Here is a 72,089-nt window from a genome sequence, read left to right on the forward strand (position 1 = left end):
ACATCCTTGCATTCAGTAACGTAGCATGTTTAAAAAATGTCTTTATAACTGCCTGTTTACCAGGATCTTAGTTGAAACAAGATTGTTTTTATTATGAAATTGCTGCTCTCATCTCAATAGTGTCATGCATTGTTGCGTCATCAGGTAGGACATTACTGTGTGCTTATGTAGAAAGAAAGGCTTGCATTTATGTAATGTCTTTCACAACCTCAGGAAGTCTCAAAATGGCTTACAGCTAATGAAGTACTGAAGAGTAGACACTGTTATAATGTAGAAAACACAGCAACCATTTTATACACAGCAAAAGTCCTGCAAACAGCAATGTGAAAAAGATCAAGTAATTTGCAGTTTGTGATATAGGTTGGGAGATAAATATTGGCCAGAACACCAGGGTTAACTCGCCTGCTCTTTCAAGTGGTGCCGTGGGATCTTTTAGACCTGAGAGTAATGTCTGATCTGAAAGATGGCACGTCCAACAGTGCAACATTCTCTCAGTACTGCAGTGGAGTGTCAGCCTAGATTTTTGTTCTCAGTTCTCTGGAGTTCAACAAACCCACAACCTTCTGATTTGAGAGGCGCGAGTTTAACATTGAGCCATGGCACATTATATACATGTGTGCATATATGTATGCACGTGTGTGTACATGCAGATATGTACATGCATGTCCATTGGTTCTCATAAGAACACACACTAATGCTTTAATAAACTGATTTCAACATTCCATTATTGAATTGCTCTACAGATACACTCAACTTATCAGTGCACTACAACATTACAATATTACATAAAAATGGATCTTATTCCCCTTTAATCACCTCTATAATAACCAGTCATAGCAATGAGTTGGAGTTCATTCCAGAGAAATTTGTAATACAGTTCATATCAACAAAATTTTCTAAGTGTAAAGAATTTAGCAGTGCAGGGGTTAATGGAATCCTGCAGAAGATGATAAACAGGTTGACGCTGACAGCTGAAGGAGATGCTCGTGCCCTTACTAGTGCATTGAGTTGGAGTTTGTAAAATTACTTTTTGTCATTGGTTAAAAGTGAATGAAGATCTAATGTTTTCTCCAATGATACAACAGCCCCAGAATTATTCTCCAGACAAAACTGAATAAGGTAATGTCAGCTTCACGGAAGTGTTTGACTTTCTTTCTTCTTTTCTGTCTTTAGCACTATGACTGTACACTGCCCAGTTTAGCCTGGCGCAGTCAAAGTTGTTTGTATAAATTCTGTCATTTGCATGCGGACGGTAACAGTGTGGACAATTGTTTTACTTGGGATTGCTTTGAAACAAAAATGATTGTGCCGTTGAAGTGTGCAGTTTCAGGTTGCAGCCCTGGCATCACTGCTGTATCTATTGCCACTGGCCAAACCGGAATCAATGTAAGTTCAAAATGAGCTGAATGTCTTCATAAATGATTAGATATATATGAAAAGAGAGTGCAGTTAAGTTGGAGTGTGCAATGGGTTGAAAGTCAATTAAGATCTTAGATGTTCTAAGTGAGGGGGCTAAAGTGTTGATTGAACGCCAAGGTTGTGGATCAGTCTATAACTCTCTTTTATTTTTGGAAAAATATACTTTATTCATAAAATATCTGAAAGAACAATACAAAACATTTCAAAATGGCCATCACAAAATCTGAAGTCAGACTCAACTTTTCCATATAGATCATGAGGTGCTTCAATACAATCAATGAACATTACAGATATCTCAACATGGTCATTACAGTCAGTGCAATGGTATTCAAGTTATCTACATAGATCATGTTGCACTCTGAGGTACTTCAATACAATTGTGACACATCTAGTTTTCACTGCATACATTCCTTCTGAGTCATACAGCCCGAGGGGTCTATACCTTTCCCAGCCCCACGGTGCACTATGGCAGAAAGGTCGTAGACAGCGACCTTTCCCCATTGCTCCTTTGCGGCGGCTGCCCCAAGCTTTAGTGCATCCCTCAGCACCTAGTCCTGGACCATGGCCTGTGCCAGTCTGCAACACTCGGTCGGGGACAACTCTTTGCACTGGAAGACCAACAAGTTTCGGGCAGACCAAACAGCGTTTTTCACAGAGTTGATGATCCTCCAGCTGCAGTTGGTGTTTGTCTCGGTGTGTGTCCCTGGGAACAGCCCGTAGAGCACAGAATCCTGTGTCACAGAACTGCTCGGGATGAACCTCGACAAAAACCACTGCATCTTTCTCCAGACCTTCTTCGCAAAGGCACATTCCACAAGGAGGTGAACAACGGTCTCTTCCCCACCACAGCCACCTCGAGGGCAATGTGCGGTGGGGGTGTGACTCCTGGAGTGTAGGAAGGTTCTGACAGGGAGGGCCTTTCTCACCACCAGCCAAGCTGTGTCTTGGTGCTTGTTGGAAAGTTCTGGTGATGAGGCATTCTGCCAAATGACTTTGACAATCTGCTTGGGGAACCATCCGACAGGATCCACTACCTCCTTTTCCTGCAGGGACTCTAGGACATTACATGCCGACCACTACCTGATGGACTTGTGGCCAAAAGTGTTTCTCTGCAAAATTTTTCCACGAGGGACGGGTGGTACGGCACGGTCCAACTACTTGGAGTGTTCCGCGGCAGCGTGGCCAGACCCATCCTTCGCAACACCGGGGACAGGTAGAACCTCAGTACGTAGTGACACTTGGTGTTTGCATGCCGAGGGTCTATGCACAGCTTGATGCAGCCACACACAAAGGTGGATCAGTCTATACCTCTCACCCAAACTATTGCTATCCCTCTGTAGAGTGCAAAGTAAGGCTTTGACTGAAATCATTGATAGTAAAAGTACTGTGACAGTCACTTCTGTTGTGGTGACTTCAACAATCATTCACAATAACTGTTTTTTGGATGGAGGTGGTTGTGTCACACAAAATTGAAAAATTGGGGCCACACCTGGAATGTAGCACACAGTGTGACTTCAATGCCAGACTAACTCTGATACCATTAAAGAAATTTTCATTTCCTGAAATGAGTTTGGAATGTGGGGCACGCAGTTAGATGATTCCCTGCTCTGAACTGTTGTTGCGGCTTGAAAGGCTAATGACCAGAGTTCATCGGTGAAAATTTTACTGCAAGACACAAGCTAGTCTATAAAGCCCTGAATATGGATATCAAAGAAGAACAGATGAAAGGAGTATAATGCAATGAGAGAGGGAGTATTGCTAATAAAAGACTTGATTTGATTTTAGTTATTATAAGACAGACATTGCTCTGAAACTTTTGAAGCTCCTTAGTTTGAGAATGAAACATAGGCCAGGATTTTATAGCCCTGCCGTGGCGTGTCTCCCCCTGGCAATTGCAGCGAGTCATCTAAATCTTCATTCAGTTCGGCAGGACCATAACATCCTGCCGGGCAGGAGAGGCCATAAAACCCTGGCCATGGAAAAGATGTCCAGGTCCACTTTTCCACTGGGGTATTTTATCTTCTGTTCAATACAAAGAAACTATACAAAGCACACTTAGAAACTATAATGCTTGTTCCAAGAGAGGAGGGAAGAAAGTTGTTGAGTTTAACAAAGCTTTATGTTAACATTATGTTGCAATCATATTTACCTTTATGTGCATTGAAAGCTATTTATTTTCTCTGGTGATGAATACAAATTAAAGTAGCGAGTTTAGTGAAATTATATCACTATAAATATATAGAAATGTATTTTCTCTGCATATTTTACAGAAATTACATAGCAACTATGTGGTGTACAGCTTAGGCAATGTTTAGACACTAGGACAATTTTCTTTGGTCCCTTATACCGGGTGCTAAACGGAAGTGTGTTGAAATGCGCAGCACCAGTTAAGCTTTGGGATCACAAATTTTTTAAACAGTCCTAAGCCACTGAATGGCCTGTCACCTCCAAAGTGCCCGATGCTAGCATTAAGAAATTCAGAGTTGTAGAGTTGTCTAATCTACACGTTTGGGACCTTCTGGTTGCAGCTAACTTCTAAAATCTGAAATAAGCCCAACCTTAATATCTTTGACCTGCCCCCAAGGACTCGCCAGTCATCAGGAGTTTGAAGATAGGTCCAACACCAGCTTTTCTGAGTGCCCCATGCATTGCAACGGAAATGGGCAGTAGTTAGGAAACACATCTTCCTGTCTCATTTGCTCTGTCTGGCTTGTGTGTTCTACAGGCATGGGTCAAGCTCTGTTCCTACAAGAAAGCCCTTTTAATCCCAGGGCAGCAATAAAGGAGAGCAGAAACCCAGTGATCTGGATACTGGCCATTATATATCCATACATAAATATTTAGTGTTTCTGAGAGAAGTGAAAAGGTATTACTCGGGGGAGCACTGAGGAATCAATTCTGTGTGCATAACTGATCACTAGTGTACATTTGCAGGGTTTTTATCATTAACACAGTCTCATTTTGCAGATACTCTTGAGATTCAGAACCAGGTTATTGCCAAATACACAACAGAAGCATGTACACGGAAAAGCTTCATGTCACAGTAGAGCTGGAAAGCAATTCAAACAATCTTTATTTGCTTCCCCAATTAGTAAATTAACTGCCCAGTGCAATGGTAAGTTAAGTTTCATGGACCAGGTAAATCTCAGGTTCAGTCTCTGGTCTGTACTAAAGTAATTATTGAGCCAATGTAATCTTGCAATTGCTATATTTGGCCAGCCAACTCCTAATTGTGATGCAGTGATTTCTGCAGCAAAATGTGCTCGTGTGCACATTGTATTACAACAGAATTCAGCTTACGATGTCCCGCCACATTGACAATGCCCACAGATGCAAAATGGCTCCTTCGATGAGGTACCAACTTGCAGGTAGAACCAATGGAGTCATACTCCAGCATTAGTTACATCCTTCAAGGCATGACAGTAAGACAATTGCAGAGATATAAAACTCTAACTTGAAGAAAACTGAAAGTTGGACGGAATTGGTCTCATGAATTTTTTGTTGCTAGGTTAGTGACAGATATCCAGGAAATGTATACAATGTGTTGATGAAGAGTAAACATGCAGTGCCAGTTGGTCATGAATAACACAATTATTCATGAAACCATACATTAGCTTATAGAAAGGAGAGCAGGTGGGTCCCATCAGGATCCAAACTGCTAATTAGCTCAGGGATAAACACTTGAAATGTAAAGCATTAAATGTGCTTAGCCAGTTCGATAAATCCTCCACTTGATTTATATAAAAAAAGATAAAAACAGGTGAAAAGACCACATCCAGCTAAGTGTTACCTCTTTAAAACTGCAGTGTGTTGTATTGCATCATCAAGACAATGTTCCAGTCCTAATTAGGAATTGCATTTCATCATCAACAAATGAAAAAAAAAAATTATTAAAAAGGAAAAAAGAAATCAAGACACACTACCCAGTCAAGGTTGTCTTTTGCATAGCAAAAACTCACTAAATATGAATGTTTTGGGGATGCTCTCCTTTTTCTCTACATAACCAGCTGCGCAGTGCCCGTTTCTCACAAACAGTGCATTGGAAGGTCTGAAGGTTTTCAAATCTGACATGACAGATATCAGCGGCAAAGGTTTCCCAATTCTCCAGGTAAAGGATATCATGGAAGGCCAGTTTAAGGTTATGCATTGTTTCAGATCTTTATCCTACCGTTTGTCGCAGCCATTGCAAACATTATTAACCCTGTCAGTACCAACAATCATTGCAGTATCTGTGGGATTGGATTTCTTACAGTGCATTATTCAGCACTGGAAGCATTCACTTGAAGGATTTCATAAACTTGTAGAAAAACAGAACCATTTTAAAAAAATTCAAGTTAATGAATAAGTGTAAATACATGCTGGTTTGGATTGCTTTGAAGTGGGTAGGCCCCTGCATCAACAAAGTGTTAATTTGCAAAGCGATCCAAAAATATTTCTGCACCACAGCAGGGGGGAAAAAAAGCATGAAAGCTGTTTTTATTAGTTAGAGACGAGACTCCCTACATTTGCATGGTCCTATAGAATTTCACTGGATCCTATAAGATAGAAGCAAAAATCCTGAAGCCTTCAAAATTTGTCTGGAGAGTTCAACAGAGCAGCACTGTGCCCCACCTGCACTTCATGATCTTCTGCTCTCATTCTAAAAGGGCTTATATGATTTCTAAATAGAATACCCTATAAAATATTTTCAACCATCATAAAACTCTGCACAAAATATATTTACTATGGCATACATGAATAAGGCTACAAAGGCTAAGGTATGATGTGCTATTGATACCACAAACGCAACCGGCTATCAATTGCACAACTGACAAACCCATATTATGTCAGGGTTCATAAGTTACATAAAATATTGTATCATATTATTTACAAAGCAAAAGCAGAACAATATAATCACTTTCCTTGAATAAAAACAGCTTTTTGTAACTTCTGAAGTCAATTGTGGTGTGGGTACTCATTGCTGAGAACACATGCAGTGCCAGAGACAATGATGTGGTCAGATTCGTGCTGTGGTTAACCTTCTTTGAGGTTTTTAACATCTGGTATCCTGTCTGTCACGGTATAAGCCTGAATGTGAGTTTACACTGCAGTCTTCATCGTGCACTCATTGACCCATTACTTATGCAAGGTGTACTTTAAATATCGGGCACAAAGAGCCGACTCAATTCAATAGATACATACCATTACTCATGATATCACTGTTCCAAACGAAGCCTACAGCTGTTGTCATATTGTCATTCATTTCAATAAGAAAAGTATGAGGTCAGATTCCTTTAGCAGAGATCTATACATATTACACTGATTGGTATAATATATTACTACTCACCTTCCTCCAATCAGTTCTTCCCCTATTTCACTGGTGAATGACTCATCGTAAAATGCTGTTTATAGGAATGGTTTAACACTGGTGTGTGAAGTTAAAGGACATCACATAATTAGTGAAAGTATCTGTCTATATAACAAGTGGAAGGACATGAACACGGAGATCGCTGAATGGGGTGAATGTAATATTTTGCCTGATCTCCAACAGACTACTTTAAGGTAAGTCTTAGTGTTTCCTTGTACCTTGTTGTTATGCTTGTGTCTAATTCTTGTGTTAGCATTCCTTGGTGATTGCATCTGATCCCCTTCAACCCAGTACAGGATTGGCCTGTGTGCTGTCACTCATCTTACTACCGTGCTTACACCTGATTGCTGAGGGATTCATGGTCATTTATGCAAGCACTTGAATGGCTTCAATGTGATACTTTGCTTCAATTTCTTGAAGCCTAACACTGCATCAGGGATGAAAGACATTGCAAGGGAACCCTCTAAATATGAAGACTTCCACCAGAGTTAAATTAATGACCACTTAATTTCTGCTGAAATCATTTTATCTGCATTGTAGTTGATGTCCCACAGTCAGACTCTTTATCCATCAATGCAGGCATCCCTTTTGTCGAATCATCTTGCAGTGATGTCTTATCTTTCAAAACTGTTACCACCTCTTAGTCTCCTTGATGCCCTTTGATGAGCAATAAAGATCTTCAACAGGAACAACTCTGTGGGCTCTTCCAATGTCTTTCTGTTACTGTGGCAGAAACAGGCATTTTTCACTGTTCCTCAAAGGTTTCCGCTGATGTCTTGTGGGTGATTGGGGAACTCCACTGAAGCTCCACCCTTCTATTCCTTCTAGGAGGGAATTTTTCATCTTTAATGTTCCAGGGGCACATAATGGAAATTCAAGCTGGCTTGACACCCGGGCAGGGGGTGGGGGTGGCACATAGGGACCATGACCAGAGTTTGGACACCTCACCCAAATGTGTTGCCAAAGGGTACCTAGCCTACCACCACTTTATTTTGAGATGTTGCAAATGCTGAAAAGATGAGACTTCACTGAAAATTAATGATCTTAGAGCAAGGGAAGGGAGGGCCATAGGTAAGATGTATTATCAATTAGCCTACTAGGATTACAAACAAAGGATAGTGCTCCCATTATGGGAGTTAAAGAGACAGATATAAAAGTGGTCTACTTCTCTTCATAATACTTGGGCTCTGCAGCTTTGTGACATGCCCTATGGCTTTCATAGATATTACTATTTTGTAAAACTTTAATGAACAACATTGTTTCAAAATCAATCTACTTGGTCCATAGGACTGTTAACGGTCTCTAAAGGGTCACTAATTGAACATAAAATCATCACCGACGTAAATGATCAAAAGTACATAGGTGCTAAAATTGGGAGCTTGAGGTTTAATGGAATTTTAAATATTGACACCCTACAACTTCCTCACCAGTTCTGACTTCCGTGATGATGGTTTTAATGATATGTAAGAAGCACAATTGCATCTTTTTGATCACCAACATTGAACAGATCTATAATAATGCAGAAGATCTAAACTTCTAATGTTTTCTTTTGAAATGAATAACTGGCTTGTGCAATGGGCCACCAATTTTATCCAGTTCACTGCTTCAATTTCCCTTCCACAACTCTGGGTGGGGAAGGGAATAATAGCCAGAATTCCTGTTTCTGCCCACTAACAGGAACTCTTGCCAGATGTGGCTGGTTGGACATTAGGCAAAGACTCCAGTGTGCCATTTATGGTTGATCAGCCTGTCAGTCATCACCATGAACGCTTCTGGGTGAAAACTGGCTGTTTGGGTTTAATACTGTCTTTGGGAAGAGATGGAGAAAAAATGGTGAGTAAAAGGGGGGAAAACGTAGTTTCCCTGAATATGTAACAGGCGTCTGGAGTGTGCTTCAAAAATTAGGCTTCTGATTTGAAGATGTTTTTCTAAAGAGACAAATTTCAGTACTGTACTAGTTGCCTCAGTGCTCACAGAACTTGACTGGAAACATGCTGAATTGTCAGAAGTTCCTAGGTACGCTGCCATCTTGAGAGCATGTACACTAGCTCTGAATATGCATTGTACATATCCCCTGGATTTACCACTGCCTGTGTGTCCTGAGCAGTACTAGTGCTGTTCAGCTGGTTAGAGCTGGCCTTGTTTCAGACTGAACCAGATGGCAGAAACTTCCACAGACCTCACTTTTCCAAATATTCTACTAATGAGGCTGTAAAGACAAGGCCTCCACCCTAAGGTTTGTATGTGTACTGGCCATCCATTGCTGAATCTCTGTGGATATTTCCAAATTTAGTGTGTGGACTGGCTTAATATTGATGCGATTAAGGATTCAGTGTAAGGAAATTCAGACACCACCTGTGCTCCCAGCCTTGATTCCTGACACCAAAATTAAAGTAATTCCACCTGCCCAGTTGCTCTAACAATCGTCAACATGGATGAAATAAGGTGGTATTCACTATATCTATTTAGATCGACTTAAAAATAGTTGTAATTTTCGCATTAGGATCAGTAAAATTAAAGTTCCATATCTTTTCTCATTGATCCATTTCGGTTTTCAGTCATCTTGTGGTGTCATGTATCAAGCAGCCCGCTTGATTGGCACCCCATCCACAAACATTCGCTCCCTCCAACACCGACACACAGTGGCAGCAATGTGTTTCAACTACAAGATGCACTGCAGCAACTCACCAAGGCTCCTTAGGCAGCACGTTACAAATTCACGACTGCCGCCATCTAGAAGGACAAGGGCAACAGACACATGGGAACACCACCACCTGGAAGTCCCCCTCCAAGCCACTCACCATCCTGACTTGGAAATAGATCACCGTTCCTTCACTGTCGCTGGGTCAAAATCCTGGAACTCCCTCCCTAACAGCACTGTGGGTGAACCTACATCACTGGACTGGACTGCAGCAGTTTCAAGAAGGCAGCTCACCATCACCTTCTGAAGGGCAATTTGGGATGGGCAACAAATGCTGGCCTGGCCAGCAACGCCCACATCCCTTGAATGAATAAAAAAAAAGGACATATGCTTTATGGCAGCTGGCAATGGGCAGCTCATCCTAGCAGAAGGCTGGTTACAGACAGGCAGCTTGTTTTAAGACTGGAGTGTGACAGTTGTGGTCTAAATCAATTGAAGGTGGAGCATGTGCAGGAATTTCCTATGCTAAAATGTTGCACTTACAGTAACCAATCATCAGCCAACTCCCCCTCTCCCCCCACCCTCATCCCCTGCCCAACTAGAGCCTTGCAAAAGTAACACATTTTGGCTGGAGTGTTTAATTATCCAACTATGCTGACCCTCAGCCTATTCTCACAGTGTTGTGAAACACAGACTGTCAAGAGAACAGTGTGGGATCAGGGTAGAAAATTGAAATTTCCCTTCTTTGCACCCGTAGATATAAAGTTTCTCAGTTTGTTTTTGGGTTTAGCTTCATTCTCTAGCCTACAATTTTGTTTTCTCCCTCCACCCCCGTAAAACATTACCAGACACTTCTTGCTGATTGCTGCAGTCTAGGCCTCTGAGCTGACCATTAGCTGTAATTGATACAGTCCTCATAGCTAATACAGTCATCTGTGTCATTGCTGCTTCCTGCTGATCAGCACTTTTCAGCCTGGAGTCCTATTTCTATTCAATAGAGCTCCATGTCTGATGATATCCTTTACTGTCTGTTCCTTTACATTGAATACATTAAAAATATATATATATCTGTGTGTACATGCATTTTATTATTATTTTCGCCCGGCTCGGATGCAAGAAAACAAGTTCTCTCTGCATGTAAATCGCCACCAAACTGCAGCAGCGAAGATTCACTGAGTTATTTATAGGGAATTTATTGCAAATGGGGGAGTCTTGAATGTTTCTCTGAGGAGAACTGCACCAGACTGTTGTCAAACCCTGTCACTGCCACTTTTTTTTGTGAGATCGAGAATGGCAATATCTAGAATCCATTGTGTACAGTTTACTGAATATTACAGTCACACAGGCAATCAGCGGCAAGGATAGTAGATTTTGAAAATAATGAATTTACAAACGAGTGAGAGGAAAAGGGATGCTTTTCCATAGTTTTTTCTTTAGTCGGGTTAAAATCCACATTAATACTGTTGCAGAACTCCAGCTTTTGATTTCTGGTCTATCGCTAAAAACCACAACGAGATACTAAAGAGTTATTACCTGCAGCACTTTCAGTAATGGCTGAAACGTAGGAGACGCAGCCTCAGCACGTAATCCATTACTTATTCAGGGTCCTGGGACCATTAACTGTCATCCTAATATAACCGGCCCTTGCTTAGAGATGAAGCAGTTGAGGGGGGAGATAAATAGGCTAGGTGCCATGCAGGAGACAGAACTTGCCTGGACTTTGCGACTGCTTGTGAAGGTTATTGTCATAATTTGCACCAATGTGGCAGTATTATTTGCTAATTGAGAGAAGAGAAAAATTCATTATCATATAGCTGTTCAGGTCAGGTTTTTTTTCCTCTTGCTGCTAGTGAGTTGGTATTGATCTAGGGAAAGGATGGGGGGAGGGAAAGCTGATACAGCTTTTGCATTCTATGAATGAGCAGCAGTAGAATGTAATGATAAGGAAAGGAGAGCTGCCTTGACTGTATCCTGAGATTCTGCCTTGCACTATCCCGTGTCTCCGTGGCCTATAACATCAGCATATTCATCACTGCTGTCAGGATTAGTGGACTGTTTGCAGCCTTCAGCCTTAATTGGAGGATACAGCACTTTGCAAGGAGAGAGGAAAGAGAGGATATTTTCAAGTCAGCGAAAGAACGATGAAGGCGCTCAAGAAGGACAGTTGGGAAGGGGAGAGGTAATGTTCAAGCAAAAGGACTGACAGTGTCCGAACAGGCTGTGGTTGGTCAGCTGTTTCCAGCTAATGACAGGTGCTGAATCAGGTTCATTGGGAACAATTCCATGAATGGGAGAGGGGGAGTTGCAGCAAGGCCCCTCCCAAGCCAACAGAATGCAGAAAATAGAAGCATTCTGCCCCTCTGCCTCTCTCTTCCTCTCTCTCTCTCTCGTCCCCTGCAAACCGATGACACAGCAGAAATCGACTGGCAGCGCACAACAGGATGGGTGACTTTAAAAATGGCTTCAAGGGGTCACCCTCTGAAACTTCTGCTGCAAGCCTCCAGCTGAAGATGGGATTGAGCTGTCCTTTTTCTCACGAACAGGGCAATTAATTGCAATTGATATGTTGGAAGTGTATTTAATAAGAGCAGTAAGGAACTGCAAAGGTAAAATTTGCCATATTGTAGCGATGTCTCTTTCAACTTGATCGTATCTTTTTCATTTGAATTAGTTGTGCCTGTAACATATGTTTTGGGGAGGGTGGATTGGGGGCCGTGGGGAGTGGTCATTAACCGTTTAAAGCATTTTTGCTAAGTGTAGAGAATGCTGCACTGAGATCAGTTGAGAGTCGTGTATACTAACATGCTTCCTAATGAAAGAAATGTTTTGATGCCGATTCAATATCTTGCAGGATTTCCCCTCCCACCGCCCCACCCCCCCCCCACCCCACCCTCCAAGTCAAAATATTTTGAGGGTGGGGCTGATTCAGGATAAAAGGGGCCATTTTTCATTTTATAAAAAATGTGAAATCTCTAGGATCTGTTTGCTTCCTAGCTCCTTGTTTCGTTAAGGAATGTGGTAGGTGCAGTTTGCACCAAACAGCTGCATTTAGCCACAGTTTACGGTTGCTTGGAACTAGGAGTTGGTTTCGTCCCTCTAACAATGTGGCTGCTTTTTTAGGTTTGGTTTAAATGTGCAGCTGTTTTGAACTAAACCAGACGGCCTGACTGATGCAAATTTTCTTCCCTGAAGTACAAACTTTCACTTCCCAAATATTAGTTTAAAAACAGCTTTTGAGACATGCCACGTGTTATACAGACCAGAGCCTGGGATAAATGATTATTACTGTATTAGGAAATGAAAACGGTTCCAATTTATTACGTCCTTTTAAGAGGCTTTTGCAGTCAGCGGGAGCTTGTAAAATATCCTGCCATTTCCACGTACTTTGTCATATGTACGATTTTTCAATTTGTACAAGACCGTAGCTGTCCACAGGACTGGGCTACAGACTGAGTTAGAACACTATTCCTTCTCCTCTGGGACCTGGGTTTGAATCCAGGCCAGACAGTGCAGATGAAGGACTTTTCTCTAACAGAGGAGGGGTGAGGGCGAGAGGCGCTAGGTATTACAGTGTGGTAGAATTCTGTCCTTTCACCTCGACAATTTATAAATGCAGGCTAGACACGGGGACTGGCACCATCGAGTGAATCTTCATTGTCTGATAGCTGTTAAGGGTTTTAAGTTACAATTGAAGTTTAGAAACAGTCTCAACCTAGCTATCAGTGAATTGAGTTATTATAATGACACTTAACAGCAGGCTCAATAACTGTCACCATCTTAGGCTCCTCAGTTTGGCTTTGAATTTTTGACTTCCAGGACATTTTTTTTGAATGATGATCTGCCTCTTTAAAAGAGCCATGCAAAATTGCAACCTAATCACCCTTAACTGTTATAGCAGTTGTAGTTGTGGTCATTTGATGAGAAAGAATTTAAACATTGTTAGCTAACTATTGCTTAGATGCTCATCACATTGTGTAATTGCACAGTGCAGATTTTTCCATGTTTTCCTCAACTAAAGTTGCTTTCACTTTTGGCACATGTTGTCCTCCTTCCATGCATTTTGGTTGGTGATTCCTTAAACAGCACATGCAATTGATTGGTCATTAGGAGGCGATCATTAGTAGGTGCGATTGTGCAGGGCGGCACAGAGGCGGACTATTCCACTGTACCTTGTGCCGATCACCTGAGAACTGCTAAAATTTAATAAATCAGGTTGTGTCTTTGCATGATTTTTAAGGCTGGCATCCCATCTTGCAAGTTATCTACACCTAGAGCTATAAGGCAAGTATGGTGAAATTTAATTACGTAAATATGTAGAAGTTTTATAGGGAAAATTTGACGTTTGCTATATTCAGTTGTGTTTGATCTTTACATGTATCATCTAAATGTGGATTGTGGTGTTCTAGTGTGTTTTCTCTGTATTTGTAGTGCAAGTGTTTCTGCCAGTTTGACTGCAGATATAACATATGAGATTCAAATTCAAGGGTTATTTTTTTTTCTTAAATTGGTGCTGACACAAGGTAACTGCATCTTGCTAACCTCCCCATAAGTTGACCTTGCGGATGATCACAAACTGGCGTTATGACGACATGAAACCGATTTTTTGCAATCTCCTCCTGATCTTTTCCACTCCCGCCTGCTATAATACCCACCATAAATGGGAGCAGAAAATCCCGGCTCTTGTGTCAACTTTTCCCTGAAGTTTTATTTGCACAAAGTTTAATTTGCGGATTTGGAAGATGTGTGGTTATCACTGTCTTTTATTTCCAGCTTCCTGGTTTTCTCACAAGTGGCTGAAATGCGGCAACTGACAAAACAGTTTTCAATTCTTCCAAGAGATGGTTGAGTTGGGAGATTTTTTTTGTTTTGTCATCAGCTCTTCTTCCCCCTCTCCCCAGGCTGAAACCTCAGGGAACTCCTCCTAATACTCTGATGCTACTGTAACAGTGCACAGCACTAAAACTAATTTTAAATTAATTTTTGTTTGATAGCATACCTTTTGCCATTCCACAGCATGTTGCCCTTCGACTGTAGTTAGTGGTAATAAAGGGAATATTACATGTCCAGTATTGCTGCGCAACTTGCCACAGGATTAATAGTCACTGGCAACATTTTTGTACCATAGCCTTTAAAAAGTAGCGCGTCTGGAGCATATCAGAAAACCGCATTCATTAAAAGAATTATTTATCCTTGGACATGACTGTTTGACCAGTTTTAAGGTGAGTCTTTTAAAAATGGCTAACCTTGCTGTAGGAGTTTCAGAAGTTAACCCCTCTAAAGGAAAGTTTACTTTTCTTACCAACTTTTGGGTTTGTTTCTCTGTCAGTCTACTGTTACTTCAAACCCTGTTCATATGTGCATTTGTTGTCTGTTACTCGCTGTTCTATACCCTCAGTCCTGGGGTTGCCTGCGGGGTGTAGAGTCCTTTTATACAGGTTTTTAAAAATTGATTGCACTCTTGACACAGTTTCATCTAGTTATGAAATGGTTCCAAGAGACAAAGCAAGAAATCTCCAAATCTTGGTGTCTGACTCTGCCCAGAGTTACGTACTTCTTCATATGCCCATATGAATGTCCAGGCTATGGAATGTAAAGAAGTATGTATTTGTGGTGTGGAACATCTTCAACCAAAAAGAAACCATGCTCAGTGAAAAGACACAACCCATGCTTCTCTAACTCTAACAAAAGGCCTAGTTGCTTTCTTGAGAGGTAGTAGGGATTTTCCAGCAAAAGAAGTTGCTCATTCTTCAAAATACACTGATGAAAATTTAACCGCTAAACCACAGCTGGCTAAGGTAAAAAAAAAACTACCAGTGATCAGAAAAAAAAAATGTGCTCATCATTTGTAAAGACACGTGATTCCAAAGTGGTGGAAATCACAGCATCTAAAATAGACTCATAAATTAATATAAAATACTTACATAATCAGCAGGGGGTTGAGGGCCCTGAAGCCTGTCTCCTTTTCTTGGACAGCAGAAGGTTAATTATTATTATTGATAGAATTTATTAGAAGAACCATATTGTCCCTGTCCATTTTCTAGTTGTTTTCTCTCCTCATTGGCTTGGTGGGACTTATCATTCCCTGGTGAAGAAGAATAAGCAAACTGCTTCCTCTGAGTCCGCAGCCAGTACAGTGTAAGTTGGCCACTAATAATTACTCAAGAAGCTCCTGTTCGTCACTAAATTCACAACCACGTCCAGAAGGTGAATGATTAAATTTATGTACTGTTACTTGATCCTAGGCTGATAATCCTTCCTGATTTTTGGATATTTTTCTGATTAGGTGGGAGGGTTATTGATTAATTGGTGGTATGCAGTCCTACTTTGTTTTAAGTTCTCATCTGAGCTGTACAGAATTCTGACCCCCCCCACTACCTTTCGGGTGCTGCAGCGCTAAGTTTGTGGCTGAGGAACTGAAATGAAGCCAATTTCACGGCAAAGTCAGCTGTGCCTCATTTGGTAGCACTCTCCCCTCTGAGTTACGCGGCTGTTGGTTCAAGTTCCACTTCAGGACTTGAGCACAAGAATCTGGGATGGCACTGCAACGCAGTACTGAAGGAGTGCTGCACGGTCGGAAATGAGGCATTAAACCGAGGCCCTGTCTACCCTCGCAAGTGGATGTAAAAGATCCCATGGTACTATTTCAAAGAAGAGCAGTGGAGTTATCCTTAGCGCCCTGGTCAGTATTTATGCCTCAATCAATATCATACAAACATTATTTAGTCAGTATCATGTTGCAGTTTGTAGGAGCTTGTGTGTCAATTAGCTGCTATGTTTCCTATATCACGACAGTGACTACACTTTAAAAAGTGGACATTAGCTGTGAAGTGTTTTGGAATATCTGGCAGTCATGAAAAGCACTATTATAAATGCCAGTCTTTTTCCCTTTCTCTTTTCCAATTTCTTTTGTCCTGCAGGTGCGGGCACAAGGGCCCCTTTACAAGTCTGTGTGTGGTGCAGGAAGCATTCATTGTGTCTAAAGGTGTAGTACTTGAATCATGGTATTTTCTTTTGCCTGTTCAAATTTGTATCAGGGGAAAGGCTGGGTTAAAAAAAAACACATCACTGTGGCATGCAGAAAGGTTCCAGCATGCAGAACAGGGAAGGGGTCACACGCCTGGAGATGCCAGTAACATCCGTGAGGGTACTTGGCAGGTATAGATTTTCCTATCTGATGGTTTTGAACAACAGGCGTAGGTAGGGCAGAGCAGAAACAGTAAACTTATCCTGTGTCTCTCAAATCCAGAGTGATTTAGGTCGAGCAACATTTGCTAGTTGCCACAGTGGGACACAGTGATTCTAGGCAGCAACAGCTGTAAGTTTTTATTATCCTGTGTTGTCGTGTGATTACTCGGAGCAGGTGCCAGATGCTAAACTGCAGATCCTGTTTCTCGGAGAGTTTGGTTAAAAGCTGTCAGCCGCATACTGCTGTCAGAAATAGTGCAGCTACTGTTGTGTTAAAGCAATTTATTTCAAATCTCCAAAGGTTTAACTAATATCCAAAGAACATTTTCAAACTCTGGTGACATTGTATATCACCATTCCATTGCTGTTAAAGAAAGTTACCATTGTTCCATGTGCATTGCCACAGTCACACTTGCTGCATTTTTCTAATATGAAATATCCTGCCAAATTATATATATTGCATTTTGAAGAGTTTGGGTACAAACACTAATATACGTTGGCTGCAAACATAGATCACTTGTGTTAACCCAGATGAGAGGCTGTGACTTCATTTTTAAATTATGAAGGTTCATTTTGTTACAGATAAATAAGAAAGAAGGTGGGGGGAGGGGACACAGCAGGCAGTTGGGCAGTTTAAATTGACTAAGTTACTTACCCGCCCTGGAGGCATTGGGAGTTAACCAATCCCAATTGTAACCTGGTTTATTGAGTAAGCAGCAAACGCATAAGGATGTACAAACAGGAGTAGGACATTCAGCTCTAGAACTTGTTCTGATTATATCATGCCTAGTCTGCATCTAAACTCCATTTTCCACCTCTTGCTGCAGTGATACACTTACCTAGAGTTACCTGGCTGACCTTCAGAGTTCTGATGAAGGGTAACATAAATTGCAAGATCTGAGCAGTTTGTTATATTGCCTTCTCTGTTGAGGAGGTGTATAGTTAGGTGGCATAGTGGTATTGTCACTGGACTAGTATTCCAGATACCCAGGATAATGCTCTAGGGACCTGGGTTTGAATCCCACCACGGCAAATGGTGAAACTTGAATTGAATAAAAATCTGGATTTAAAAGTCTGATGATGACCATACAATCATTGCCGATTATCGTAAAAACCCATCTGGTTCCCCATCAGGGAAGGAAATCTGCTGTCCTTACCTGGTCTGGCCTACATGTGACTCCACACCCACGGCAATGTGGTTGACTCTTAAATGCCCTCTGAACAAGGGCAATTAGGGATGGGCAATAAATGGTGGCCTAGCCGGCGACGCCCACATCTCATGAACGATTAAAAAAAAATAATGGCTGCCAGTTGAGCATGTGCTTACTCAGCGCAATATTCATGGGATATTCCTTTGATGGAATTTTCTTTTACGTTTCATTTGAGGAAAATTTAAGGGATGAAGGGTGAGATTTTCCGGCTCTGCCTGCTGCTAGGATCGTCCGGTCCTGCCGAAGGATGTTTGGCTGGGCCGCTGAATCTCCCGCGGTGGGTCCCGCCACGATGGAACTGGAAAATCCCAGCCGAAGAACATTGATTCATTTTTGGAACCCCTAAGTTGATTTTGAGGAATTTTGCGCAATTTGAAAGATTGGTGCACGTGCAGGTCATATTAATTTGCACAGTGAGTCAGCATGGTTCGTAATTGGCAAAAATGGCACCAAAGGCATATTTGGGAACAATGGGGGAATTCAACCCTAACAAAAAGAACTGGGGTACCACGAGCAATGATTGCACATTTGGCTGAAAGCGAATAAAATAGGAGGTGAGGATAAAGTAAATACTTTCCTCAACATGAGGGATTAGATGCTTTTGATGTCGTTTTTAACCAATGTTGGCCACAAGACACCAGTGCGATGGACTATTCTGAATTAGAGTTTCTGGATTCGTATTATGGCTTGACTAAGAAGGAGATTGCACTGAGAGTTGCATTCCATGAAAGGAAGGAGTTGCCAAGTGAGACTGTTGCAGATTACATTCTCGAATTAAAGAAATTCTCTTGCCCCAGCGTATGGTGCAAACTTAGAAGGCAACCTTAGAGACACATTCACAGGAGGCATACGGAACAATATAGCCCAGGCCTTGCTTTTGGGAAAAGGCAATAATCTGATATTGAAAGAGGCCTGTGATGAGGTTTGTGAAAGAGATCAGTTCAAAATGCAAGTTAGTTGTTTTCCTGAGCTGGCAGGGGAGGTCCACCAGACTTCATCAAGATCCAGGTCACAGCAGCCAAGTTCACAGTCTCAGAGTCAGACATTTAGAAGCTATGGTAGTCACCAACCATTTAAATGCCCCCATTTCCAGTCAAGGTGCTAGGCCTGTGGGAAAGTCAGTCATACCCAGACAGTGTGCAGGAATAGAGGAAACAGCAAAGCTCCAGGTGGCAGCAATGCACAAGGTTGAGGTCGAGGTAGATCTAACTCTAATTCATCAGTCTGGAAATCCTTGAATACGCATGTGATACATGTGGAAACAGAAGGTGATGTTATCGAGCAGGAAGATAAGAGTTGTACTGAGCCAGGGCAAGAGAAACAGCTCATGGAAGATGAGATTAAAATGGATGAAGATATAATTCCAGCACCCACGGTAAAAAAAATGAAAGTTGGAAACTCTCAACTTTCTTTAATTGTGCAGCAGTATCTGTTATCTCAGGAGGGTACAAGAAATCCTTCACTCACATTACCTTATACAAAACTAGCATGAAACTAACTAGTTATTCCAATAAAAGCATTCCAGTGTTAGTGTTGTGGAATACAATGATGCAGCCTGTCACTTACCATTGGCAATAGTAAGAGAACAAAGTCTCCCTGATGGGAAGGAATAAATGTGGTTAAACTGGGCCTAATTAGTAACAGCAGGGATCAGTAAGAGTACGTGTGACATTGAGCAAGCGCTAAGAGCACAAAGTCGTCATTAAGCAAGAAGGACCAAATGATGGAATTAGCCATCAGAATGATATTGAATATTGTAAGTCAGCAGAACATGCAGATGCAGACCTTCTTTCACAATTTCCCATGAATACTGATTTACCTTTAGCCACTGAGTTGCCTGTGAAGTATTTTACATACACAAATGACATGCCAGTGTCTGCCAAAAAATTTGTGAAGAAACACGCAAGGATGTGGCACTCAGTAAAGTGTTCAATTGTGTAATGAATGGCTGGCTTAATGAGTGTGATGATCAGAAATTTCAGGACTATTTCCCACATTGAAATGAACTGAGGGCAGAATCTTCTGTTCAGCGAGAGGGGGCACCCCGTGCCATTTAGATTTTCAGGTCGGTGGGCACGAAGGCGAGTTGGCTGCGTGCCCGCTGACCTGTCAATGGCCTATTAAGGCCATTAAGAAACTAATTGAAATCATTAATGGACCTGCCTGTCCAATCTTAAGGTTGGTGGGCAGGCCGGGAGCCCTGGTTTCCGGGTTTCTGAAAAAGCATGAAACCTCATCCACGGGCGGGATAAGGTTTCATGAGTGATTTAAAAATCTCGGAATATTTCAGAATAAAAGTTATGGACATGTCCCAGCTCATGTGACAGTGTCCCATGAGGGGACATGGCAGCGAAATTATTTTCTCATCTTTATTTGAAGTTTCAAATCTGAGCCGATCTCCCTGAGGCGTCACTTTGCCTTAGGGAGATCTGTGTGCTCTTTTGTGCGCATGCACGAAAGAGCGCACTCCTGGCTAAGGGAATCCCGCCCCACCTGCACAGGGAGCGCATAGCGCTTCCTGGCGGACGTCACGCTGGATGGGCCTTAATTGGCCCACCCAAGTAAAATGGTGGTGCACACCCAACCGGAGGTGCCAATCGGGAACCCGTCCGCCCGCGCCCACTCCCGCACATCCCCCCCAATGGGGGAAAATGTTGCCTTGAGTGTAAATCAAAGCTGTTTCTTATGGGGTTTAAGGGTCATTATTACACCGAGATTTAGAGAGATTGTTAGAGGAACTTCATTAAGAGCACACACATATAGTTCATATGAAAGCAGTAGCACAAAGCTATTTTTGGTATCCAAAGGTAGATTGAGATATTGAAGAGCTGGTGAAAAGTTGTGAAGTGTGTCTCAGAATGAGAAATAATCCAACCAAAGTTCCCTTTCATTCCACGGTCAAACTCAAGGAAACCATGGGAAGAAGTACATGTTGTTTTTCTTGAAGTCGGAGGGAAAGAGTACTTTGTTTTGGTCGATAACTATTGAAAGTGGATAAATGTTGAATCTATGCCTAAACCACAAGTGACAAAATTATTGAGGTTTTGAGAAGTTGGTTTGTAATTTATGGATTGGCCAGATGTTTTTCGTGTTAGGTAATTGTCCACAGTTTATATCAGAAGAGTTTGAAATATTTCTGAGTAAAGGACACTCTAACACCACCATTTCAGCCAGCATCAAATCGTACTTCAGAAAGAAGTGTACACATTGCGAAGAGCTCTTCACAGAAGTACTTGCTAGGTGACAAGTTGAGCAGTGATTTCCATGTTTCCCACCTTGTGAGTTAGTGTTTAAACACATTCCCAGGACAAAGTTTAGTTTGCTTAAGTCTGTTGTCAATAGCAAAATAAGAGAAAAGCAAGATATTGTGAAAGTGAGTCATGATATATGAAACATGAATCTTAGAGAATTCTATACGGGTCTGAAGGTCACGGTGAAAAACCATTGAGATATAAGGACAAGTATGTGGAGTTGTTGTAAAGAGACTAGGTAAATTCACATATCTAATGAAGATTAGAAAGGTACTCCATCAGTGTCATGTAGATTATTTGCTTGAAAGGGGAAACCTGATAAAGGAAGAGCATGAAAAATCTCCTATAGTCCAAATTTTTTCTCCAGCCCAAAGTGAAAATCGGGAAGAAAGTATAAGTCAGAAAGAAATTGAAAACTTGCCAGTATTACAGAATCCAGCAGTAGAGCAGAGTAAGTCAGGGTCTTTGATTAAGACAAATCAATCGATGTCACTGTCCCAACCATTATGTGGAGTTGATAGTCAAAGTTCAGATTTGACATAGTCAGAGATATTGAGATAGCAGAGTCAAGCTAATGGAAATGGAAGGAGATACCCAGATAGGTTAAATGAAAGTATGTAGGAAGGAAAATGGAAAAAGTTGTTCTTTTCATTATTTCTTGTCATGATATTTTTGTTAAACACACACTGGTGTTAAGGAAAAACAATTTTTAAATGTAAATTTTGGTTGTGATTACAGTAAAAACAAGTATAATCTCCAATGTGTTAAATTTTCTGGTATCGTTAATTTTGGTTTAGTCACACGTTGGGTGCGCACCCGACACGCACGAGCGTGATATGACACGCGATGAAGTCGGGCGTGTGTCCCGTCACCACGCACCCTTGCGATATTTCGCTAGGCGGGCGCACGATGAACATGGAGGCCCACCCGCCATTAATTAACGGGCCAGTTAAGGCCCTTGAGACACCAACTGTCTGGAAGTTTACATAGCCCATGCGATTTCCAGGGCATCGCACAGACACAACGGGCAGGCGGGTAGGCTACATTTTCAAAAACCTCATCCACAGGCGGGATAAGAGGGGTGAGTGGGCTCGCTAATGCGAGTTGTTTGTACTTTAGCTTCTAAGTTGCTGCTGCTTGCTTGTGTGAACAGGACATCTTCATTTTGCTTCAGAGCTGCTTTGACAGAAATAAGAGGCTTCAGTTCAGGACTCCGGAGGAGTCATACCACGTGGGGCCTTCCAGGTATCAGACAGCCTCCCCTTACCCTGGGAATGGGGATTGTGGTCTCCGCTGGAGGCACCTCCTCTGAGGAGGAAGAGAGGGGCAGAAGGGGGAGGAGGCCAGGTGTCCCTATTCAGCCTCCAGGGGAGCGACCTGTGGGAGAACAGGCACAGGCACAAGGGGCGCAGGACCAACAGGATGTCCAAGGCGGAAGGGGCCGCAGAAGACGCCACTATCCTGCTGCCAGGGTTTACAGGCACCGATGCAGCTACCTCAATATGTCTGAGGTGCAATGCCGAAGGAGGCTCCGCCTCTCAAGGGAGACAGTGACCTCCATCTGTCAGAGGTTCGGCCCTGAGATCAGCTCCGACTGTGTGGGTGGACACCCCATGCCAATAGCGCTGATGGTCACAGTGGCCCTCAACTTCTATGCCTCTGGCTCTTTCCAGGTGTCAGTGGGTGATCTTTGTGGAGTCTCCCAATCAGCTGGCCACAGTTGTGTCAAGCTGGTGACAGACGCTCTGTTCAGGCGTGCATTAACTTTCATTCACTACCACACGGACGAGGCCAGTCAGGCAGAGCGAGCCAGAGGCTTTGCAGCAATTGCTGGGTTCCCCCGCATCCAGGGTGCAATCAACCGCACACATGTGGCTATCAAGGCTCCAGTGGGTGAGCCCGGTGCCTTCGTCAACAGGGAGGATTCCACTCCATGAACTTGCAGATAGTGTGTGATCACAGGATGCTGATTCTACAAGTCCGTGCAAGGTACCCTGGCAGCTCCCATGATGCTTACATCCTCAGACACTCCCAGGTGCCGAGGCTCTTCAGTGCTCCAGCCCGACTGGATGAATGGCTGCTGGGTGACAAGGGCTATACCCTCAAAAGATGGCTCATGACGCCTCTCCGCCAACCAAGAACAGAGGCCGATCAGAATTACAAAGGAGCCATGCCTCCACAAGGGCAGTGGTAGAGAGAGCCATAGGTCTTCTCAAGATGCACTTCCGATGTCTGGACCATTCAGGGGGCGCACTGCAATACCCCCCAGATCGCGTGTTGCTGATAGTGGTTGCATACTGCGCTCTCCACAATCTGGCGCTGGAAAGGGGGGATCCAGTGAAGGAAGACGATGTTGACGCAGCTGCTCTGGCAACAGGCGATGATTCCAGTAGTGAGTCCGAGGACGATCACGGTCAGGAGAACGCTGAGGGGATAGACACAGACCTGGACAACCCCCAGGAAGGCAGGGACACCTGGGAGGCTTTGATCCAACGCTCCTTCAGCTAGCCTGTCAAATAAGAGCCACCACCACATGCCAGTGCTGCAGGCTCCATACTCGATACCTGACAGGAACATTTGCTTGGTGGACATGCACTATGTACCATTTCCATAAAGTTCAATGATCAAACAAGTCACCCAAAACATTAAGGGTTACCCTGCACCAGCAGAACAAATGAAGCACCCAGAGGCTTGTTGAACAGAAACACATTTAATGCTGTGGTGCCTGGCATGCACAATACAAATTAAATTGATGGGTGTTATCCATCACACCAAATAACATTTAACGTAAAAGTGGAGGAAAAATTGTCACCAGTAATGAGCCCGTGTTGTGCTTAAGGTGCTTTAAGTTTTCGCTTGCGGGTGCTATGTCTAGGTTCTCCCCCCTCGCTGGCACTGGCATTGGAGACAGCCTGCTCATTCTGCTGTCCTGTTGGCCTTGATGACCTTGGTGGGCATCCTCTGGCCTGTGTGCTGGCTCCGCTTGGGAGGGAGTGGCCAGTGCCATAGCTGGCATCTCCCCAGTCACCACAGCCTCATCAGATGGCACGGTCACTGGCAGAGGAGCAGAGGAGCTGCTGCCATTATCCAGAGCACCCTGAGAGGAGCCTGCAGAGATGACAGGCAGCTCGTGCACCAGCAAGAGGTCGCTTTGGACCTCCCTGTTCACCATTGATGGATGGTCACCTAGCTGGGATACTGGGTGCCTAAACCATCTCCCACACTGACAGTGACCACCTGAGGTCATTGATGGTGTGAGGGCTTGCAGGTCCGAGCGCATCCCCAGGAACCCCTGATTCAGCTCCTGGAGGAGCCTCTCCATGAGAGTCGCCACTCTCTCCATGGAGAAGGTTGTGCGCTCAGCCATGAGGGTCAATGCAGTGGTCATGCTCTGCAAGGAATCCTCCACAACGGAGGCCATGGCACACATTCCCTCATGTATCTCCGCCAGATCCTCCCGCACATCCTGCTGGATATCCAGCATCTGCTGCCTTAGGGACTCCAGAGGCCCATCAGCCCCCGACTGAGCATGTTCCTGGTCCCCAGCAGCCCTCCAACTGCCAACACCCTAGGCACTCTCTGCCTCCGCCTGCACCTCAAGCGAGTGTGAAGTGCCCTCACCAATGTGCACCGAGATACTTGCCGCCAATGTAATGCGCACCAAGGTGCTGGTATCTGCGCTGGTGCCTGCTTGGCTGAGAGGGTGTGATGCAGGTGCGTTGTGATGGTTGATGTCCTCTGGGGTCAGTGGTGGGCCTTCAGGCTCCTCACCTCGATGGGCTGCTGGTGAGCCTGAAAGGAAGAACAAGGACATGTCATTACTTGAAGTCATTACACTGTTACTGTTCATGCCTGGCACCCGGACCAGGGTGCCCTTGTCTCTCCATTATCAATGGGGATTCCATGTTCAAGGTTCACATCAATATAGAGACTACAGTGGAATGGTTGCTATTACAGACATTCTGACCTCAGTGCACTGCACGCTTACCTCCCTGTGACACTCCAACCACACCACGGCTGGTTGACCTAGGCGCATGGCGCCTCTCCAACTCCAGAACCTCCTGCTCATATCGAGTTAGGAAGAGTATGTGGGGCGATCCACCGCCAGTCCACAACCTCTCGACATTGTTATGGGATGTCTTCTCCTGAAAGGACAGAGGAGCATTGATTAGTCCACCCTGTATCTGCATTGCCATTGCAGCCTGACCAACCCCACCTGAGGAACACCTCACAGGGCTCAGCTGATTCGTGACCCTGGAGCCACAAGACACTCATTCCAAGCTGCCAGGGCTCACCCTCTTGCCCAGATGCTGCCTCATTGACATTTGCCACTCACACTCTAAGACCTCTGAGGTTCAAGTGGGTGGGGTGGCTAAGTGACCCACGCCAACAGGGTACTTGCCCTTCCCGATCGCAGGAGATCATTGAAGCGCTTACAGCACTGCACCCATGTGCACCTCACCACATCATGGGAGCTCACCCTGGATGCCACCTCCTCCCAGGCATTTTTGGTGAGGTGGGGGGGCCTCCCCCTCCCGTCTCTGGGGACAAGGATCTCTCTCCGTGCTGCCACCTCCTCCAGGAGGGCAGCAAGACACTCGTCAGAAAAACCCGGGGCCAACTGCCTCGCCGACCTGCCCTCCCGCCTGCCGTGTTCACCAGTAACGAGGCTCCATGACGAGGTGCGTCCGCTTCACTGGCAGCCTTCACATGGCTGCCGCAGCCGCTTTTGAATCGGCCACCGGGTCACCATTGGACTCGGCGGACATTGAGCCCCCGTCCGCCCCTCCTTGCTGTTGCATCTTGCACTGGGCAGACCTTAATTGGCCCACCCATGTAAAATCGCGGCGCGGAGCCGATCGTGGGCAGCGGGCGGCGTCCCAACTGCTCCCACCGAGCCCGCACACCGACCGTAAAATTCTGGCCAATGTATTTCGGAAACTTGTGTACATGTACCATTTTGCAGTTTAATGTAGACGTTTTTTAAGTGGGGAGGGAGTGTGGTATATTTCAAGATCTGAGCATCTTATTATATTGCTCTCTCTGCTGGGGAGGTGTAAATAAAGTTAGTTCAGTAATGAGCACACGGAGCCTTTTCTCAGTGCGATACACAGCAAATGGTCATTGACTTGAAACGTTATCTCTGTTCCTCTTCACAGATGCTACCCGACCTGCTAAGCGTTTCCAGCATTTTCTGTTTTTATTTCGGATTTCCAGCTTCTGTTGTATTTTGCTTTTGTAAAAATCCATCAATCTCTGTCTTGAAAAATTACATTGACTGACTTAGCATCCACGGCCATTTGGGAAAGTGAGTTCTGGATTTCCACAATCTTGCTCATGACATGGTATTTATATGTTCTTCCTGAAGCATGGTGCCTAAAACTGAATGTGGTATTTCAGATGGGGTCTGACCTGATGGGGTCAGTAAAACTGATGCATAACTTTTTCCCTTTTGCATTTTAACCTCGAGATAAAGGTCATTATCCTTTCTGATTATTTTTTAAACCATTTTTGCACTTTTTATGCTTTGTGTACTTGGACACCCCTTCCAGTTTTTCTAGTGTCTTGCCATTAAGAGAAAATACCAATTTGACTTTGCTAGATCCAAAGTCGATAACATCATGGCCCAAATTTTCAGGTGTCTGAATCGTTGGAGATTGGACGCAAGTTGCGAGATGTGGATCCCGCAGAAGTCCTGGTGTAGACACATGCGTGATAACTGGCTGGGAAGCTTAACTTCCAATGGGCTGATTTGCGCTGCTGGGGGTTCACTGTGGAAGTCTCTGACACTGAGTTTGGCATCAGAGATTTTGGCCAGGTATGCAGACTTACTTATGCACTTGCCCTGGAAATGTTCTACTGGTTAATACCTGGTCTAACTCTAAGATTATCCAGCATAGCTGTACTTAGTACCATAACCACCAATCACCACCACCACCACCCACACCCCCACCCCACAACAATCATTCCAACCTAAATACCATCCAGTTGCCCACCTCACCCACCCACTCATCAACACTGAAAGACTTGGACCTTTAAAAACTGAATATAGTAGCTATTGTCATCAAAAGGTAACATGTCTTCTCCTCATTGATTTTTCTTGTGCTTGACCGTCTTCTCCGTGGATGTGAGGTTGACCCATTAATGTTTCAGCCAAGATCAGGTCAGGCTGTAGAAATCTTCACAGGCAGCAGCATCAACCTTGGCTAGAAGATCCGAGCCCATATTTCCCTGCATTGGGCTCCATGAGATCTCCCCAAAGCCGCAGGGGACCATTTTTACATATGTCAAAAAGCAGAATACTGTGTATTCGGGAAACCTGAAATAAAAACAGGAAATGCTGGAAGTACTCAGCAGGTTATGGCACCATGTGCAGAGAGAAACAGTTAATGTTTCAGGGCTGTGATCTTTCATCAAAAATCACAAACCTGAAACGTTAACTCTGTTTCTCTCTTCGCAGATTCTGACATGACCCTGCTGAGATTTTTCAGCATTTCTGTTTTTATTTCTTTTCTACATATGCATGTCAGATCCCGGTAATATCATTAGGACCTGATTGCAATTTTAACTGGATGGTCTGAGTCAGAAGCACATTGCATCCCTGCTAGTTGTAGACAGCAGGGCAAAGGAACAGGACCAGAAGGGGCCAGTTTTTTTTTTATTTTGAGGCAGGAGTGCACTGCCCGACCTCCTTATTAAAGTTTAGACCTCCCCTGTCACAGATTTGCCCTCCTTGCTGATGGCAAGACCTCACTAGATGCCGCCAGCAAATGATCCTGCCATCAACATCCGGTCGACAGGCAGCTTCTAGGTTGTGTTTTTCGAGTGCTTCCTTTGATCCCTGTCCACAACAGGTGGGAAGTCAGCTGTCAGAGACTTAAACATGGGTGGAGAGTTAAAATAGCATGGATTTCATTTCTGGAGCGCTATTATCCACCCACTCAATACCCAACTGCTATGTGTTCAAGATTGTCTGACAGAATTTTTACATGATAAACTGGTAATGTTTTTAACATGTTAAAAATCACTGATAAGAGGATTGTACCAAAGTACAATATTTTGAAAAATAAATCCAGCATCTACTGTATCAGGTATTACGGTTAGACAGGTGTTTGTTACAACTTTAAAACAAGATATTTGGAGCAGGGTAGCTCTACTGATATTTATTTCCCACTCAAGCCTCACTGATTCCATTCCCAGTGAATGATCTTAAAATGCTTCTTTCCCTCAGTGTTGCATTGCCAGTTCTTGTCTAAACTACTTGTTATGTGTTTTAAAAAAAAACAAAAAGACAGCTTTCATGATCAGTTCAGCTTAGCAGCGTCACCTTCTCTTTGCTGATCACTGATGGCTGTGGAGGAGCCTGTGGCCTACCCAGTTAAGAGAAGAACTGCAGTCCCTAAGTTTAGGGAATCTATATAAATCGAAACTAAAGTTTAATGATTATAGAAAAAAAGCATACAATTTTGAAGTATTTACAAGCTAAAATTTGAGTTTTAGAACCAAAGTCTTAGACACAGTTTAAACATGCTTTCATCAAATGTTTAGGTTATTAGGTTTTTTAACAGCTTACTTTTAAACTGTGTTTTATTATTTGTTCGTAGATCACCTTTTCTACCAGGATAGAGCTAGATGAAGACAAGGTAAGTATAGGCCAGTAAGGTGATTACAAAATGTGTAACTCATTAATAGTTTCATCTGTAACTATTAGTTAACCAGTTGTTGCTACATGAACTAGGTCTAACAAATATTCCCCTGGCAGTGATGCACATCTATGTGTATTATCTGACCAAATTCAGGATCTGGACAGGACAGCTGAAGGACCAGCTCAAAGGTCAGATTTCTCAGTTTTTGGGTTTCTTCTCTATTTGGAAATTCAGTACACATGCAGGATGTGTGTTTTAATCATGTGCTGTGCTTACTGTGAAATGAATGCTCAAGGAAGCAGAAATGCATTTGTGGTGCTTAAGTTGTCTCACTTAAAATAACAGCAATGACAAAAAGAAATATATGACACAAACTCTCAGTCTAAGAATAAAATATTTTAAAGCAACCATTGTGTCCAGAACTGGAACGTTTAGGCAGAGTGTAAGATAAGATTTATGCTTTCCTTACAAATCAATATTTTCAAAACTGCGTTTTCCAGTTTTTTTCTGGGTACCCCTTCAAAGTAACATCAAGAAAATGGAGCATGATAAAAACGCACTGAGCCCACGACAGTTTTAAGAATAGTTTTAATAAAGCTCATGTTTCAAAAAGGTATGACAGCCTTGTGAGTCCTCGGTGAAATGGTTTGAAAATATCCTGTACAGGTCAAGCACCTCCTTGAAAGGAAAAGAAAACTTAAGGTGCGAAAGATAGTTGCAGGTGCAGGAGCTTGAGGGTAAACCCCAACAATTGCATTAATCACAACTCTTAGGGCAGAATTTTACGGTCCCCTTTCGGTGGGGACGGGGCTGTAAAATGCGGCGAGACATTCTAAACCCCATTGACTCCAGCGGGAACGTAAAATCCTGCCATCGCAACATTCTGCCCTTAAGATTTTTACAGTTGAGTTTTTCCTTTTTCCTGTACAAAATGTATTATTTACACATAACAAGCCAAAAAAAGTGCACCGATAATTTGTCAATGCTGATCTGATTTATTCTCCTAATGAATGCAGTTTCTCTAACATTTTTCTACTTATGGATTATATCCATCAGATCACACAAGGGATGGTGATAACTGCTGGCCTTGCAGTGCCCATAGCTTGACAGCAATTATAAGCAGGCTTTTGGTTGACCTTTTTCTCTCCTGAGCCCCGGGCACCACAGATAATTGTAGCACCTCTTTTGCTCCCATAGTTGAGACAAGTTAAATCAATTAGGGCCCGAATTTTGCTGTGGGCATCAAGACCTTAACATCAGGGTGAAAAATGAGTCCTGAGCTCTCACTTGCTGGCAGCAGAACTGCCTCCGCAATTTTACCACAGGCGGCCTCTGAAGCTGATGCTGAAGGCCTAATCAGCAGCTCTGAAGCCTCAGCAGTGCCACCGGGAGGGGAGGTTGCTACTGAGGAATGCATGAGGCCTTGCGAGCTTGGACAGGAAAGCTTAGAAAAAAATATTTAAAAATCAGCAGGGGACTGAGGGGCAAAGGGGAAACCCCTCTAGAAACATCGTTGGAGCAGCAGAGGCTGCTTTCCCTGCCCGTGGCCCCTTCTTTGGGCCAAAGAACCTCTGGTTCCAATGGCCCTCTGGGCTGTTACAGGGATGTCATTTCCGTTTAGCTGGCAGCTTCCCTACACTGTAGGGAGGTTCGCCCCATCATAGGCAAAATGTCGACAGCTTGGTAAAATGGCCCTAAATTGGGTCTTTAATAATTCTGCTGCCCGCCACTTTGGAGTAGGCAGCCTCTCCGCATCCAATCCCGCTGCTGGTAAAATGCTCTGGCGACAGGACCCCATCTGGAAGCCCACCTAACCGGTTCCCTGCGACTTTACCACCACCCCCACTTCTGAGCCCTCCTTCCAGCCACTTCTGAGCCTGTCTTCCAGGGCCTGGTAAAACCTGAGCCAAGGTATCAAAGCTGAAACTTCTTAAATAAACTTGCTGAGCCATTGATGGGGCCCTGAAGCAGAAGTCTGAAACATTAAGAAGACTGACTAAACTAAATTATCCTCAATTTTATTCGTTAGTTTAATATTCATGAATTTTTTTTCAGGCAGGTTTAAGTTTTCTGTTTCATGTCAACATGAAACAGAATTATAATTAAAATTGAACATTCGTGCTGATAAACCTTGGAATATATTTTCTCTGGATCAAGTACTATGTGTTCTTATAACTCTAACGTGCAGTGGGAATTTTTACTTGACTTTTTGACCTAACAGTTTGGGTTGTGCTACATCTTAACCATGGGGCTTTGTTCTGGAGATGTCTCAGTGCAAATACATTTTTTGTGTTTAATAAGGAGATGTGGCAGTGTACACACAAACTCCCAGTGCTCTTCTCTCTTTTCAGCTGACACAGTTTTCTTTCACTATGTATATTACTTTCTACCCAGTATTAACGATAATAATACATTGGTAATCCATGGCTAATAATTGGCCTTTAATAATGAACTTGGCTAACCAAAAAATCAAACACTGCGTATACAATTTTTTTCTGTTGCAGGACATTAATTAATATCCCCATCATGAACCCTATTGCTTGTATGCTGGGTATCTAGATTGTAAATTAATGCTACATCTAATTGCTCCCCTCTGCTCTGGTTAAGAGCTGAATAGCTTCCATGAGTAAAGGACACCAAGGAAATTGTGTTCCAATTTTGCCCAATCATATAAATAAAATAAAATAATCTTTTGTCAAAACATCGATTTGAGTAGGCCAGATTTTTAGTAGTCCTTAGACTCTGCTATGTCCATATAGGGTTAGGCTTGCCTGGCCCTACATTTCGATAGACCCCTCAAAATAGCTGCAACTGATAATTGGCAGGCACAATCTAAAATTCATCACTAACCACTGAAGCTTAATAATTGTCATCCAAATAAAGCTGAGAGAGAACAGTATCAGTTGTTTTAAACCAGGGTTATTGCAAAGACATGTACGTTAAGCAGTGAAGCTGACTTTGTTTAGTCTATCAACAGGATGCTAAGCATAGATCCAGCTCAACTTGGACTCTTGCATCCACTTCAAGAACTCCTGGAATAGACTGTAGCCACTCTGATAATAACAACAACTTGCATTTGTATAGCACTTTTATATAGTGAAGCATACCAAGACACTTAACAGGAGTAAAATTAGTCACAAATTGACAACTATGGGCAGAATTTTCCGGTCCTGCCAGTGACAGGTTTTGTGGCGGGCAGGGGCAGAAAATTTGGAGAGAGGCCAAAAATCTGATTTTCACCGGCGGGAACTCAGTTCGGGATTTTCTCCTCCCCACTTTCATGGCGGGCTGATGGCGGGTCCGGTTTCCCACGGATCCATGTCGGGAACTCCATTTGCATACATTACCATGTCATGAATACTCATTTAAAACGCTACTTGTCAGAATCACTGTTTTCCCCCTGCCAATCTTGTGCTACGCCAGTGGGGAATTGCACTGATTTAAATCACATTTGGAAATAAGTGGCATACAGCTGTCCGCCCTCACTTCGAGGCGAGTGCAACAGTCAAAGCTTACCTGTAACAGCGCTGCTCCAGTTTCTCAGCACTGGCGGTGTACCGTCACGCTGGTGGGGGGGGTGGTAGGGTTGGTCTGCTCACGGAGGGTGGCTCCGTGCTCAGGGAGGGCAGCACTCAGTGTGTACTACAGATCTCAGGCAGGGCTGCACTCTGAAACAGAGGCCAGCATTGCAACCCAGAGGTGGGGGGCAGGGTAGGATCACAGAGACATGAGTGACAATGGGGTATGGTGGGGTTGGAAGGGGGGAAGGATGACAGAGACATGGGGGGGGGGGACAGTGGGGTTGGGTGGTAGGGGGGGAACAATGACAGGCAAAGGGAAGACCCGAGGGTGGGGAAGCTGGAGCTCAACAAGGAAGACTAGAATGCAGACACAGGAGTGGGTAGATGAGAATCAAAATGTATGAATGGGAGGGGATGCGCGCAGGCTCTGGAATAGGAGGGGTGGGGTGGGGCTATGTGTTTGTGTAACCCATCCTTCTTGTGCTACACTGAGACCCATTTTTGGTGGTGGGGGGGTGGGGTGTGTTGGGGGCGGGGGGGGTTTGGGGGTGGTGGGGGGGTGGATAGTGTGGAGGGAGACTGTGTGTCATGATCAGTCATGAAGGAACTGGAGAGTTCACTGAAAGACAGTCATAGTCCCTGGGCTGGGGCTAAGAGGTTAGAGTGAGAGATGAAAGACAGTCCTGGGGCTTTGTGGGCTAATGTCTTGCTCAAGGGGCGGGGGCAAGGCCTGTGTGCTCAACTGGGATAAGGCACAGCTTGGCATGCAGGGCGTGTTCATTGTCTTATAGTTGGTGGCGATGGGCTTGTCTGGCTCAGTACTGGGCAGCAGATGGGATGGTCATGGTTAGGGGAGGCACCTGCAGCCTGTAAACGGGGAAAACATAAAGTTGGGGGCAGGTGCTCAAAGCTCTCCTGCGGCAGGGGGGTGCTCTCCTCTGTATGTCACCACGCACACAACCTCGTTGACAGAGGGAGGGTTAAGGCTGGTCTCCAAATAAAAATGCAGCACCACCATTTTGAAAGCCTGAAGTTGTTGCACAGTTTAAAATCGAAACTGGAAAAGAATCTGAAGGGGAGCGGTCTGAGAGTCTGGGCAGAATTTTCCCTCGGCAGGGGTAAGCGGGAGCGGTCGGGAAGCTGACCGCCAGCCACGATCAGGCCAATGACGGCCCGTCCAGCGTGAAACGCGCGCTGCAGCGCTCAGCACTGCCTGTGTGGGGGAGGAGGAAGGCAAGAGTAAAAGTTCACGCATGCGTGCGGGCGCGCGCAGGAAAAACTCCCTGAGGCACAGAGCTGCCTCAGGGAGGTGAAGATTTTGAACAATGAAAATAAAGAATTTCAAAATGTTTATAACGTGTCCCCTCATGTGACTCTGTCACATGAGCAGGGACATGTTAGAAATTAGTTTTAAAATGTTTTTTAAATCACTGAACGAAGCCTCATCCCCTGCCTGTGGGGTTTCCTAAAAAATCCAAAGGCCCCGCTTGGCCTTTTCGCTGGTTGGCGAGCAGCGGGAAATTTAATTCAATTGGTACTTTAATGGCCTTAATGGGCCTATTAATTGTTGGCGGGCGCGCTGCCAACTCCTGTGTGTGCCCGCCGACTGAAATGTCATGCGAGTGCGCAATGACGTCGGGACGATTGCTCGATGTCATTTTGACGCTCGTTCGGGTTGAGCGCATGGCCACCTAATGAGCAGAATATTCTGCCCAGTGTGGGAGGAACCCACAGCTGGACTAAAGGGCCCTTTCACAGGGCACCCTCAAACTGCTTAGAGTCGCAACGTTGAAATAGAGTCAGAGCTGAGAGAAAAGAGGAGGACTTCAAGGTGCAATTGGAGCCATTGCCTTTTGGTGCACTTTAACGAGAGACTGCAGGAGTCATTGCTTCACAATGCTCAAATGGAGCAGCTGTATTAACAGAGAGGTATGTGAGAATGGAAAATGCAGGCAACTGTAAAGGAAGCACAGCTGCTGCATATCTGCCAGATCATCAATGAAAGCCACTAATGTGTTTTCTCCAATTGGCATGGATTAACAGGCCAAAGGGCATCTAGTCATTGCTGAAGTGCAAGTTGAGCTTAATCAGCGTACAAGATCAGAGATTGCAGGAGCGCCTTTGGTAAGGTGGCACATTTCATGAATGCATCCAAACATCTTCCAACCTCTGTGGGATTGAGATGTCAAGTATCAGGGTTGGCATCTTGGTCACCTAGATCTCTGAGTTTGTGCCTCAGCTACAAGGCTGTACCAGTGAAAAGCTAGCTCTAAGGCATGACAGTGGCTTTCTGTTTGCGAGTGAGAGGTCTACTATATCTGTGCAGCATTCATTAGTCTGTTGGATATATCAGTCCACAGGGAGAAGGAGGGTGAATAATAGAGCGTGCGCTCAATGCTGCCTTGATGGCAGAGATCCAATTGAGGAAGAGGAGGATCTGGTGCTACCTAGTGCAGCTTCAAGAGGAGGCCCAGCCTGAGGTCCATGCACCCAGGGGATGAGGAGGTTAGATCCATCCCACGGAGGTGACTCGCATGACCAAAGGTCTATTGAAGAAGAATTTTCTATCTGGAGATGAGAAAAAGAGAATGCCGTGCACATCTGCGCTTGTCAAGAGATGTGGTGGATCATACCTACCACATACTGTGGGAGGATCTAACAGCCCATGGACTGGGAAGACATCCCCTGTCAGTGTGCCTGAAGGTCACCGCCGCACTCAATTCTTTTGCCTGCGGATCGTTCCAGAGATCCACAGGGGACCTGTGCGGCATCTCAGTTCTCAACACATAAATGTATGAAGGAGGTGACAGATACCCTCTACAGTAAGGCTCATCATTATCACACTCGATGAAGCTAGCCAGGCTGCTAGATTTCTGGAGTTTTCAGCTATCTCAGGCTTTGCTAAAGTACAGGGCGCAATCGATTGTACACATGTAGCTTTGAGAGCTCCATGGCAGCAGTCCCTGACGTTCATTAACAGGAAAGGGTTCCCTGAATGTTCAACTGATGTGTGATTATCAGAAGCACATCTTGCATGTTTGTGCCAGGTACCCTGGGAGTTCCCATGACTCTCACATCCTGAGTCACTCCCAGGTGCCTCACATATTCGAAGGATCTCAGCGATGACAGGGCTTTTTGATTGGGGATAAGGGGTAGCTGCTCAAACGATTGCTCATGACACTAGCGCGTTGCCCTTGGAGTGCCTCAGGGGAGAGGTATAACATGGTGCATAGCTCAACACGATCCATCATCGAGCAGACCACTGGCATCCTGAAGATGCATTTCCGATGTTTGGACCACTCTCTGGTGGGGCTCTGCACCCTCCACAGATGGTGTTCTGCACCATTGTGATTTGTTGTGCCCTTCACAACCTGCTGCTTCAAAGGGGGGGATCCCTTGCCAGAGGGAGACATGGAGGTAGCTCAGAGCTCCTTGGATTGAACGGCAGGAATCTGAACAGGAGAGAGGGTCAGCTTTCACATGAGGATGCCATCGAAGAAGCACGATGTAGAAGACTTGTCCACGCCACACTGATAGCCAAAAGATTCCAGGAGGGGTAAAGTGCAGGCAATGGGACACGGCCACATTCCTTCTGTCCCTCAGTGCCAGGCCAGTGCACTGAAAGGCCTTTACAACTAGTAGCATCGAGAGCAAGTTCAGCATTCGGACTTACACCTTCAACCCTCGTGGTTCACCAGGCCCTAATCTTTGGAAGGGTCAGTGGTGAACCCTGTATCCATGTGCTCTGGGAAGTGAAAGTCGACACAACTTCACAAACGTGTCTTGATGTGGTCCATGCCACCTTAATTAGAAACTTTTTGTGGACATTTGAGATGCGCACATGGTTGGAGAGACCATCATGGCCACAGGTCTTGTGCTTTGGCACTACCAGTGAAGCCAACCCTCTCATTTTGAGAACAATTACAGCTAACCCTCCAGGGCTATTGAACACGACTAACTCCATGTTGTCTTATAAGGAGTAGAGGTTACCGGCGCATTTTGCAAACACTTCCAGTAAAGAGTTTGACACGTCTCCCTGACATAACACAAGGGTCAAGTAACTATCATGACTCAGCTACATGTCACATGAATGTGAGGCTCACAAAGGGATGGGACCACTGAGTGGGAACGTGGCTCATCATCTCAATATGAGGGCACATAGATGCATATGCATGTTTTCAAATGACGAAACCATTCTCATGAACAGCAAAGGTATTTACAAAGGTGCATGATATATACAGTGATTGAACACTATGACCCAGAAGTGATGTCAAAGTTTCTTTAATTTTTCTAACCCTATCGCTATGTCTTGGTGGATCCCCGGCAGACATGGAGGCAGCCTGCTGACTGCTACACCCTGATGTCTTTGGCCCTCCTCTAGAGGGCCAAGACCTGGGAGGGCATCTGCCTGCTTTGGGTCTCCTGCTGTGGGATAGGTGAACCCTCCTTGGTCTGTACAGCAGGAGGTGATGGGGTCACAGGCAGAGGGGATTGGGATCGGCTGGACACTGGGTGGATGGCCCTGGGGCTCCAGCTGCTAGTCCTCCCTATGAGTGCCTGAGGGCCCCGGCCTGACTCCCTGAGGAGAAGGAGCTCCCAGAGGGAGATCAAGGTGCCTCGCTTCCACCCCCCAACCCTGCCCCACCTCGCATAGCCACTGATGGATCTCACCAACACCTATAGTGATGGAGTGCAGGTCCGAGCACAAATCTGGCAGGATCTGCTGGATCAAGATCTCCAAGGCAGCAGCTGTCACCCTTCCCATGGAGACCTCGAGGCACTGGCATGTCAGAGCCATGACATCAGAACATGGACGGACTCCTCAATCCTTCGCTCTAGTCTGTTGACTGCCTCTTGCATCTCTACCTGATTATCTGCTGCCTGCTGTTGCATCTCCAGCATGTTAGAGATGGCCGCTTGCTGAGGCACATCATCTGATTCAGACTCAGCGATTTCCTGATCTCCAGCAGTCCTCCGAGTGCCAGAAACCTGGGCTGTCACTGCTTCCAACCGCTACAGAGCCGTATGCATGAGGTGTTCTCCAGAAAGTGACCCCAAGCCTAATCTAGAACTATGACCCACTGAGGTATGTGTCGCTGCGCCAGTGGAGGGTGCAGGTGAACGCAGTGAAGGATATTCTTCAAATGGATCTTTGACATCCTCCTCTGAGTTGGGGCTTATGTTGCTGCTGGTCTGTCTGGACCTGTTACTGCATGTAAGAGAGAGAAGATAGATTTAATTCATGAGCAGGCTGAATGCAACATTGCATATCACTCACTGTGAATGTCAGGATGTGATCAACTCAAGGACTCATCTGTACTGGCTTGCCAAGAGATGCTGATCTCACCTTCCCCATAGGAGCGATCTCTGTCCTCCCCTGCCAACTTGGTGGCATCCTCCTCCAATTGGGAGAACTCCTGGATGTCGGCCGTCGAGTCTGAATCCTCTCTTTTATCTTCATGCAGGCCAAGCTTGCCCACAACTAGAGGGAATGAAATGTGATGAGAAGGGCTGGGGCAGACATTGGGAAGCATGCTTGCCTCCTGTGTGTGCTGAGCCCTCCCCAGTAAGGATTGAGGATGGAGTTTGTTCAAGAGATGCTGGTGTTGTTAAAGTGTTTGTGAGACAATCAGTGCTGTGTCCCTCGCTAATATTGTGTGAGTGCCCTGAACAGTGTAATCCTTCGAGTGCATGATGCCATTGAGAGTGAGCTGAATGTTGATTTACCCTGGTGGAGCAGATGAGATCATTCATCCTCATCCCACAGTTCTGCACAGGAGTGGGGTTAATTTAAACAGCCCTGTTTTCTCCCCTCTCCACCCGTCCGTAAACAAAGGTTTTAGATTTGATTCCTCCTTTGTAAGTGGTGGCGTATTTCCCAACCCCTCAGTTTTGGTGTGATCCAATTTTATAAGAATGACTCCACAGCAAACTAGAGATAGGATGAAATCCGAGGGTTAGTATATTCATGCATACTCAAATGGGAGGGAGGTTGCTACATAGCCCCCATGCACTCATACAACAAAGAGGGATAGAGGAAAAGATTTACAGGGCAAAGACCACAGAGAAGAATTATTGTTTCACATGTGTCCAGAATCAAAGTCCAATGGTGTATTCCTTCAGAGGTTGGCAGGCTGAACCGGTGACAGATAATTCACTTTTCCAGTAGAGTTGACTTCCAGAGATGAATCAGTCTTGTTGGTGATGATACAGAAGTTCCAGTCAAAACAGTGTAGATGGGGCCAAGTTTTCAAACCTGGATGGAACCTCTTTCCTGTGCTATTTCTTGGTAGATGGAAAAATGGCAGATTGAGCTTTGTAGCTCCACAAGGCAATATTGCTGATGCCCCCAGCTAGGGGTTCATGTCACATGACTCCCACCTCTCCACCCTGGCTGTGACAAAGGGTGTCTATCACTTTGTCTGGGTCCCTGAGATTGTTAATGTTCCAACCATTAAGTCTTGAATGGGAGATTGCAAGGTCCTTTGCCCTCGCAGATGAATTGGCACCAGTTGGCCAGGCCTGGCTTATGAAATGTAGATGGCCTTTGTATAGTTCCCTTTGCATTTGGTCTCTGCAGCCCACAATGGGTCAATAGGGTCTCTTCAGAGATAATGATATATCAATTTCTGCAAAACTGGCATATTTGCTGGTATTATTCAAAGGTTATAGACAGGCATAGCTTCAGCCATTTTAAAAAAGCCCTCTGACACTGCACTGGATGGAATCCTCGGGCAGGTACCCGAAGAGCTGACCTCCCTTGCAACTGCCTCCCTGACCGGTGAGGTGAGGCCAGTGGCCTCATGGAACCATCCCTCGGATAGGAGCCATCCTGGTGCTGGCGGAGTCCACGGATGAGGGCCTCAAGAGAATCATTGCTGAACCTTGGAGCAGCTTTTTTCTTGGGTGCAGCCGTATGAAGAAGTTTCCTGCACACAGCTGGGCTGGAGAGAATGAATGTGTGTGCTCGGTGGCATTTTAAATATGACGCCTGGACAATCGACCCCATTAAGTAACAGTGGGGCAGACGAATCAGTGCCCACCCCACCATGCGATTTGGAGAGGTACTCGCTGATGCATAACTGATAGCTCCTGAGTATGAAATCAGGCGCGATTTCCCGCCGGCTGCCCGGCAGGAAATGCGATGAGAAGCCTGCCAGCCACCGCACTTAGGCGTTATCTTCCATTTTGGAGACTATGCGCAGAATCATCCCAGATTTGCACTAAGTGCAATAGTGGGTGGGAAAACAAATGTTTTACCCGCCAGCTGCAATGGCGGCTTTTCACGCCATATCGTCCCAATCCTGCCTCATTAATCATGCGTTCCCAGTGGCTCTTCAGTGGCGTGTGTGAGAGCCCCAGCTGCCCCTTCTTCCTGATGGTGCTGCTCTTCCCTCTGCCCAGCCAGGTGCCTCCACTGCTCTCTTCTCCTTTTGTCTCTGCTCTCTGTAAGCCATGAGGCATACAGATAGTTCACCAGGCTCCATGCTGCTGATGTTGTTGTACTACAGGATGAAAGACAGATACGTGGGTTAGCTTGGGCGTTCTAAGACCCTCTCTTGATTAAGTCTGAAGTCCCTTTAATGCATCCCAGAGAGTGCAGGCCACCACTTGGATGGCTAGAGTTTAGTGCGCTGCATGGCTGCCCAAAACCCCACCCATCTCTGCCCTGACCGATTGGCGGCAGCTTTGCCCACTGGACTGCATGCTATACTCTCAGCTCAGGTGCAGGCATTCGCCTAACCTGCACTGCAAGGCAGCACTGTTAGCTTGAACCACGGGAGAGACTGGTCCAAACCTGAATGATGACATTGCCAAGGGGCTGTGAGCACCTCCACCAGGGACTGCTCCGTGGTCAGCTTTAGCAAGGAGATTGTACAACGTGCCCAGTTGTCCAACTGTTCTGCTGTCCATGAAAACACTCATTAGTCTGCAATCTGTTACCGAGGGGTGAAAAACTCTGGAGCATTTGGTGGCACCTTGCATTGCCTGAGTGGGCAAAAGAGACCTGACTCCAAGCATGTCACTGTGGCTTTGTCTGAACTGTCTCGGCTGTGGAGGAATGGTCACTTTATTCAAGGTCTCCCTAATGCGTGGCCACTTCTCTCCCACGACCACCACCCTGCCCCCTGCCGCCTACAACCCTGCACATGCTTGTGCATTGTGAGGCAGCTGGGAAAAAGCGACTTGCCTGTGCCCTCATCTGGATGTGCAGAGCCTCAACCTTGAGGTCCAACAGGCGACCCTGGCAAGCCCTGTGCAATGTTCCTGTGCACTCGCCTCTGAGTTCCCCTCAAAGTGCAGCCTGCCAGGTGCACACACCTTATAAATGCTGTTGTGAAACACCTTGGTGTGCTCGGATGATCCAGCGTGGGGTGGGTGGGGGGGAGGGGTGGGGGGGATGATTCTGGCAAGTTAGGCTTATAATGATATGCAGATGTGTTACAATGAAGTTCCCAGCATCTGGCAGTGGGAAACGCGGCTCGCCATCGATGAGCAGAGCGGACGACTACAAATGTGTTTCATGGTGGCATGAAACTGATTTTTGGCCTTCTCGCCATATTGTCTGCTTACGCCCACTTGACTCCAGGGGGCATGGATGATTCCGCTCCATGTATGTCTTCATACTCGTCTGTTTAGTTTATAAGTACTTTTCAAAGAGAGCTTAAGGGCTTATTTTTACAAAGTGGGCTATGTGCTTGATGATGTCTTGATTGAACTCCAGCACACAGTTAGCTGCCAAATATGATTTGGTGATGTCCTGCAGGCGCGCAAGAGCCCATTTCTTCATTCCTGACAGTGATGTACAATATTGGGACTTTCATACATCTCCTGAACAATGGGGGTCTAGCAGAAGATAACCTCAAATATCATCCTGCCTCCAAATAAATTCTAAGTGGATTATGTACTGTGGTCTCAGTTGTTTTGCTTACAGTTAACAGAATCTGGAGTTTGTTAAGCCAGGCAGTTTTGAAAATGCCCTGTAGATTGCTTTAATGTTTAACAATATCTTTATAACTATGGTTTTTTATGTAATTAATGAAGTCCACTGGAAGACAGTTGATTATTACAGTTAGGCATATTGTCTGTGTCATTCCATTCCTGATTTAGTGATATATATTGATATGTGGCAATATGATTAAAATATACAGGACCTGTGGCACATCTACACTGTTTATAGTATGTTTTTGTGACACATGAATTTATCATCCAATTGATGATTCTGAGATTTGACTAAATCAATTCTCACATGTTCTACACTTTCACTACCCTTCCAAAAACACAGGGGTTCCACATGTACGCTGATGACATTTGGATCTACCTCATCCCCACTTTCTTGATCTCTCCATTGTATTTGATTTGTCACGCCGCTGGTCCCACATCCAGTCATGGGTGAGCAGAAATTCCCTCCAACTAATACTGGGAAGACTGAAGGCATTAGGCGACCAATCAGACACTTAACTGGGCAGTGATGGGCCTTCCCCAGGATCAAGACCCCAGGGGTGGAAGTCCTGCTTGCTGAGAGCTGCCAATCAATCAATTCTTTATTACTCAGCAAGGCCACTGGGGAGGTGGTGGCTGCAGCAGGTACTACACCCACCCGAGGCCCAGGTTTATTGATGGACCCAGGCACAGATGAGTGATAGCAAGAAGGAGTGGTGGGGTGTGGGTCACGGCAGAGGGGGAGGGGTTGGTAGCAAGGCCAGGGGGTGGCTCTCAGCAGATCCCCCGATTCCTGAGGCCAGGTCCGTCAATCAGACACTGAGTGCTTGTCCCACACCCACCTGAAGTCCGCAAACAATTGGACAGGTTCTAACTTTTGGGCTTCCTGCATCTCAAATTCCCACCCCCCACCCCCTGACTGTTGGGTGATTATCAGTGGCGGTGGGATGAGGCCCTTAAGTGAGTTTTAATTGCTCAATTGGAGACAGGGTGGGAAGGCCTTCAACCATAATCAGGGTAGAGGCAGGAAGGCAGCGAGGCCCTCACTCACCATCCTCCCTTCCAATTAAATGCCTCCATCACCAAACTCACCACAGGAGAGGGCATTAAATTCTTTCCATTGTCTTATGTTCCTGCCACAAATTCTGTTCCCTAGCCCCCGACTCCATCCCTCTTCTGGTCGCTGTCTGAGCCTACACCAGGCTGTTTGCAATCTTTCCAATCCAATTGTCCCGGAAATAAGCTTCTGACGGCAGGTCTGATGCATCACCAAGCTGACTGACTTCCATCTCCAAAACATCTCAGCTTCTGCCTCAGCTCCTCTATTGCTGAAACCCTCACGCGTTCCATTGTACCTCTGGACTTGATTATTTCAACACTCCCCTGGCTAACCTTCCATCTTCCACCCTTCATAAATTTGACCTAATCCAAAACTTTGACTCACATCAAGTCTAGTTCACCCACCCCCTCTGTGCTCGCTGATCTACATTGGCTTCTGATCAGGCAATGCTTTGATTTTAAAATTTTCATCTTTATTTTTAAATTCCTCCACAGCCTTGCCTTTCCCCCCATCTCTGTAACCTGCTCTAGGCTGCACCCATCCAATTCCAACCTTTTGCACATCCCCAATTTGGAATTGCCCCACCACTGAACTAAGTAGTGCTGCCTCTCTACCCCGCTTTCCTCCTTTAAGACGCTTCTTAAAACTTCCAACTTTAACCCAATTTCTGGTCACCTGTCCTAATGTGGCTGTGTCAAATGTAGTTTGATAATGCTCCTGTGAAGTGCCTAGGGATGGTTTACTACCATTTAAAGGTGCTAGATAAATTCAAGTTTTTGTTCTAAGTAAATAGTTCTGGTGTTTTATTCTATGTTCAGCTAATTAAGTTTCTCACTACTATTGCTTTTGTTTGTTATTCAGCTTTTCTTTGGCATGTTTAGCAATTGGAGACAGGGTGGGAAGGCAGGAAGGCAGCGAGGTCCTCACCCACCACCCTCCCTCCCAATTAAATGCCTCCATAACCAAACTCACCACAGGAGAGGGCATTAAATTCTTTCCATTGTCTTATATCCCTGCCACAAATTCTGTTCCCTAGCCACCCTTCCTATGCTTCCTCTAACGCCTTACGATGACCTCTTGATCTGGGAAACTATCTACTTTTACTAATCTGTGGCAAAGATATTTGTGCATGTTTTAACACCACATAAAAAGGATGGTTCAATTTTGTGTTAGCTGCAGTCTCTCAGCAATTGGTTGTGTTCCCTCTGCCACTGACTGGCTTCAAGTAGAAAAAATTGTGTGGTGGTGCGATAGAATTTGGCGCGTGCCTCATTAACATGTAATTATTATCCATTCACCTGAATGGATTGAAACGCATAATTTGCTTTGAAGCAAATTGCATCTTTTTGGAGGGAAAATTACAATTTGCAGCTACCAATCCAGATGTCAGGGAAAAATATTATCACAGTGCTCTTAGTACTTTCTGCATTCTCTCTGCTTAACATCTCAGAAATGAGACTGCCAATTTAGGCATCAAATTGGGCATTGTTTTTGTTTCAGTTTCAAAGTTTACACTAATTGAAACTGGTCAGTTGATTTTACATGAGATTTGTGGCAAAGGGAATGAGCTGAACTCTAAAGGCTTAAAAATTGTCCAAACTAATTTTTCTTGGGATTTATAACAGTCCATCATAAAGTGGTCCTTTGTCCACTGGGATTGAGACTATTAAAATTCATTTTGCTAGGGATATGTGTTAGTCATCACAGAATGAACCTATGCCCTTTGGGATTGTGACTGTTTGAAATCATTTGAATTGTGACTGATCACAGCTGCTGGGCAAATGGGAACTTCATTTACTTTCACTATTGGTCCAAGGTGATCCAAGTGTTTAGAACTGACACTGGTTTGCTGGCGTCATATTAACCCTTTAAAAGATTTTAAAAAAATATTGTGAATGCTGGAAATCTGACCTAAAAACAGAAAATTCTGGAAATTCACAGCAGGTCAGTCAATATCTGAAAAAGAGCACAACAAGCTGATATTTCAGGTTATTTCCGTGGACTTCCAGCACTTGGCACTCTTTGTATGAATTGTTTTGTTTTCCAGGCCATGTTTGAGTTCTGTGAATAACATAAATGGTACATCTGGTGCAACCATTGCAAATGTACCAGTAAGTATAAAAACTCACTTCAAGCCAATTTGCATGGGAAAAATCCCCCCCACCCACCCCACGTTGTGGGGGAGGTGCGGGAGCAGACACGGACGGGCGCACCTCTGATCAACGCCCCCCAATTGGGGGCGCACCGCCATTTTATGTGGGGGGGCCAATTAAGGCCTGCCCAGCGTGACGTCCGCCAGGAAGCGCTATGCGCTCCCTGTGCGGACGGGGGAAGGGGGGGGTGGATTCCCTCAGCTGGGAGTGCGCTCTTTCATGCATGCGCACGAAAGAGCGCACTGATCTCCCTGAGACTAAGTGCTGCCTCATGGAGATCAGCTCCGAATTAAAGTTGCAATAAAAATGATAGAAAAATTTCCCTGACATGTCCCCTCATGTGACACTGTCACATGAGTTGGGGCATGTCCATAACTTTAACTGAAACATTTATTAAAAATTTAAATACCCTCATGAAACGTCATCCCACCCGTGGATGCTTTTTCTGAAGCTCGCCAGGGCTCCCGGCCTGCCCGCCAACCTTAAGGTTGGACGGGCAGGTCCATTAATGATTTAATTAGTTTCTCAATGGCCTCAATAGGCCGTTGACAGGTTGACGGGCGTGCAGCTGTCACGGCTGCGCCCCCACTGACCTGATAATGGAAATGACATGGGGTGCCGTCGGGAATTCTACCTGACGTCATCCTGCATAATTTTACACGTTGGCGAGTGGGCCCCGCTCCCGCTTGCCGACCGGAAGATCCTGCCCTATATTTTTAAGGAGCGCCAGCTCCAACAACTTATTGATACCAACACCCATCTGGGACCTTCCACCACCTCCTGTTCCTCTGAGCCCATCCCTTCTTCTAATCCCAGCCTTTGCCATGTACTCACTATACCCTCTGATCATCCCCTCTCAGATGCTGAATGTTCTGTACTCAGCAAAGGACTCCGCTTCATCCCCTTACGTCCTCACCTCAATGAGTTTCAGGCTCGGCACGATGCTGAACTCTTTCATCACCTTCGTCTCTCTGTTCAATTCTTTGGGCAGGAGTCCTCCATCGCCCCCTCACACCCCCGCTCAGTGGATCCTTTCACTTCCCTCCAGTATTGTCCCTCGACCTGGACCCCTCCCTCTGGCCTCTTACCTGCTCTTGACCTTATCATTGAGAACTGTTGGCGTGACATTGATCATCTTAATTTTTCTTCTTCTTTCATTCACTCCTTCTGAATTGCTGCACTCCATTCTCTCAGGTCCAACCCTGACTTTATCAAATCTGCTGACAAGGGTGGTGCTATTGTTGTCAGACACCGACCTCTACTTCGCAGAGGCTGAACGCCAAATTCGGACACTTCCATTGGACTATGACCCCATCACTGATAATGAAACTATTGTTTCCAGGACTGACACTGACCTCATCTTCTCTGGAGATCTTCTCTCCACAGCTTCCAGCCTCATAGTCTCCCAAACCTGCACAGCCCACTTCTATCCCCTTCCCAAAATCCACAAACAGGACTGCCCTAGTAGGCCCATCATGTCAGCCTGTTCCTGCCCCACTGAACATTTCTTTCTATTTTGACCCCATTCTCTCTCCCCTTATCCAGTGTTTTCCCACCTACATGCGCGATTGCTCTGACGCCCTATGTCATATCAACTATTTCCAGTTTCCTGGCTCCAACCGCCTCTTCTTCACTATGGACGTCCAATCCCTCTACACCTCCATCCCTCACCAGGAAGGTCTGAGGGCTCTCCGCTTCTTCCTCAAACAGAGGTCCGAATAATCCCCGCCCAACATCACTATCCTCCAACTGGCTGAACTTGTTCTCTCCCCGAACAATTTCTCCTTTAACTTGTCTCACTTCCTCCAAATAAAAGGTGTGGCAATGCGTACCACATGGGCGTCAGTTATGCTTGTCTTTTTGTGGGGATTGTGGAACATTCCTTGTTTCAGTCCTACTCAGGCCCCCTCCCACAACTTCTTCTCTGGTACATTTGATGACTGCATCGGTGCCACTTCATGCTCTCATCTGGACCTGGAAAAACATATCGATTCTTGCTTCCAATTTCCACCTCTCTCTCACCTTCACATGGTCCATCTCCGACACTTCCCTTCCTTTCCTTAGCCTCTCTGTCTCCATTTCTGGTGATGGACTGTCTATCAATATTCATCACAAGCCAACCGACTCCCACAGCTATCTCGACTACAGCTCCTCACACCCTGCTTTCTGTAAGGACTCCACCCCATTCTCCCAGTTCCTCCACCTCCATCGCATCTGTTCCAATGATGCCATTTTCCAAAACAGGGTTTTTGATATGTCGTCTTTTTTCCTTAACCAAAAGCCCCCCCACCCACTGTGCGTGACAGGGCCTTAAACTGAGTCCGACCCATCTCCCGCATCTCTGCCCTTACCCTTTCCCCTCCCTTCCAGAACCACGATAGGTTCCCCCTTATCTTCACTTTTCACCCCACCAGCCTCTGCATTCAAAAGATCATCCTCACCATTTCTGCAAACTCCAGCATGATACCAGCACCAAACACATCTTCCCCTCACCCCTCCCTGTCAGCATTCCATGGGGACAGTTCCATCCGGGACACCCTGGTCCACTCCTCCATCACCCCCAATTCCTCATCCCCTTCCCCCAGCACCTTCCCATGCAATTGCAGAAGGTGCAACACCTGCCCTTTAACCTCCTCCCTCCTCACTGTCCAAGGCCCCAAACATTCTTTTCAGGTGAAGCAGTGATTCACTTGCACCTTGTTCAATTTAGTCTACTGCATTTGCTGCTCCCAATGTGGTCTCCTCTACATTGGGGAGGCTAAACACAGACTGGATGACCGCTTTGAGGAACACTATCACTCAGTCCGCAAGCATGACCCAGACCTTTCTGTCGCTTGCCATTTCAACACCCCACCCTGCTCTCATGCCCAAATGTCCGTCCTTGGCTTGCTGCAATCTTCCAGTGAAGCCCAACGTAAACTGGAGGAACAGCACCTCATCTTCCAATTAGGCACTGTACAGCCTTCCGGACTTAACATTGAGTTCAACATCTTCAGATCATGAACTCTCTCCTCCATCTTTACTCCTTTTTAAATCCAATAATTTTAATTATTTATTTATTTTTCCCCAACATCCCTCCCCCCCCCCTCCATCCTCAGTTATTACAGGGCCATCTGTCACTTGTTCTTATGTTTTGCTTTCACAGAGTGCTATTCTGCTATTAATACATTCTGCTATCTTACCTTTATGCCACTATCAGCACCTTCTTTAGTCTTTAACACTGCCATTAACACTCCCTTTGTCCTGTACCCATGACATCTTTGTCAAATTTTTCCTGAGCTCCCACCTATCCCTGACCGTCTTATTTTGCTCCACCTGCTCCAACCTTCTTAAACAGTATAAAATCCATCATATTTCAACCTCTCTTTAGCTCTGAAGAAGAGTCATACGGACTCGAAACATTAACTCTGTTTCTCTCTCCACAGATGCTGCCAGACCTGCTTAGTTTTTCCAGTATTTTCTTTTTTCATTTCAAATTTCCAGCATCTGCAGTATTTTGCTTTTAACTTGCGTGTTTTCCCTTTTTTCTCATTTTTTCCTATCTTGTTGACTGCAGTTGTGTGAGATATGATAACATCATTTTTGTTTTCATTTTTGTCCTAAAAAAAATTAAAGAATGAATACTCTACCCTTGTTATAATGGTTTGCTGGTCCTAAATATTGTTTTTGGTGTAAATTCCTGCCTGCATCGTTTTTCATGGAATCACAGGAGTGGAAGAGGGCAATCTTTACAAGCAGCAGGTAATGCCTTGTTCTATGACCAGCCAGTATATTGTTAAGAGATATTACAGGAGCTGTATGCGCAAATGCTTGCTGGGAGTTGAAGTCTGCTATCTTGTTGCATCTCCAACTGTGAGTTGATAATTCTGGGAACCCTTATGGACTCAAGACGGACGTCTCAGGCAAAACTCTCCAAGGAAGAATATAGCTGGCAGCATTTTGAACAAGTAACATTATATTGCTTTTAGCACATTAGTATTTTTCTCAAAAGTTTTGTATTTTTTAATGTTTTGCTACATAACAAACTTAACTGAAGAACTAAGTCCTCAGCACAGTGGAGAAACTAACATGGCAGCTATAAAGCCTTTTAAATAATATTTTAAGTATTTACATTCATTGCTTTTTTTCTAGGTTTGCTGCTTATTCTGGATTGCTTGTTTTTATATGTTATTTTTTCATTAGAAGGTAATATACCTGTTTTTTCCATGTTTTGTCTGTTCATTGTCACTTTTCAGTCATGATATCTCACTGTTACAGGAAAACGTAACTTCTGGTTATCAGACTGGAACGCATTGCAAACTTTACTTGTAGATAAGCATAGCAATCATACCCCCACCACCCTCCAAATGTGAGAGACAAATTATGTGCTACGCACAAGATTTTTAAATATAGATCAATAGATGGATGTATAATTTCTCTCCTCCCATTCTGGAAACTAGTTTCTTCCCAGCTGAGGGGACTGGGTAAAGAACTACACCCTTCATCTCATTTCTCTATTTAAGCTGCTCTTGAAAGGATTGACAGTCTGCGTTTCTTTTCTCTTGACAAAGGAGGCTGAGGGGCTGACCTAATAGAGGTATTTAAAATTTTGATAAGGTGACTACAGAGAGAATGTTTCCACTTATGAGGAAGGACATAATGAGAGACCCTCAATATAAGATAGTCGCCAAGAAATCCAACAGGGAATTCAGAAGAAACTTCTTTGGGTAAAGAGTGATGAGAATATGGACCTCGCTACCACAAGGAGTGGTTGAAGTGAATAGGTTGAAGTGAACTTAAGGGGAAGCTGGACAAGCATACGAGGGAAAAGAGAATAGAGGGTTACGATCGTAGATTTAGATAAGGAAAGATAGGAGGAGGCTCGAGTGGAGCATAAACACTGGCATGGACTGGTTGGGCCAAAAGTCCTGTTTCTGTGCCGTATATTCAATGTAATCCTATGAATTGGTCATTAGCGACTGTACAATAGTATGCCTGATTTACGCAGCCTCCATTTTTCTATCCTTTTCAAAGTCCCAAGGTAACATAATATGGTTCCAATGCATTTAACCTTAGCTTTCAACAGCAATCTATGACGGAGTGTCAGCTCAATTGCACCATTTATTTTTGTCTAATTCGCCTGAAATGTGCGCAACTAGTGCAAAAGATAGTGGAATTCTAAGTGCATATTACATTCCCTACCACTTGAGCTTCCGTGATCTTTTGCACTTACCTAAAAAACATTGCACAGGAAGCAGGCTCTGCCCACTAAACTGGCCACACCACCAGGATGAATTGACCCTTGGAACCTCTCGTTAATTGCGTCAGTTGTGAGCCTTTGAGGAGGCTCCAAAAATTAAACTGATTCTTTTGGGTGTAAGGAGGCTATTAAGAAGTTTTTGAATATAATTTTTCTTAACTAAGAAACTGACCGCTGGATCCCAACAAAACTAAGATACATACAGTTCTGTAAATTTTTAAAGTTGTCTTTAGTAATTTAAAATCAGGTTATTCATAAGTTGTTGCTGTGATTTAAAATGCTTATGTTGTGTGATTAAACCCATTTTCAACCCTGCCAACCAAACTAGATCTGGTTACCACTCTTAAATATATCAAAGAATGTTTTCAAAGGAAATTTTTTTTTTCCAATTTACATTTTAAAGTGCTGCTTAATTGCACTGGTTCAGATTGGGGCAGATTTTACAGTTACCAATATGCAAATGAGTTTGAATGGAAACCCAAGTGGGGAAGAATCCTCAAAACTAACACTATTTTGGGTGAAATTTGCGCCTGTTACACCAATTCTACATCAATGTATATACTCTGAGCTGTACAGTGGAGTTATTAAAGGTTTTCTTGTACCTTGTGACAGGATTTTGCTAATCAAAATCCTTTACTATAATTATTCATATTCCAATTGTGTCGGTGTGTGTTCGTTATGGTATTTGTTTTGTTTCAAGTATAACAAATTCTAGTCTATTTCTTCACTTGAGTGTTGGTTCTTTCTCCTGGCAGCTTAATTAACCTCACTACTGGGAGAAAGGCTCTGAACACCTACTGCACAGCAGGATCAATAACTGCTCTCAGTAATAGAAAAGGGTGTCATAGGGTAAATATTTATGTGCTTAAATCTCTTTAGATCAATAGGAGAGGAATTGGTGAAAAAAAACGTCATGATTGAGATTTAATTGGAGATTGCTTGACAGGTACAGAGGTCGAATGCCATTGTGACTAGTGAGTGACAGCCTCTAAAACAAAAATGAAGCATGCACCCGGAAAGAAGTTTGTCATTCAGCTTGTTTCTACAAGATAGCAGAAAAAGAGAAGAGGTAAAATTTGTCAGCATATGTGACTTCTTTGGAGTGAAAATGGCTCTGCTGAGGGATCCAGGTACAGAGTGTATTGAACACTGTTATTCTACCCTTGGGATCAAGATTTGAATCCAGATGAATCACAGAGGTGGTAGTCTGTGGTTGCTGCAAATGGTCCAGAATGAAACATATCTGGCCACCTCCCATCTCGTTCATAAAGGTTCCTTACTGACATCAATCAAGAGGAAAATTGGATGTGCTGTAAAGCCAGCATTTAACCCAATCCTGTTAGTTGCCCGCCAAACTATGTAGTTGAAGTTAACACCTTGGATTCGTCTTCAGACAAACTGAAAAGATGTATTGTATAAGGGTATTGGAGTTGAAAATGGCTCAAAGGGCAGACTAGGTGATGTGTTGCACTGAAGCATTAGGATTGAATTTCAGCACAGGTTCTCCTGATCATCCATTTATGCCATCCTGCTGAGCTTTCCATGGATCTTTCAGCAAAATTACAATGGAAGATCTGGAGAACCCCTGTGGACATGCAACCTCCGTGTGCTTTTACATCTAGAATCTAGGTTTCATCCAGCCCAGTCACTTGAAATAATGGTTAATAGTGTGCAGTGGGCTACAAAATAATCTTGGGGTTTAACCTTTGCTTTCACAGTTGATTTTAGAACCCCTTGGATACATTATAATATATCCTTACCGATGTCTTAATTCTGCATAATTTGTACCTGGGTGTTATTATAGGAAAAGCAAACTCTTTTGGATGAACGTGCCTTTTTAAGACGTTTTCTGGATCTTCCATGTTTTCCCTAGCCTGAAAGTTTCTGTTGTATTTTAGCAGTGTTCTTATCAGATGGTCTGTTCCTTTATCTAGGAATTTGTCTCTGCCAAATTACTTGGGAGTGGAAACAAATAAAGGGAGATAACAGAAAATAACATAAGATCTCTTTTCGATAGCTATATTTCAAGTTATATTTTCATTGTACATAGGACATTTACAGATGTTGTGTAACATGTGAAATGCTTCCTTATTTTTATCGGCATAACATTTCCTCATCCTCAGTAGAAGCCGATGCTTTGCTGAAGCTGGTAAAAGAGAACCAGATCGACTTTTGCACGGATTTGGTCCCCTTCAACCAGCTGCAGCTGTGCATTCATCACCTCACTGAAGGTCACAGCCATCACATGAGAACTGATGGCCATGCCGGAATAAACATCATGCTTCGGATGTTCGAAGGTGAGCAGAGAAGCTGGGTAGAGTGAAACCCGGATGAAGCAAGGATCTTCTAGACTGATCTGGCTGTTTACGATGAGAAGCTGTTAAATCTAGATGCGACACACCAAACACAATGGAGATTTTAAGCTTTGATGGTAATTGTGCTCAAGGCAAGTTATTGTACCAAGGTAGAGTGTCCATGTGTTTTCCTTGATGTGTTGTACCTGCAGACCGATGATATGACAATAGCATTACGCAGGTGCTTTCCTTTTTAAACTCTGACTGTTCTTTTATTACTTTAATTCAGGAAATTAAAATATCCCTTTTGGGTAAATGGTGCTGGACAGCCATATCAAGTCCCATCCCAGGACTTGAATATAAGATCAAGGTTGACAGTCCAGTGCAGAATTGAAGGTGTCCTGCACTATTGGAGTTGTTGTCTTTTGAATGAGATGTTAAATTGATGCCCTGTCTGTCCTCCTAAGTGAATGTAAAAGATCCCATAGCACTATTTTAATGAAGCTCAAGGGAGTTATGCCTGATGTCCTGGCCAATATTTATCTCTCAGTCAAGATCACAAAATGCAAGTGATCTGGTTATTATTACATTGCTGTCTGTGAGTGCTTGCTGTGCATGAATTGACAGCCGGATTCCCTACATTACAACAGTTACTATACTTCAAAAATTATTAATTGTGACTTTTAATAACGTAAATCCAAATATATATTGCCAGAAATACAAACGAGCATAGATAAAATATTGAAATCAACATGTGATGCATATTAATATTCAGAAACCTATATAACAAGGCCCACTATACAAATAAAAGTGACATTCAGGGGGAATTTTAACCCCCCCCAAAATGTGTAGGAAGTTAATGGTAACAATTTTAAAATCAATCTAACTTAGCGTGAGCCTGCCCATTTTCAATTTTAATGCAGAATAAGCATCAGGCGATCAATCCAATCTCAGCAGGCCAGCTGGTTGGTAAAACCTTTTATAGGGGCTGTGTGGTATCATTTTAAAAGAAATTTCTAATTTTAACTGATGTTGGCTGGTTCCCAAGGCCTCCTCCGGTATAAGGAGTTCAGACGGTCTGAATCCATCAGGTAAGTGTTTTTTTCAGTATTGCTTCAGGGTCAGGGAGAAGCAAGACTATTTGTAAATGTGAATGAGTTAAAAAAGATATAAAATCTGAAACCACTATTTGTATAGTGGATTTACCTGATAGGTCCAGACCATCTGAACTCCTTATCCCAGATTTGCATTAAGTGTAGTAGTGGGTGGGAGAAAGAACATTTTACCCGCCGGTCGCAATGGCAGTTTTCATGCCGTATTGTCCTAATCCCGCCTCATTAATCATGCATTCCTGGGAAACACGCCGTTTCAATGGCAGGTGAGCCCTCATTTGCCCACCATGCCATCACCTCCCCGCTTCCTCACACTGGGCACCATATGTAAAGTGCAGCCGTGTGCACACATCTCAGTGCTTCCAGCCCAGGACTGCTGCACAGAAGACATGGTCCAAAAGGCAAGAAGACTGCAGCCCCCCGATTCAATGACGCATCCCTGGAATGCCTTTGGACACCATGGAGATCCACCGTGATGTCCTCAAACCCCACTCTGGCCACAGGTGGTCCAGCAATCTCACCACTCTAGCTTGGTAGGCAATGGCAGTAGTGATCAGTGCCAATGTTGCACAGAAGAAGTTGGCCATCCAATGCAGAAAGAGGATAAATTATCTCATCCTTGTCGTCAGAGTAAGGCAACCATGTCATCACTCTAAACGAACACATTCAAGCCCATCACACATTCACTGGCATCTCATTCACTGCCAGCTCAAGAAACATCACCACTCACTCTCTAACACACACCCTCACATCTCCACCTGGCCTCATCTCCTCTGGAGACCTCCTCCTCAGCCCTCACCATCTTCAGGTCACTTGCACAGATCAGCTTGTGCCACAACACATCCTGGGATACCCCGCTTCCCCAGTATAGTCCCCGCCCTGCAGCCTCTTCCCTTGTCTGAAGCCACTTCTCCCCCTTCCCCAAGCAAGCCCTAGCCCTGCAGCTATTGAAAAGCTACCCACGCCTTATGGCTGGTCTGGTAGGTAGAGACCTTACCGTGAGCCCCCCTAAAAATGATGTGGTGTTGCCTGCGAAGCCAGGCGCTGAAGATTGCAAGTGCTGTCCAAAGCAAGGTAGGCAAATAAACCTCGAAGTCCCGAGCGAAATGCAGCTCGCCAGGTGCACGTCGCTTATGTACAGTTGTGAAATACGTCGCCATGATTCAGATGATCCAGCATGGGGAATGATTCCAGTAAGCTGGGCTTATAATGATATGCAGATGTATTACAATGAAGTTCCTGATGTCTGACTGTGGGAAATGCGGCCTGCCATCGACAGGCAGAGCAGATGATTGCAAAGTGGTTTCACAATGTAGCCATATTGTCCATTCATGCCATCAAACATACCCGCCGCCAATGGGCATGAAAAATCCTGCCCTATATATGCAAATACATGAAACCATATATAAAGGGATATATACACATTTGTGTACAAGTTTGTAGAGCGTTTATGTGCACATATATGTGTATATGTAATTTTTTCATCTTCACACTTCTGCAGGGAACCTTACCTGCTAGGAGCCAATATTACAGAGTCCACACCAGACTTTCCAAAGTACAGAAGGGAAGGCTCCCTGCCAGGATTGAGAAGTTGGAACAATACCCCTATAGCTTTTACACATGCTTATTTGTGTGTGCATTGCATGTATGAGAATTTTTGCTTATTCCATTTTAAAACTACTAATTTAAGCATGGACACAAGTTAATTTTTCTCCACATACTCTATAGCTTTGTCCCAAACAGGCAAATGCAAGGCCTCTTCTCTGAGGACAACTTAGCAGTCGAAATGACTGATGCTGTATAGTAGAGCCAGTGGTTAACAATGATAACTACTTTTGGACACTTGACAGCTAAGGTGCAATAGTGGCTAGTTCACTTATGCTGGGACCTCAGTATTGCTGACAGAATCTACAGTGCCTAATTTTTTTGTATGGTGGTTATGCGTTTGGCATTTGGGAATTCCCGACAAGCTGGTCTATTAAAAAAGATTCTGTCCTAGTTTCTACATTTCTAATGTGAGAAATCACTACTTTATTATAGTGTGCTTTTATGTACAATAAGTATTTGGAACATACTTGCTGTTAGCATCGCACATGAATCAATACAATAAGTTGCTGTTAAAATTACATTCACATGTCAGGAGTGCAATAGAAATAGAAATAGCACCTTTCACAACCACTGAATATAACAAAGTGCTTTACAGCCATATAGTACTTTTGAAGCATAGCAACTATAATGTAGGAAACACAGCAGCCAATTTGTGCACAAACAGATGTGCTGATAACCAGATAATTTGTTTTTTGTGATGTTAATTGAGGGATAAATATTAGTCAGGACACCAGGGATAACTCTCCGGCTTTTGTTTGAAATAATAACATGGAATTCTGATGTCCCATCAGATAAAGAACACTTCCAACAGTGTAGGAGTCCTTCAATATCACTTCTAATTTTTGGGCACCAATACTTGAGTAAGACTTGAACCCACATTTTTCTGACTTAGAGATGAGAGTGCTACCAATTGAGCCACAGCTAATTGAATGCTTACTTCGCAATGAAACATTCATGACCCATTCTGTTGCACTTTCCCTGTTGACTAGAATGGTTTACTTTTTGCAATCTGAATAGTTTTATTCTGATTTTAATTTTAGTTGCGGTTCAGTTGAGGATAATGGCACAGAAAGTTCACTAGCAGATATTCTATAAATTGGTAAAAATATGTAATGTGAATAAAGACAAGGCACTTATATAAGCAATTTTAGCTAAAATTGATTGGTTTTCAATAGTGAATGTAATGTGCATGCACAGAAAACAGATTTCCAACCTCAATTTATAGCCGCTTCACATAATTATTCACTTAGCGGTTAGTTATGTAGATAAGATCAATGATCAGAAGTAATATGTTCTCCAATTTGCCATTTGAAAAGAAAATTAAAATGTTAAGTTTAAAAAACATTTGGAAATTAGTGTTTTATGGATGAAATTGAAATATACTGACTGCATTAGGTGGGAGTTGTTTTGCCTGTGCGTGCTGTCGTGGTGCTAAAAAGAAAGTCACATTCCTCTGGAGACACCAGCTTCCGAGCAAAGACAAAACTACAGCTTCAGCATTGTCACAAATCACATCATTAGAGTTATGATTAATGGTTCTTTAAGCCTCATCGGAGGAGACAGTGGAAATGACTGTGCTTTGGCTGCTCGTTAAAGAGGCTGTATCGTCAGCAATTTGTAACTTCAAAGGAGAAACTCCTGTTGACACAACATTCCAAGGTTGTGATGTTGATGATGCCACCTCACCACTGGCACTGCTATTGAGATTTTTACAATAAACATGTGTTAGAGCTTCAAAAGTCAAATCCTCAACCTTTCTTTTGAAAGCTACTGCATTAACAATTTTAAATCCAATATTGTGAGTAACATCAGATTTTCATCATTATGGAGGCTATAGTAATCTGCTAATACCCGTGCTTCATCTCTCCTGTTAAAACAACACAACCACATCAAAATATGGGTTACCTATTCTTGCAACAGAAATCCGTTTAGGTCAGGAATGGCCTATGTGTCATTAAAGAGCAATATATTAGAACATATTTATTCCACCTACTTTCAAATTTAGTTGACGGGTGCAATGATGTTCTCTCTGATGAGATGGTAAATGCCAAAGTGCCAGTCAAATTTCAGAACACAAATTCATTGAGAAAAACTGCTCTTGAATTCATCACTGGCATAATATTTCCCAAGGAGACTGCAAGGAACCACAGTGCAAAACAATATTAACTCTCCCAATAGTAAAAGGGTGCTCTTTGAAGATGATGTTTAAAACACAGTTAGAGTTAAGCAGTCAGAGATTAGCATTGCTTCTGACCCACCCGACATAATTAGGTAATGTCTGTAGGTGCAACGTGGAAGCGACTTATGCTGCTCTGTGAGTAGTACAAACTAGCGGCACAAAGTTATCATGCCCCACTCTCATATTTCTCTGCAGAGGCAAAATGGAGCTTTGAAATCTGTTAAATTTTAACATGTTTTGAAGTGGGGGAAATGTTTCCATTTGGGATTATCAATCAGTGCAACCTATGCATTATGATGCTCATTCAAACAGATTATGGATTGTGAAATAAACACTAAGCATGACAGGGTTATGATGAAACAATATGCAAATATTTACTGGGGAACTCTAGCTCCTTTATCCATTATAACACAGAAACATCTCACTGCAACACTTTGCTGCATTAAGGTCTTTAACGTAACACAAACTATTCATGGCACCGTGATTAATAAGGATCAAATTTCTCAAGAATACACCCTGTGTCATGATGTGACAGCAAAGACAGCAATAAAGTCAGAAAGCTAGTATGCATATTTCCTGACCAAAAAAATGAGCAATTTTTAAACGGTTAATTCTTAATAACAGTCAACTTCAGGTCAGTCTGTAGCTTAGCCACACAATTCAGATTCAAGGATATAGGACAAAATTTTACCAGCCCCCAGTGGCAGGCTAGGAGATGAGGGTGTGATCAGCAAAATGCAGGGATACAAACATACGAAACAAGAGCAGAAATAGGCCAGTTGGCCTCTTGAGCCTGACCCGCCATTCAATAATATCATGGCTGATCTGCGTTGGGACTGCTCCCTGATGCAATCTCATCGCTGGGAAGTTTTAGCCTCACTGGGCGGGCCACTGGAGCTTCCAAGGCCCAAGGTTGGGGCCACTGACATAAGTGGCCATCCCCATGGCTCCCATGCCACCACTGGACTGTTTCCCCCCCCCCCGGATCACCAGGGCCTGCCTGCCTGGCCCAGCAGAAAATGAAGTGTCTTCCTCCCATGCAAGGGCACCTCAAGATGGAGAGGCACTCCCATTATCCTTGCTGCCTCAGCAGTGGCACTGCCAAAGCTTCTGAGCTGCCAGCCATCTAATTGGGCCAGCAGCGTGGAGTGCCTGCCCTTGATTCTTAATTTAAAGGCAGGCTTATTTGAGAAAATTGCCAAGTCAGTCCTGCCCCATGCGAACTCAAGAGCCTCATTTGATCTCAAAACTTAACCTTTGTGACAAAATCCATCCCAAAATTTCAGTGAAGCAAATTTCTTCCAATTCATCCCAATAATATGGAATTTCTAATCCAAGCACCACATGTCACCGAATCCAGGCATAGTAGATTGGCCCATAATTTGCGGTCAACGACAAAGCGACAGCGATTGTCACTGACCTCGAAGAAACCTGCACTGAGACTTGCGACCTCTATGGTGGGAGCTTTACCTTTTTTGACATGGAATTGATTGTGGCACTGTTTAATGGGAATTCCAGTGCTGAGCTTCAGTGGCGTCATCCAGCTGCATAAGCAGCCAATCACATTAAAGGATTCTGATAGACAGCCAACCAGGAAATGAAATCAAATCACTTGTTAAAAATTTTACAGAGAGCAAAATAATCCATTGGCACAATCACGTGGAGTTAAGGCGGAAACAGGAATACGATGAACAAACTTAATTATTTTAAAATCAAGTGATTAATCATAAAGGAGAAATTTAATCATACTCTTCAAATTTATAATTATTTTCCCTGGGCTGGATTGATTGTTCAGCAGTTGTTATGACTCAAATTTCCATTAAAAACTCAGTTACACATCATTGAACAAGGCTTTTCTTTCTAAGGGGTTTCTTTCTTGGATTGGAAAAGAGGAAGTTCCCACCTGATCAATTAATTTTGCTGATTAGTAGTTCCGCAGGGTGAAGTGGGAGAGGAACATACACAAACTGCAACTTCAAGATTTCCATGTTAATCTGCGCATGCAATAAATCCTGAAGCTGTGGTGCGTTTCAGAGAGTGCCTGTTGTCAAAAACCCCGCAAGTTCCAGACCACTGTCTATATCCTGAATTGAGCATTGAGTATTCTACAAAGTATACTCAACACTCTGTCATATTTCCTCCAGAAAGAGTAGCACACTTTAGGAGCCTAATCACCTTTGTGCAAAATCCATTATTGTTAAGGATATGTCTTGAAAGAATTGTGACATGATGATGAAGTGGCCTGTGGTACAAAGATTTGCAAATTGGCCATTTTTAACTGCACTTTGCACTTTACAGAAATCCTGACTGATGCTGAGAATGTCCTGGGGAAATAGTTCTGCATTTATCAGGACTCCGCTCCAATATTAAATGGAAATGGAGAAACTCATGGAACTAAATGGCAGAACTAAATACATTTTCCATTTGCTCTGAATTTTTGATGGTGAGAAAGGCTGCTCATTCTCAAAGCATTGAAATAAAAATAAACATTTCTACTTGTGAGTAAAGGTCACGCAATGAATTAGATGACAAGAAACAACAAATGGTTTTTCAGTGTGATTCAGCTTTCATTTTACTCATAAGAAAGAAATGAATGACTTGGATGCGGAATAAAAGGAAAGGGCATTATACTGCTCAGCTACATGCTTACCCTTGCAGTGTCATTTGCAGCATTCTGAGAACACATTGCTTTCTTACACTACAATAATTTGATGTAAAAGTCAATTGCTGAAGATCACAAAGTAGAAATGGAAAAATAGATTAGAACCATTCAGGACTGATACAATCTCTAAATAATCATTAACAACTTTAACCTGTTATATAGTTAATTACTGATAACTAGATAACATTTTTGTAAAGAAATATTACTTATAGAGTCATTGAAATTTATATCACAAAAGGAGGCTATTCAGTCCATCATATCTGTGCTGGCTGAAAATGAGCTACCCAGCCTAAACCCATTTTTCAGCTCTTGGTCCATTGCCTTGTAGGTTATGGCACTTCAAGTGCATACCCATGTTTTTGTAAATATGATGAGAGTTTCTGCCTCTACCACCCTTTCAGGCAGAGAGTTCCAGACTCTTGTCCATATGATCCTTCTTTAGAACTGAAGAGAAGTGGAAATGTGATGAAATTTATACTGTTTAAGGTGGGCGGGGCAGGTGGAGCTGGATAGCAGGCCAGCGATAGGTGGGGACAAAGGAGGGAATGACAAAGATGTCATGAACTAAAGGACAAAGGGAGTGTTAATGGTCGTGGTTAGTGCTCGAAACGTTAACTCTGTTTCTCTCTCCACAGATGCTGCTAGACCTGCTGAGTTTTTCCAGCATTTTCTGTTTTTGTTTCAGATTTCTAGCATCCGCAGTATTTTGCTTTTATCTTAGAGATCCAGGCTCTTACTGCCCTCCTCTCTAATCCTTCTACAAGTTACTTTCCTCCACTGTGCCAAAGAAAACTACCCCAGCCTATCCAATCTTTCCTCTTCGCTAAAATTCTCCAATCCTGGCAAATCCTCATGAATCCCACCTCGAGTGTGATCAGGAGCGGAACTTATATACAATACGCGTAAATTACAGGAAATCAGCAAACCTTAGTTCCAAAATCTTTTAATAATTGATTCAATTCTACACTCAACAAAAATGGGAAACGCTTGCACAGAATACGTTATATAAAATGGCTTAGACTCTAAAATGTGCTGTTATTTTTGGGTAAAATTTGACAATGGGTTGATTATTTAATAGATTCAGCACTAAAAATGGAGAACGAAGTACTGGATTAGAAGAAATATTTCTTCTCATGCAAACTTTTACCCTCTCCTCCTTTCCTCAGGGCAAAATCTCCCTACCGCAGTAAGGTTCAATAGGTGCCACCAGTACGCTACCCCCAGCATACATGTGCAAGTTTTGACAATGAATTGACTTGGCAACTGACCATGATGGGGGGGCATCAGAGGTGAGTTCCCCAGGCCGGGATCTTCCAGTCCCGGCAAAAGTCAATGGACTTTTGGCTGGCTTGCCGCATCCCCCACAGCAGTTCCGCCAGGGCGGGGCCGGAAAATCCTAGCCATTGTCTCTTCACCTGACATCCACATGCGGAGAGTGATCAGAAGCAGGAATCCTTGCTAGTTCTCCCCTTCATAACCTAAGGACTTTGAAAGAATTGTAGCCTGCTCTGCTAGCACTTTGGTTTAAGGTCAGTTAATGCAGCATAGATCTGGAATCAGACCTCTACACATGAAAAATGCCGACAAGTCAGAATGAACCTAAATGATAAGCTAAGGTTATGCTATATGAAAGCAATTCTTACAATACAAGTGCAATGGCAAATGAACTTGTAAGCTGTAAGTACTCCCATGAGTCCTTCATTTGTTCTGATGGGAAAAACACACACATCACAATTTCTTTCACCTAAAAATGAAACAACCTTCATCAATTTTAATGAAAATTACTCTTTAATTTCCTACATTACAACAGTGACTACACTTCAAAAAGTTATTAATTAACTGTAAAGCATTTTAGGGCATCCTGAGGTCACGAAAGGTGCTATATAAATGCAAGACTTTTTAAAAATTTGCCATGTTAGGATATATTATCTTTCTTTATGTTTTATAACTTCTTCCTCTTAGATGACCTATTAATTGGAAAAAAAAAGTTTTAGCTAATTCTCTTTCTAAAAATATTGTCTATTACCAAGTAGGAAATTTGAACATCTTGCTAATCAGAGGATTATTTGGGTCAGAGATATAGCTGAGCTGTAGATGATGTTGTATGGTTGTATGTTGTCTCATGAAGAGGTCTAGAGTCTTGTATGGTTGAACAATAACTGTTTATTAATAACGCATAACTGCATACATACATACAAGGTACAGGGCGGGATTACCCCAGATTTGCACGAAGTGCAGTCGCGGGTGGGTAGAACGACGTTTTACCCACCAGCCGTGATGGTGGGTTTTCACACCGTATCATCCCAAACCCTCCGCATTGCTTATGCAATCCCTGGAAATATTCCATTTCCACTGCGGGCGGGCTCTCATTTGCCCGCCATGCCATCACCTCACCACTTCATCACGCCAGATGCCATATTTAAAGTCCAGCTGCGCACACACATCTCAGTGCTTCCAGCCCACAGCTACTGCAGGGAAGATGTCCACAAAAGGGAAAAAGACTGCAGCCCCCAGGTTTAATGACGTGTCACTGGAATGCCATTTGGACGGGTGGAGGCCAGCTTGAGGAGGAGGTCCTCTACCCTTGCTCTGGCTGCAGGACGGGCACCGGCATCACCAATCCAGCATGGCAGGTGGTGGCAGCGGTGGTCAGTGCCAATGCTTCACAGAAGAGGTTGGCCATCCAATGCAGATAGAGGATGAATGATCTCATCTGTGCAGCCAGGGTATGGCAACCATCTCATCACTCTAAACTCATACACTAAAACCCATCACACATTCACGGATATCTCACTCACAGCCAGCTCAAGGGACATATCATCCATTCTCACACACACCCCCTCTGGCCTCATCGCTCTGGAGACTGCATCCTCAGCCCTCACCATCTTGAGGACATTTGCATAGATCAACATGTGCCCCACACACACCCTGGGATACCCCCCTTCCCCAGTACCACCCTCACCCTGCAGCCTCTTCCTTTGCTTGAGGCCACTTTGCCCCCTTCTCCAAGCAAGCCCTAGCCCTGCAGTCATTAAAAAGCCACCCACATATGGCTGATCTGGTAGGCAGAGACCTACTAGTGAGCCCCCTAAAAGCGATGTGGTGCTATCTATGAAGCCTGGCACTGATGACTACGAGTGCTGACCGAAGCAAGGTAGGTAAACAAACCTTGAAGTCCCGAGCGAAGTGCAGCCTGCCAGGCGCATGTTGCTTATGTGCTGTTGTGAAACACGTCGGCACCTTTCCCACTGAAGTGGGTGGACGATCCAGCAAGGCTGACCTTCTGACATGCTGATGTATTACAATGAGGTTCCTGACGTCCGATGGCGGGAAACATAGCCTGCTATTGGCGGGCTGAGCGGACTTTCATAAACTGGTTTCACACCATCGTGAAACCGATTGCATCATATTGTCCACTCATGCCACCGAACACGCCCGACACCAGTGGGCACGGAAAATTCCGTCCACAGTCCTGACTAGGTGCTATTTTCATGCCTACACTCTACTACTCCCATGCGACTCTCTACATCATAATGTGGGCAGTACTGTGTCCCCAGTCCCACATTAACCCTTTGAGTCCTGAATACCCTTAAACTACAGGTGAAGTGTCATGAGTCTTTCATTTATACAATTGGGGAGTTCCGGTGGTGCAGCCAAGATACTATTCCAGTGGCAAAACCAACTCAATGGACACAAGGGTTGCAGTCAGCTTTTCCAGCCAGGAGAAGGTGGGACATGGGGCACATTTTCTAGCCCCCTTCCCAGTTGGCATGAGCAAAGGGTATCCTGAAGAGGACTGCTCAGTCACGGATGCCGCTCCCCAATAGAGATGTTTTCAACGACCTTCACATATCTGTCGCCTGTGTGAGGATTCTTGACTAGGGATGCCCAGGTTCACAGCCCTGTCCCTGTCTCCAATCCTACATCACCGCGGGGCTTGGCTGAAAGACAGTGGTAGAAGCTTACGCATGACTTCATTTAATGTGGGAACCTTGGGGTGCTGTCATTGTCCACACAATCTTGACAGGTTGGTGGTCATATTTCAGTGATGTGTCAAACCACAATGAGCAGGACCACCTTGTCGCTGTGGCCTTCTTCCAACTTTGCAGCCAGTGAGACGCACAGTCTTCCTTTGCTTGTTCTGCCACTGAGGATTCTTTGGACCACTTTTTGTCTGACACTTCCCCCCCGAACTTGTTGTCATGGGTGGCCCTACAAGTAGCAAAGAGTTCCCAATGGCATCATTCACCATTATTCGTCCCAACACACAAGCCTCTCCATCATGTCAAGGTGAAGATCCACAGTGTGTACAGTATTGGTTACCTATGATGACAAGGACATCTATTATGTTTCCAAGACACAGCAAATCTTCATGAGAAAACAGAGATGAAGGGTTGGATTTTCACCTTTGAAATGTGAATCGCGAGGCAGTAGATTTCCTGACACCGCGGTTCAGTCTCCCGCCTGACAGTGCCCATTACTATTTTGGTCTTCCCAATGTTAAGTTATAATTCATCCAAAACTGGATGTTAGGCAAACAGGCTGAAACAACAGAAACAAACAGGTGGTTGAGAAAGGTAGTGGAGAGATAGAGTTGGATGCACAATAATATATATTTTTAGGGTTATGAATGATTTTGCACCTGAAATTTTAAGACATGCCCAATCTCAAGAGACACAACTGAAATATCTTCTCTGTACTGCTTTGTGGAAACTCTTTGCTACTATATCACGCCTCTCAAGATGTGAGATGGTATTTGTTTTACAGAGTGTTAAAGAATTTTGAACCTGTTCCAGAAGTAGATGAAATGGAACAGAGGCAACATAGTTTAAACAATTTATTGGAGTTCTTTAAAGGAGTCACATGTGCTGTGGATAAAGGGGAACCGGTGGATGTACTGTACTTAGACTTCCAGGCATTTGATAATGCGCCACATCAAAGGTTTTTGCAAAAAATAAAATCTCATGGTGTAGGGGATAACATATTGGCATGGATTGTAGATTGGCTAGCTAACAGGAAGCAGAGAGTTGGCATAAATGGGTCTTTTTCTGGTTGGCAGGATGTGATGAGTGGTATGCCACAGGGATCAGTGCTGGGGTCTCAATATTTTACAATTTATATCAATGATTTATATGAAGGGGCCAAAGGAATGGTTGCTAAATTTGCTGACAACACAAAGATAGGTAGGGAAGTAAATTGTGAAGAGGACGTAAGGAGGCTACAAAGTGAAACAGATAGATTAAGTGAGTGGGAAAAGATCTATGAAATTGAGTATAATGTGGGCAAATGCGAAATCATTCATTTTGGCAGGAAGAATGAAAAAAGAAGCTTATTATTCAATGGCGAGAGCTTGCAAAGCTCTGAGGTTCAGAAGGATCTGGGTGTCCTAGTGCATGAATAACAAAAGGTTAGTATGCAGATACAGCAAGTAATTAGGAAAGCTCATAGAATGTTCTCATTTATTATGAGGGGAATTGATTACAAAAGTAGGGAGGTTATGCTTCAGTTGTACAGGGCTCTGGTGATACCACATCTGGAGTATTGTGTACAGTACTGGTCTCCTTATTTAAAGAAAAATGTAAATGCGTTAGAAGCAATTCAGAGAAGGTTTACTAGCCTAATACCAGGAATGGGTGGGCTGTCTTATGAGGAAAGGTTGGACAGGTTAGGCTTGTATCCACTGGAATTTAGAAGAGTAAGATGCAACTTAATTGGAACATTTAAAATCCTGAGGGGTCTTGACAGGGTGGATGTGGAGAGGATGATTCCTCTTGTCGGAAAATCTAGAACTAGGGGTTATTATTCAAACATAAGGGGTCACTCATTTAAGACAGATGAGGGGAATTTTTTTCTCTCAGAGGGTTGAGAGTCTTTGGAACTCTCTTCCTCAAAAGGCGGTGTAAGCAGAGACTTTGAATATTTTTAAGGCAGAGCTAGATCGTTTCTTGATTAACAAGGGGGGTAAAAGGTTATTGGGGGTAGACAGGAGTGTGGAATTGAGGTTAAAATCAGATGAGCCATGATCTTATTGAATGGTGGTGCATGCTCAAGGGGCCAGAGTGGCCGAATCCTGCTCCTAATTCATATGTTCGTGTGAACAGGGGAATATTAGCATAGTGGTCATATTACTGAAACTAGTAATCCAGAGGTCTGGACTAATGATCAGGAGATACGAGTTCAAATCCCACCTTGGCAGCTGAAATAAAACTGGAATTAAAAGCTGGTATCAGTGGTGACCATGAAATCACCTAGTCCTCAGAAATAGCCTATCAGGCTATTCAGTTATATCAAAGCCACGATGCAAAGCTACAACAAAAATATACGCAGGACCCGGCATCGATCTAGGCACTAGATTCATGACCAAAGGCACACTCCCCCACTTTACCCAACTTGACCCTGCAAAGTTCTCCTCACTAACTTCTGGGGAATTATATCAAAATTGAGGGCCAGGATTTCTGGTCCTGCCAGCGGCAGGCATCATTGCAGGCAAGATGGGAAAATTTGGAGAGCGGCCAAAAGCCAATTGACTTTTGGGCACTCTCCAAATTTTCACGTCCCTCCCATGATGATGCCTGCCACTGGCAGGACTGGAGAATCCTGCCTGGGAGAGCTGGCCCTCAGACCAATCAAGTAACAGCCTGACATAGGGAATCATACGTTTCAACCAAGGCCCCAGCCTCCATCACCTTCTCTGGGTATATCCTGTCCCATCTACTCCGCTTAGGGCAAGTGGAAAGAGAACCAATGTCACACCTGTCCTTGACAGTAGTGTTAAGAGTGACAACTGCACGCTCCTTTTGAACATGATGTCCATCTTCACACCAGGGCATCCTCCAATGTGTTGTGTGGCCGTACCACCCTGCTAAATGGAATAGATTCAGAACTGATTTAGCAGATCAAACTAGGTATGAGCTTAGTGCTGGCCATCAGCAGCAGCAGAATTGTATTTCACCACAATTTGTAACTTGATGGCCCAATAGATCCCTCACTCCATCATTGGCATCAAGCCACAGGACCAAACCTGGTTCAATGGGCAGTGTAGAAAAGCATGCCAGGAGCAGTATGCATTGCTAAAAATGAGGTGGCAATCTTGTGAAGCTACAACACAGAACTTTGTGCATGCTAAACGGCATGTTATAGACAGAGCTAAGCAAACTCACAGGGGCTCTGATCAAAGCTTTGTAGTCTTGCCATATCCAGACATGGTGTCCAGTTAAACAAATATCATTGAATGCCCTACTGTCAAGATCCTGGGAATCACTATTAACCAGATACTTAACTAGACCAGCACATAAATACTGTAGCTACAAGTGCACATCAGAGGATATTCTGTGGTGAATAACTCACCTCCTGACTCTCTAAAGTCTGTCTACCATCTATAAGGCACAAGTCAGGAGTGTGATGGAATACTCTCCATTTGCCTGGATGTTTAGAACTTTAACAGCATTCAAGACCCTTGATACCATTCAGCACAAAGCATGAATGGCACCCCATCCATCACCTTAAGCATTCACTCGCTCCATTATCGGTGCACCAAGTCCATAGTGAGTACCATCAACAAGATGCAATGCAGGAACTTGGTCAAGGATTCTTTAACAGCATCTTCCAACCTGCGACCTCTGCTGCCTAGAAAGGCAAGGCTGGCAGGTGCATGGGAATACCATCACCTGCAAGATCCCCTCCAAGTCACACACCACCCTGACTTGGAAATATATCACCATTCCTTCATTCTCACAGGGTGAAAATCCTGGAACTTCCACCCCAACAGTACTGTAGGAGTACTTTCATCACACAGACTACAGTAGTTCAAGTAGGTGAATTCTTCTCAGAGACAATTAGTGATGGTCAATAAAGTGTCGCCTATGTCGTGTGAATGAGGAAAAGGCCACTGATATGTCTTATTTAATAGACAGCAAGAAGAAGCTCCACAAAGTATAATTTTACAGAATGACAGAATTGTTACAGTATAGAAGGAGGCCATTTGGCTGATTGTGTCTGCATCGGCTCTCTGAGCATTTTAACTTAGTGCCAATCTCCTGCCTTTTCCCCGTAACCCTGCACATTGTTTCTATTTAAATAATCACTCAATGTCCTCTTGAATGCCTCAATCGAACCTGCATCCACCACACTTCCAGGCAGTGCATTCCAAACCCTAACCACTTGCTCTCTGAAAAAGCTTTTTCTCACCTCACTATTGCTTCTTTTGCAAAACACTTTTGTGCCCTCTGATTCTCGATCTGTTTATGAGCAGGAACAGTTTCTCCTTATCTACTCTGTCCAGACCCCTCATGATTTTGAAAACTTCTATCGAGTCTCCTCCTACCCTTCCCCTCTCCAGGGAAAACAGTCCCAGCTTCTCCAATCTTTCTTCATGACTGAAGTGTCTCATCCCTGGAACCATTCTCATAAACCTCATCTGCACTCTCTCCAATGCACTCACATCCTTCCCGTAGTGTGGTGCCCAGAACTGTATAAAATACTCCAGCTGAGGTCTAACCAATGTATTATATAAGTTCATCATAACCTCCCTGCTCTTGTACTCTATGCCCCTGTTAATGAAGTCTAGAGTACTGTATGCTTTAGAAACAGCTTTCTCCACCTGTCTTGACACCTTTAATGACTTATGTATATATACACCCAGGTCTCCCTGCTCCTGCACACCCTTTAGAATAGTATCCTTTATTTTATACTGTCTCTCCATGTTCTTTGTACTAAAATGCATCACCTCACACTTCTCCACATTGAACCTCATCTGCCACCTATTTGCCTACTCCACCAATGTGTCAATATCCTTTTGAAGTTCTACACTGTCCTCCTCACAGTTTACAATTCTCCCAAGTTTTGTGTCATCCGCAAACTTTGAAATTGTTCCCTGCACACCAAGATCCACATCATTTATATATATTAGGAAAAGCAAGGGTCCCAATACCGACCCCTGGGGAACTCCACTACAAACCTTCCAGCCCGAAAAATTACCATTAACCATTATTCTTTGTTTCCTATTCTTCAGCCAATTTTGTATCCACGTTGCTACTATCCCTTTTATTCCATGACCTATAACTTTCATTGCAAGTCTGTTGTGTGGCACTGTATCGAACGCCTTTTGGAAGTCCATATACACCACATCAACGGCCTTTCCCTCATCAATCATCTCTGTTACCTCTTCAAAAAACTCCAGCAAGTTGGTTAGACACAATTTTTCTTTAACAAATCCATGCTGACTTTTCCAAATCAATCTACATTTTTCCATGTGACTATTAATTCTACCCCGAATAATTGTTTCTAGAAGTTTCCCCAACACCGAAGTTAAACTGACTGATCTGTAATTGCAGGGCAGATCTTTACAATCTTTTTGGAACAAGAGCGTAATGTTTGCAATTCTCCAGTCCTCCGGCACCTCTCCCAAATCCAGGGAACATTGGAAGATTATTGTTAGTGCCTCTACAATTTCCATTCTCACTTCCTTCAATATTCTTGGATGCATCTCATCTGGTCCTGGTGCCATATCAACTTTAAGTACCGACAGCTCATCCAATAATTCCTTCTTATCAATTTTAAACCCTTCTAAGTGACTGAGTTTCCTCCTCTGTCATCACGGCCTGGGCAGCATCTGCCTCGTAGGTAAAGACAGATGCAAAGTATTCACCTAACACCTCAGCTATGCCCCTTGCCTCTATGTGTAAATCCCCTCTTTGGTCCCTAATTGGACCTACTCCTGCTTTTACCACCCTTTTACTACTGGTGTGTTTATAGAATACTTTGGGATTTCTTTTTATGTTAGCTGCCACTCTTTTTTTGTAATCCCTCTTTACTTCTCGTTTGCTTTTTCACATCCCTTCTGAACCTTCTGTATTCAGCTTGGTTCTCAATTGTATTTGCTACCTGACACCTGTCATAAGCACACTTTTTCTTCTTTAACTTAGTTTCTATCTCCTTTGTCATCCAGGGAGCTTTGGATTTGTTTGTCCTATCCTTCTCTTTTGAGGGAACATACCTTGACTGTGCCCACACCATCTCCTCTTTGAAGGTAGCCCATTGTTCAGCTACAGTTTCTCCCGCCAAACTTTGGTTCCAGTCTATACGGCCCAGCTCTGTTCTTGCCTTATTGAAGTCCGCTCTGTGTGAGTTGATTATTCTTACTCTGGATTGACCAATATCCTTTTCCACCATCACCCTAAATCTTATGATACAATGATCATTGTCCCCTAAATGTTTCCCTACTGTCACTTGATCTACTTGGCCTACCTCATTCTCAAGAACCTGGTCTAGCAGTGCCACCTTTCTGGTTGGGCTGGACACATACTGCTGTAGGAAATTCTCCTGAACACAATCTAGGAACGCTTGTCCCTCACTGCCCCTTACACTACCACTATCCCAGTCTATATACGGGTAATTAAAGTCCCCTATTATAACTACTCTATGATGTTTACACTTCTTCTGTAATTTCCTTGCAGATTTGTTCCTCTATATCCTTCCCACTAGCTGGTGGTCTATACATTACACTGGGCAATGTAATTGCACCCTTCTTATTCCTCAGCTCCAACCAAATCGATTCTGTCCTTGAATCCTCTGACACATCTTCTTTCTCCAGTACTGCAATACTCTCCTTAACCAAAAACTCCACCCCTCCTCCTTTTTTCCCTTTCTTAACTTTTCTGAACACTTTGTAACCAGGACTATTTAGCACCCAGATCTGCCCTTACTTAAGCCAGGTCCCCATTATCACCACACCATCATAAAGCAATCTGTGCCTGCAACTCCCGTATTTTATTAACTGTACTCCGTGCATTCACATACATGCAGTGTAACCCTGATTACTTGCTCCCTTGCTCTGACTCCATCTATTAACCCACTATTCTCTATTTTAGTGCTATCTGCCTCTCACAACATTCTGTGCACCCTGATATTACTTTCTAATATTCTCTCCTGGTTCCCACACCCCTGCTGAGTTAGTTTAAACCCTCCCCAACAGCACTAGCAAAATGACACACAAGGAACCCAGCCCCCACTCTGTTCAGATGCAACCCGTCCGGCTTGTACAGGTGCCATCTTCCCCACTGCCAATCCCAGTGTCCCAGGAATCTAAAGCCATCCCTCCTGCACCATCTTTCCAGCCACGCATTCATCTGTCTTATTTTCCTATTTCTGTACTCACTTGCATGTGGCACTGGGAGTAAGTAGATTACTATTTTAGAGGTCCTGCTTGCTAACTTTCTACCAAGCTCCCTAAATTCTGATTGCAGGACCACTTTCTACCTATATCATCAGTATCAATGTGGACCACGATCTCTGGCTGTTCGCCCTCCCCCACAAGGATGTCCTAAAGCTGTTCTGTGACATCCTTGACCCTAGCACCAGGGAGGCAACAAATCATCCTGGAGTCACGTTGACGGCCGCAGAAAGGCCTTTTTCCCGCCCACAACTAAAGAATCGCCTATCGATACTGCCTTTCCGCTCTTCTTCCTCCCCTCCTGTACAGCTGGGCCACCCTTGGTGCCATGAGCTTGGCTCTTGCTGCACTCCTCCAAGGATCCATCGCCCTCACCGATATCCAGAATGGAAAACCGGTTAGTGAGCAGAACCTCTGGGAACTCCTGCACTACCTGCCTGTTTCTCTTGGGCTGCCTGGCAGTCACCCATTCCCTATCTGCCTGCTTGCCCCTAACTTGAGGTGTGACCACCTCTCCGAACGTGCTATCCACATAGTTCTCTGCCTCCTGGATGCACCTCAGCGACTCCAGCTGCTGCTCAAGCTCTGAAGCGCAGAATCAAGCTTGTGCAGCCGGTGACACTTCCTGAACATGGGCTGGTCTGGGTCACGAGAAGTGTCCACGGCTCCCCACATGGCACAGGATGGGCATTCCGCTTAGCTGGGCTGTCCTGCCATGCCTTAACCTTAAACTTTTAAATCACTTTTTTGCTTAAACTTTTAGTTACTTTTACTAACTTTAACCTTACTCTCGTACTATTAACTATAAGCAGGAGATTAGTAGAAAGTAGAAATTCTTCACCCTTACTCACAAATCAGCTCCGTCTCCTGTGCCTATAAATTCTTACTTCCTGTGTGCTTGTTTAAAAATTTGCATTTCTATACTCGCACTGTTTTCAATTCCCAATTGTCTTCCACTCAGCTGTTTTATCTCCCAACCTCCTGCTGTTTTATCTCCTGAACTCTCGCTGTTTTATCCCCTGAACTCTCGCTGTTTTATCCCCTGAACTCTTGCTGTTTTATCCCCTGAACTCTTGCTGTTTTATCCCCTGAACTCTTGCTGTTTTATCTCCCGAACACTCACTAGTTTTATCTCCTGAACTCTTGCTGTTTTATCCCCTGAACTCTTGCTGTTTTATCCCCTGAACTCTTGCTGTTTTATCTCCCGAACACTCACTAGTTTTATCTCCTGACCTCTCACTGTTTTATCTCCTGAACTCTCGCTGTTTTACCTCACGAACACTCACTGTTTTATCTCCTGACCTCTCACTGTTTTATTCCCTGAACTCTCACTGTTTTATCCAAGTAGAAAGCTATTTTAGTTGGCCCTACTTAATAAACCTTACCAAAAAGTACAGTTCCTACTTTATTCTAAATCTTAGGAATAGAATAAACCTTAAACACTTACT

The 72,089-nt window shown here is 44.1% G+C and overlaps 1 long non-coding RNA gene across 5 annotated transcripts; it reads left to right on the forward strand.

The window, feature by feature from the left end:
• The first annotated feature begins 928 nt into the window (after positions 1-928).
• LOC144695399 (uncharacterized) lies at positions 929-56,013 on the forward strand. Of its 5 annotated transcripts, none has more exons than XR_013579956.1 (3): positions 929-1,119; positions 28,659-28,697; positions 50,372-50,460. It is a non-coding gene; the product is annotated as an uncharacterized LOC144695399 (long non-coding RNA). The 5 variants fall into 5 exon arrangements; XR_013579952.1 differs by lacking the exons at positions 929-1,119; positions 50,372-50,460 and adding exons at positions 1,158-1,386; positions 54,524-56,013; XR_013579954.1 differs by lacking the exon at positions 929-1,119 and adding an exon at positions 1,158-1,386.
• The last annotated feature ends 16,076 nt before the right edge of the window (positions 56,014-72,089 follow it).

Source organism: Cetorhinus maximus, chromosome 21 (assembly GCF_964194155.1).
Source record: "Cetorhinus maximus chromosome 21, sCetMax3.hap1.1, whole genome shotgun sequence".
Lineage (NCBI taxonomy): Eukaryota > Metazoa > Chordata > Chondrichthyes > Lamniformes > Cetorhinidae > Cetorhinus > Cetorhinus maximus.